This window comes from Sarcophilus harrisii, chromosome 5 (genome assembly GCF_902635505.1).
Source record: "Sarcophilus harrisii chromosome 5, mSarHar1.11, whole genome shotgun sequence".
In the NCBI taxonomy this organism is placed as follows: Eukaryota; Metazoa; Chordata; class Mammalia; order Dasyuromorphia; family Dasyuridae; genus Sarcophilus; species Sarcophilus harrisii.
Window position 1 is genome coordinate 12,084,134 of NC_045430.1, and position 60,948 is coordinate 12,145,081.

The following is a 60,948-nucleotide window of genomic DNA, read 5'->3' on the forward strand; positions in this document are numbered from 1 at the left end:
AGTTTGGTACTTGGAGGAGAGAGAGAGGTTTATTGGTACCCAAGACTGGGCAGGAAAGTTTAGAAGGCTGGCTGGATTAAGTGTTCTTTTCTCTTATATATTTTCCTGCTGTTTACACATGCAGACACCTAACTGTACAGAGAAAAGAAAGAAAGACTATGATCCATCCTGTTGGCTAAGGATTGTTCAAAGTCTTGTTCAAAGGCTTAATTAATATAGTTATTCCAAAGGCATATGATTTAGAATTGGGACCCAATGGGAAGTTCACTAATCACCATCAAGTGAACTCCTGATACTCCCTTTGGGAACATGTCTTCCTTTAGGAAAGATGGTACTGGAGTGGGGAAGACCTGAATTCAAATTCAGCTTCAGATGCTTACTAGCTGAAGGTCCTTGGACAAGTCAACTTGGCACTGTGCTGAGCCCTGGAGCTCAGTCTAGTGGGTGAGTCAACATATAATCAACTGCATACAACATGTAAACAAGCTCCTACTAATATGCTTCCCCCATTGATTATAAGCAAATGTCACTAGTTAGCCAGACAGCTGCTAGAAAGGAGTATTTTCTAAAGTGGTATTCCTAGAACAATTAGTATAGTAATCTCACCCCCAAAGAGCACTCTCCCACACAAGTTCCTAGAGAGTCCAGGGAAAAGTAGAGTCAGGCTTAGAGAGCCCATGTGAGCTCGTAGAAGACCTTTGTTTGGAATTCCCAAAATATTCCCCCTTAGGGCTGATAGAACTTTTTCTTCTGGGCTCTTTGTAGAGCCTGGAATCTGCATGTGGTCTGCCCTTAGCTTCCAATGCATTTGCTGTTCCAGGAGCACTGCTAGGAAACCGATGGGAAGATGAGAAGTCTTAAATCTTCCAGACCCTTTGAAGTTCAGGGGATCCTTCCTTCAGCTATGGGAAGTCCCAAATTCACTAGATCATTTGATGTTTAGAGTAAAAAGAGGGGGACTCCTGAGACAAGTCCAAGTCTTTGCTCCCCAAGAGTGTCTTCTTGAGGATTTGATGCAGTGTTCTCACCCAGCTTCCCGATTACCTAAATTTCCACTTCCAACCAGATTCAGGGTTTTTATATAGGACCTTCAGCCACCCCAAATTCATGTGCATCCCTAGTGAATAATCCTGACCTGATAAACGTCTAAATCTCAATTTGTAAATTCAATCCCATGGGATAAGTGTATCACAATTAAATGCTAGATAGAGTGGAACTGGACCCAATTCATTGTTAAGGGAACTCCCAGGTGAAGAAACTCCCTATTCCCAAAAAGGTCAAGCCCTTGCCTAGAATTCGGAGAGAATAAGTGACTTACCCAAAGTCACACAACCACTATGGTTCAGAGTCTCGACTTGAACCGACATTTTTTCGCTATTCCTCATGCCCTGATGCTCAGAAATTCTAGGGAATCTCTAATGACCTATTTTATTAGGAAAAGTAAAAATATGCCTGTTAGCCAGCAGAGAGCAGTGGTGCTTCATTCTTGATCAGAGCTAGGCTGACCTGGCTTAGATGACCTAGAGAGATAGGGTGGTCATTTTCCGCTGGAGGAAATGGGTTAGGGGAACTGAGACAGGAGGAAAGGATGGTTCATGGAAGGGAGACAGAAGGAGCTCCTCCAGCTTGGACTAACGGCTCTCAAAATTTTCAAAATCAGAATGAAAATGAGGCTGTATGCAAAGGACAGGATCAAACTGCCCATTTCTACACTGGGACTCCATATTGGAGCAAGTCCAGCCTTCCACCTTCTATTCCAGGCTCCCTCCATCCCCCTAATAAAGCTTCCCTCCCCTTCTCCCCAGTCTAACTTCCAGCTTTGCAGGAGGATAGTGCCCCAAGAAGGGTTCTGTGTTGGAGCCAATTCCAAATCCCAGCCGAGGGGCCCCACTGAGCAGATGTCAGGAAAAGGAGACGGGTCTCCCCACTCCCTAGAGGGAAGGTTCCTGTGTGCGCACAGGTGAAGGTGAGTCCCAAGGGCCTTAGCTCTATCGATAGCTTGTGTTTGGTGGTAGAAAACCAGCTAGAATTTGGAGTGGGGAGACCGGGCTGATACCTCCTGGCTATGTGACCCTGATAAGCTGCAAGTCCTTTGGGTCTCAGCTTTTCAACTCAGAGAATGGGCCAAAAATAGCCTTGGAGGTGGGTGAGAAGAGGGTGGACAGAGACATGGGATAGGGAGGGGCAGAATCCGGCAGGCTGACCCCCTCAGGGACAACTCCTTCAGTGTCCAAATTGCTTTTCTCATCACGGCCTTTTGGGGATGGCAGGGCAACTATCATCCTTCCCCATTGGGCAGATGGGAAAACTGAGTCTCAAGAGGAGCTATTTAGGGGCCCCAACTGCCTCCCTTAGAGTAATTTCTTCCTTTATTTTTCCCCAGAACTTCAATCATTTATTAAAGGTAAATGATCCAAGGCAATCCCAACAGACTTTGGATAGAAAATTCCATCTGCATCCAGAAAAAGAACTATGGAAACTGAATGTTAAAAATAAATAAATAAATAAGGTAAACGATAATTCTGTGGTTGTCTCCATTTATCCACAAAATTGGTTTGCACAGCAGCTAGGTGGGCACAGTGGATAGAACCCCAGCCCTGAAGTCAGGAGGACCCGAGTTCAAATCTGGCCTCAGACATTTAACACTTCCTAGGTGTGTGACCCTGGGCAAGTCACTTAACCCCAACTGTCTCAGAAAAAAAAAAAAAAAATTGGTTTCCATAAATAAGCAATTGGACAAAGAATCTGAAATCTCAGCCCAAAAGAAAAGTGAGAGAGGATAGCCCTGGAGAAGTTTCTTATGCAAACATGATCTTAAAGCACCTGTCCTCCTGGCATGGCCCACAGATTATTTAAGAGTCACCATGCTAAGTTAAGAACCTTGGGAGTCACAGGACCTGTATGAAGCCTGGTTCAATCACTTACAAGCTATTTACTGAGTATACTGCACCTCCTTAGGCCTGTTTTCCCTCTCTGTAAAATGGGAGCAGAATAAATGGTCTTAGAGATGTCTTCCAGTTCTAATGAGAAAATGCAAGGTACTTTTGTCCATCACTTCATTCAATCCCTGTAATAAACTTGTGAGGGAAGGATACAGGAAAGTTTAATCCCCTAGCATGTTTCTAAAGATATTTTCACTTGAGGAGGAGGGAGTTAATGTCAAGACTGCAGGAAACAATTCTGCCCAGCTGTGCTTGTGTTGAGGATGAGGATAATCTGATTCTACCCAAACCTACATTTGCCCCAAGATTATCCCTATTTCACAGATAAGAAAACTGAGGTCCACCTGGGGTGTGACTTGCTCCCATCATGAAATTATGAACCAGGGTAACCAAACCTAAAGGCCCCTGGCCTCCAACCTCCCCCATCTAATAAAATCAGAAATCCCAGCCCTCTCCCCAAAACACACACAAAAACTTGCTTCTTTTCCGGCTTTGTAGCTCTGGATTTTTTTTTATTATTAATATTATCTTCTCCTTTAAACATCCCTTTAAGGGTGAAATGAAATCCAACCATTTACAGAGAAAATGATTTCAGAGTGTACATTTGGATTCATCCTTACAAAAAAAAAAATATTACTATTATTACCATCATCATCATTATTGGTCTCCTTAAATTACAGTTTCCAGGGCTCGGCTCCCTCTCCTCCCACGGTTCCTGGGGTCCTTTGCACCCAGTCATCTCAGGAGGATAAACAGAGGATTAAGTCACTCGGGGTTGGGAGGGCCCGGTGATTTTGATTCAACAGTGACTTAGATTATGTGGGGGTAGGTGGAAGGAATTCTCTTCCTCGGTGTATTGCATGTGAATCTCTCTCCCCACTTTCTGCCCCCAGTCCCACCCCCCTCAGAGTGCCCACATCTGGGAGGGGAGGTGGGAATGGGGGGGATACTTCTAACCAGTGTATTTTCAAGCCGAGATCCCCCACCATGGTGGGGGGAGGAGGGAGTGTTCAATCCCATAGAGGTGGGGAGTACTGAGTCAGCTGTGGGTCTGCGTTGGGAATAACACACAGGAGGAGACTTAGGGTCTAAAATTAGGAGGGAGTCGGGCTCACGTCAGAATGAGGGCCTGTGAGCCTGAAATTAGAGGATTTAGGGCCGGAGGAGTTTGAAGTCACCCAATCTCCTCAAATAGGAAAAGAAATTTGAAATGGAAGCTACTTGAGGGCGACCTTTCTCAGAGATGATTACTTGTTTTCAAGCAATAGTGGTGGACCTCATGCTGGATGGATGAGAACCTCCCCCTTCTTAGGAACGGAACCTCCTGGGGGAATTAACAGGAAAGTATAATCTCCCTTTACTCCTAACCTTCACCTCTTTCCTCCATCAGCCCATGTGCTCTCAGGGCTCAGATTCAAGAAGTTGCATCTGTATCTAGGACTCACCATGACGGAGCTCTCCCAGGAGGAAGGACGGTAGCATGCAAGACCCTCCTACCCACCCACACCCCACCCAGCACCCAGTTACCCACCCAGCAGCCTGGACTAAGTGGGAGGCAGGGGTGATGATTATAGGACTGAAGAGTAAGCCCAGCTCTTCCATCCCTCACCATCGGAGGGTTAGAAATCTTGAGTTGAAAGGGACCTTCCGGGACAGCTGGCCTCTCATGGACCCTTTATGTTACAGAAAACTGTAAACTGAGACCCAGAGGGTGACTTGGCCAATGTCACACAGTTCAGAAGTGGCAAGCTCTCCTACCCAGGGGTCACGAGCCCTCCAGTCAGACCCTAACCAAAAGACAAGTCTCAGCTGCAGGCTGGGGAGACGAGCAGAGAGTAAAGGGAGAGCCGCAGGACAAGCGAGCAGATGGGAAGAGTAGGACCCTAGATTTGGAGCTGGTGGGGATCACACCCCACCTTGTACAGGGGAGGAAACTGAGGCAAAGAGAGAGGGAAGGTAGTTTGCCCTCCTCGTGAGGATTCTAAGCCAGATCATGGCTCCAAGTCCATGAGGCTTTGCTCTGTACACTGATGGGTCTTGGGGAAAGGTTCTATAGTTAAGGGGAGGGAAGCCACAAGGAGGGGACTTACATCAGAGGGGAAGGGGGAGGGACAAAAGCCATGAGTTGAAGGTCTGGCCATTTCCTACAGAATGGCAGAGCCTCAGTGATCTTTTCTATAGATTTATGTTCCTATAGAATCTATAGACTGAACTTGGGGAGGGGAAAGCCCATTTGGATACCTGGCACAGTTTGGAGCTAAATAAATGCTTGTTGATGGATAGATAGATCTGCATCTTTCTCTCATTTGACAGAAGAAACTTTGGCCCAGGAGGTGACTTGCCTAGGGTGACACAGAGCTGCTAGACCAGTCTAAATAGGGACACCCACACATACTCTCCTATCACACCCAGTGCAACAATGGCCTGTTTGTAGGATCCAAGTCCAAATCCTTATTCACATACCTCAATTTCCTCATCTGTCAAATCTGCTAATAGTACCTGCCTAGCAGGATTGTTAGGAGGATAATGTAAGAGATTGAAATGTGGTCGTTCCCTCTTTCTCTGTAAAATTGGGGGGATGGACTCCAGAACAGCAAGATCTTAACCAGCTCTAAATCTAGAGTCCTGTACACACACACACACACACACACATATAACACACACATGCATATTCAGACCCACTCGTGGAGGGCTGACTAGGAGCAGAGCTGGTAGCATCTACTCACACACACCAACAGAAACTTGCTTGGAGTGGGGAATAGCACAGGGTTAGGGAGGACAAAGGCTGATTTTTCTCTCCCGAATGGAGAAGATACTTTCCCAGGCTCTCCCCCCACAGAGAGTGATTTAATCTCAGCTTGAAAGCTTGGGTTGGAGGCTGGGCTTGACCTCCAAATCTCCCCAGCCTGGAGCCCCTGCCTTTTCTCTCCTCTCATTCCTCACCCACCCACTGGGGGTTAGAAATGCTGCCCCCTTAAGCACTTTGTTCCCTTCTAGTCCCAACTGTTCATCTGAAGGATACACAAGTCCCTTCAAAGAGAATGAGTTTTGGGGATCCTCCAAAGAAGATTATAATCTGATCTAGAGGGGGACAGCTGGGGTGGGAGATGGTATGGGGGGAAAAAAAGAGGAAAGGTGGGATCCTTACAGGGTGGGAAGGAGACAGAGAATCACAAAAGTTCTGAACCTCAGGGACCCCAATGGCCACCCAGCCGATATAGCCGCCATAACTAAAGAAGAATCGATCTCTCTTGCGATGTATACACTAAGTGGCCATCTGACTTTTGCTTGGAGATGGAGGTAGTGGGAGGGGAAGCTCATTCCACTCTGAGTTGGATTTAATTATGAAGTCTGTGGCTATGGTTGGAAAGAGCATGGAGGCATCCCAGCTCTGCCATTAACTTCCTGGGCATCCTTGGAAAGTTACTCAAGGTATCTGAGTCCTAAATTGTTCCATCTAAAAAATGAGAGCATTTAGGTTGGGGGGAGATTTTAAGCTTGGGGTCCATGAACTTAAAATATTTTGGTAATAGCATTTCCATATAATTCATTTCCTTTGCAATCCTATGTATTTTATTTTATGCACTTAAGAACATGGTTCGGAAAAGGGTCCATCGGCTTCAGCAGACTGCCTAAGGGGTCCAGGACAGTCCTGGGTCAATCAAGATAGTCTGTAAGGTTCCTTCCAGTTCTCAATCTCTTTACCATTTCTCTTAATGGCTTCTTGCCCTGGTCCCCTGGGACCAAGCAGCCTGCGTAAAATCTGTCTTCCAGATGACTGCCCTTCAGAAGTTAAAGACAGGTATAATGAGGTCCACCCTTCAACCAAGCCATCATTTGGATGGCATGCCAGAGCTGGGAAGGATTTGTCCAATCCCCTCATTTAGCTGATGAGAAAGTGGAGGCCCAGAGAAGGGGCAGACTGCACAAAGCTGGGACTAGAATTATCCTAAGTTCTAGCTTTTCCGGTCTAACAGGAATTAGTTAGAATGAGGGGAAGGGAACAGAAAATAAGGTTCCCATTGGTTGTCTACTCTCTCAGAGAAGGCTCTGGCCCTAGCAAGATGTTGGGAGTTCCAGGGGAGACAGGGTCCTACTATATAGAGAGGCTAATGTTTCTGTCTGGTCCTCCCCAAGTTAAAGAGAAAGGGGGATCTTGCCACACCTACCCCACTTCCTTCCTCTTTGACCCTGTGCAGTTCTCCAAGAAACAGAGACGATCCCATTTTCCCATGGCCCACTCCTTTGCCCATCCCAAATCGGACCACAGAATAAATAAAGATAAAAGGCCACAACAGGGCTGTGGTCCTAGAGATGGGGGATTCCCAAGGGATGAGGAATGAGCCCCAGACACTGCCTCCTTTCCCCTACTGTTCTCTATATCTTTGCCCACTGTTCCTTGGGAGGGACTTTGAAGGGATCATTGAACCAGACTTCTTTCTCTCTGGGTTAATTTCTAGTGGAATGCTATATCTCCCCAACCCCCCACCCCTAGTCCCTATCCCAAGCCCCTCTTCCTTTCCTTGGTCTCCACTGTATTTCTAGAGCATCTGGCCTTTCCTTCTCCTACCACTTCCGGACTCCAGCCCCAAACTAGTTTCCCAGGGAGAATCAAGGGCCACTCATAAAAAGCCATTTCATCATTGTGGCTATAAAATCATTGTGGGTATAAAAAGCCACCCCAAGATCAGTTAGCTGCCCTCCTGCATACCCACCTTCCTTTCCTGCCCTTCCATCATCCAGCATCTAGTTCTTTTTCTTTCTTCTCTCCCTGCGGGTCCCTATACCTGCCTTGCCACGACCACAAAATGTGGTTGGAGGCTGAGGGAATGGCGTTGCAAATAGAAAAAAATCCTCCCTCCATCCCTAGGGGAAAAGTTCTATGTGCAGGAGAGAGAAAAAATAAAGATCCCCAAAGGGATAGACTGAGAAGAGCATCTCTGTGATGCTCTTCCAACCGGGGGTTGGTACTGGGGCTATCCTGGGAAGGGGGTCTAAGGTTCCCTCCTCCCCCCCCCCTGCCCCTCTTCCTAAGTTCTCATCATGCGGGGCCTCCCTCTATAAGAAGGGAGAAAGGATGAGAGCAATTAGCCCCAGAAGACAACTGCATCACCCTAACGCTTTCCCCTCTTCCCTTCCCCAGCCCTCCCCCCCAATGAAAATCATGCAGCCTTATGATGTCATCAGATTTCCCCTGCCTGTGCTGCCCTGGCTACAGCTCCCTCAGGCCCAGTCCCACCACCCTCGCTGCCCCTCACGCCATCCTTTGCACCCACTGTCCCCTCCTCTTGGCGGTAGGGATTGTCCAGCAGGTAGTGGAATCGGGGGTAGTTTCTCAGCAGGTACTTGGGAGCGTACATGTGTTCGCTGGGGTCTGCGGGGGGGTATATCTGCCGAGTGCCGTCGAACCAGCCGCCCGTACGGATCAGTTCCCGTATGTAGTTAAGGTCCCGTTTGTCTTCGTAGTCGCCCCAGCGGGGGAAGTCGCCGTTCTGGGCCGACACCATCTTGAAATAGATGCCCTCGGGGGTGAAACACCAGGAGCAGTGCCAGCCCGCAAAGTGGAGCGGGCTGCCCAGGGACCACTGGACCAGGATGTGGCCGGTTCGGTTCTCGTACTGCCGGAAGCCCGGCATGGTGTAGTACTGCCGCCGGCGCAGGAGGATCCCGTCCGTGCCGTAGACGGTCAGCAGCATGTCTATGGTGCAGCCCGACACTACCTCCAGGGTACCGGGCTGCTTCCAAAAAAACCCGTAGAGGGATTTGCGCATGTGGAAAGCGAAGGGCTCGGTCCAGCCGTCGTAGAGCTTGAGGAAGAGGACGCCGTCCCGGGCAGGAATCTCATCCGCGTCGTCGATGATGAAGACGTCGTCCGGGCGCAGGTTGCGCAGACGCGAGATGCCGTCCTGGGTCAGGAAGGTCCGCAGGTAGTCGTCGGCGATCCAGCCGTCCTGGCGGCCGCCCGGAGGAAAGTGGTCCAAGAAGACGTAGAGGACCTTGTGGCGGATGTACTCGAAGCTCCCGTTCCGGAGCATCTCCCGGAACTTGAGGGGCCGAGGTTCTCCATAGGCAGTGAAGTTGGACTCGCAGACCACAAAGGCGTCCACCACGTCCCCCAGCTCGTGGAACCGCACGTCCAGCAGGTCAAACTCGTGGTTGACGTTGATGGCGTTAATGACCCTCCGCGGGGTCTCCCGGGGCACCAGGCGCTCCTTGGTGGGCAGGTTGGAGTACTGCACCACGGTGGGCACCCCACAGCTGGGCCCGTGCCAGCCAGGCAGACACACGCACTCCACCCACTTCCGACGTTTCGAGCCCTTCGATTTCCCCGCGGCCAGCCAGTTGCCGATCGTCAGCGGGCGGCGGGCCGTGCCCCCGGACACGGAGCCGTCTCCGGCCTCAAGCGTCTCCTCCGGCTGCCCCGCCGTGGGCTTCTCCAGCATTTTGGTACCTGGCTTGAAGCAGACCCCTCCAGCTTTGGTGCGCACGAAGTACTCTGCCCTGTCCTCGGGCAGCACAAATTCCAGGCGGTGGAGTTCCTCGGTGGCCCCCATCGGGGGCAGGGGCTGCAGCAGCGGGGAGTGGGAATAGAGGGGAGTTCGGAGCAGCTCGGGGCCCACGGCTCCCCCGGGCTCCGGGCTGGCCTGAGGTGTGATGGGGGCATTGTTCCACAAGAAGTTGGCCACCAGATTGGGGCTGAGGGAGGCCAGTTCCCGGGGGAAGGTGACATAGGACAAGGCTTTAAGGAAGTGCAGGAAGGAGATGAGGCAGAGGCCGGCCATACACAGAGTCAGAAAGAGTTTATGACGTCTCATCTTCATCCTGTGGGCAGAAGACGACAAAGCAAACGGGATTTAGCAGACCAAGCAACCGGGAGGCCGAGGGAGGCGTGGGAGCTTAGGTGGGGATGAGGGAAAGGCGGCTGCTGTGGATATGGACGGAAGTTGCTGCGACTTCCCAGTCGGGAGGGACCTCGGGGGCCATTTCTCACTCGATAATATACAGAAAGCATCTGCTCTCCTAAAAAGCTCTCTATAAATGCGGAGTCCAGCCCCGAGCAAGAGAGGAAATGTCTTCTCATTTGCACTGACCCCAGGAACAGCTAGGTGGTGCAGTGGATGGAGCACCAGCCCTGAAATCTGGAGGACCTGAGTTCAAAACTGAGCTCAGACACTTAACACTTACTTCTGTGTGACCCTGGGCAAGTCACTTAACCCCAATTGCTTCAGAAAAAAAAAACAACTGAATACACTAACCCCAACAAATGGCCAAAGAATCCCTTTGAAAGACATCCTCCAGTGTTTGGGAACTCACTACATCCAGAGGAAGCTCATTGTATTCTCTCCTCCGACGGTCACATATACTAGAAATTATAGAATTTATTTTTGCTGAGGCAATTGGAGTTAAATGACTTGTCAGGGTCACACAGCCAGGAATTGTTAAGTGTCTGAGGTCAAATTTGAATTCAGGTCCTCCTGACATCAGGACTGATACTCTATCCACTAGCTAGCTGCCCCTAATTATATTATTTATTTAGAAGTCAGCTGGTCCACCCTCACCTATCCCCCTCCATTTTACAAAGAAACAGGGTCAAAGAGTGACTTCTTTAAGGTTATGTGGGTAGTCCCTTTCCCCTCATAGTGGTTTGACATTCTGGGAAGCTGGCCAGTCTCTTTGGGGAAGGAAGATTGACCTTTCCAGGCTATTTCAGGCACTTGTGTTGCCCTCCTAATTCCCCTTATCTCCCATGCTCCTTCAGGACCTCATCTCACCTTAAAGTTTCCAAATCTTTCTTCCCACCCCACTGTGGTTTTGCAAGCAATATCTCTCCAGGCTAATGGATGCCCCTGGACAACAGAATGAACTGTGGGAAAATCCTAGTCCTGATGATTCTGGGGAGAGATGATGGCAAGGAGAGTTCTGTTGGCTTTGGACAGTTCCCTGTGGGGCAGCTGACCCCTAGTGAGAAATAACCCATTGCATCTGCAGATGCCACTCCCCACCCCACTCCTCTTAAACCTTTTCCTGTCATTTTGTTGTCTTTGACTGGGTTCTCCCCTTCTCCCATGAGGTAGACAAGGGCAAATCTGAGTGTTGAATAGAAGTGCTGGAGCCTGTCTTCCACTTCTAGTAGGATTTCCTCCAGTCCCACAACTCCTCACTTTCACTAGCTACCTCAGAGCTAGTTGGGACCAAGATACTTTGTGAACTCGCAAGTGCTGGAAAATTAATGAGAGCCAACATTCATTTCTGTTTGTAGAGTTTATAGCTTGTAAAGCATTTTACAACATCATCTCATTTCAGTGCCAACAATACTGAGAGACAAGGACATAGGTACAAGAATTATTACCGTTCCCATTTTACAGATGTGAAAACTGAGGGCCCCAGAGTGCCCTAAACTATTAAGTGTTAAAGGTGGGACATGAACAGGTCCTTCCTGACTTCAAGTCCAGAGATCTTTGTCCAATCACTCTCAGCGTCCCCATTCCCAGTCACCCCTGCTCAAAATTAACTTTAGCTTCCACCTCCAAAGAGTTAGAAAGACCTACCGATTCCTTCCATGAGATATATTATTGCATCCCTCTCCTCCTGCACAGATCAGAGTTGAGAAGGGTCCCAACCCACACCGGGGCAATTAGCTCCTCAGTAATACCTTACACCAATTCCTTGTCAGGAACAGGAAACCACTCCCTTCCCAGGCAGCAGATTTCCCTCTAGGACAGGTCCTAGGATCAGGAATGTTTTTGTGGCATTCAAGCCTCAATTGCCTCCTTGCAACTTTTAGCTGTTAACTGTCTTTCCCTCCTCAAATTCTCTTCACTATTTACCTGTTGCACCCCCCAGGAGAATGTTAAGTTCCTCAGGATAGATTTTTTTTTTTTTTTTATTTTCAATACCAACATTGAAAAGAGAGAGCCTACTAGTGTATACAGTAGGCACTAAATAAATGCTCATAGCAATCAGTCTGATAATCCTTCAGATACCTGGTGAACACACTCATGTCCATCCATCTCTAGCCTTCTTTTCTCCCAACTACACCCTTCCCCCCCCAATTTCCTACCACTGATCCTCGGATGTCAAGATCTCCACCCTTTACTTGGTTACCCTCCAGCCAAGTTGAATCCACGGTCATTTATACAGAAGAAACCCAGAGAAAAGCAAGCAGGAGCCCAAGGTCATTCAGCTGGTGAGTGACAGAGCTAGCACTGAGCCCAGGCTTTCCCTGACTTCCAGCCCAGGGCTCTTTACTCTGCATCACAAAGGCCCCGGTCAGCGGGAGCCTTGGGCCAGATGCCTGAGCTGGGAACAAGGGGACCTAGGGTCAGCCTTTGGCAAAGTGTTCGGGTCCACAGGGGTGGTCTCTCGGCGCTGCTCTCCCTTCCCTGGAACCGAGGCTTCCTGTCTCCATGCCCTGGGAGCCACACGGCCCCGAGGAAGCCCTGCAGACCCCCACAGCGGCTCCCTCTGTAATCCCGGCTAATTTCTCCCATCGCCAAACAAGAAGAGACCTTCAAATTCATCTTTTTACAAAGAAACTTAAGTCTTGAATAGGGAACTGATTTAAAAACATCTTAAACAAGCTAAGCTGGGGGGCTAACCCAGCTCTCAGGACAGGCTCCTTCCATCTCCAAAATGGGTCCCCCCTCCCCGGACACTTGGAACACTGATGGGTGAAGATACAACTGGGTGGTGCAGGGGAGAGAGCACAGCCTCTGGAGCTAGGGGGCTCTGAGTTCGAGTGTGACCTCAGGCACTTACTAGCAGTGTGATTCTGGACAAGTCACTCAACTCCATCGATTCATAGGTTCTTAGGGCTGAAAGGGGCATGGACAGGACTTAGTGCAGCCCCCAACCCGGAGCCAGACGCGTGCGTAATACTTCCTGTTTGGTCACAGCTGACAGGGAAGCCCTGAAAAACTGAAAGGACTTGGTCAAGGTCACACAGCTGGAAAAATCCGGGGTGTCTGCCCTTTTGGTGATAGTTCTCCCCAGCTCCCCTCCATCTCTAGCCCTTTCCCTTCCCTAACCTAAAAGAAGGACACTCCCTAGCAGATCTCTCCCCCAGCTTCCCCATCCCCACCATCTTTAGCCCCTCTCCTCCTTCCCAGCCCCCACAGCATCCTGCTCCAAGGCTGGCAGACACTTCATTTTCCCACAGTGGGCTCTTATGTTGCCGGGAAAGAGAGTTCCCAGGGCTGATGCCCAGCTTCTGCCCACCCCAGGGGCTGCCCCCACCCCCCTTTCTTCCCCGCCCGAGCCACCCCCCCCCCCCCCCCTCCTTCTGGACACTGCTTTGTCTTCCCAAAGACAGGGAGCCAGAAGCAGAAAGACGCGGCCCATTGGGTGGGCTGGGCTGCACATATTCATAGCATCATGGAAAGTTGAAGGTCAAAGGGCTTTCCCTAGACAGGGAAGTGCAAAGAGCTGGGTCAAAATTCACTCTCCCATTTAATAATAGCCGGGTGACCTTAAGCAAGACATTCAGTTTCCTCTTTTGTAAAAAAACCAAAAACCAAAAACAAAACACACACACACAAACTAGAAAGACCAAATGATCTCTCCGTTTCTTTCTAGCCTTGAAATGTACAATCCTTTCCTTAAGAAATCAAAAACTCACGTTACTTAGGTGGCTCAATGGATAGAGCACCAGCCCTGAAATCAAGAGGACCTGAGTTCAAATCTAACTTCAGACACTTAACACTTCCTAGCTGTGTGACCCTGGGCAAGTCACTTAACCCCAACTGGCTCAGCAAAAAAAAAAAAAAAAGAAAAAAAACGGTCTAATATCTGAAATCCTATCCATTCTTCCTCTAGAACAGAGGTCAAACCCTGCTTTTCAAATATTTTCATGACTATTTCAGTAGAACTGGGTTCAGTGGAACTCATATAATTTACATCATATATTTAATAACATAATTCTGAGAAGGGGGTCCATGGACCTCACCAGCCTACCTGCCAGAGGGGCCAAGACACAAAAAGGTGAAGCTCTAGCTCACAGTGAATCTTCCCTCCGTCCCTTCCCACTCGGCACTGCCATCTTGTAAAGACCGATATTCCTGGGGTAATGGTGTCTTCAGGGTTCATAGGTCTCCCCATACTGCCCAAAGGGTCTGAGAAACAGAAAAGATAGCCTCTACCTTCTTAGAATGACATCTTCCCGAGGGTAGGATCCATCTTGTTTCCAATGGATTGCTTGGCACAAAGTGAACTTAACAAATATTTTATTTGTTTATTTGGCAACATAAGATCTATAAAATACTTTCATTTGATCTAATCAGTTCAAGTGAACTACATTTAGCATCATTCTATGCATATATGTGTTTTATATATATATGACTAAATTACTATCTTATCTTAAAGTTTTCCTCCAGGCCTCCTACATTCAATTCAATTAATATTTTAAAAGTCCCTACTTAGTGTCAGGACACTCAACATGGAGGAGGGGACTGCTCTCATCCTCCAGGGAGTCCCTGGGACGCAGGCCAGTCCCTGAAGATAGAGGTGGGAAAGGTCCAAAGAGACCAGAAAAATGGTGATTCATTAAAGGCACAAAATGTTTGTGGTAAATCCATCCAGCTGCAGAAAAACCAACAACCAAGAAAACATAGAATTTAGGTAAGGTCAACTTCTAATAGAACAGTTATATAATTCTAATAATCCACATTCATAAACTTCTAAAACATTAGACTCCTAGAACCTAAAACTCCATAGATTTGATTCTCAGAACCCTGGACTCTTAGAACTTTAAGGCATTCAGAACCCAAGCTAGACTCCTAGAACTTCAAATCTTCAGATTCTCAGAATCACAATTTTAAATCTTTTTTCCCCCGAGGCAATTGGAGTTAAGTGACTTGCCCAGGGTCATAGACAATTAAAGTCTTGAAATAATAAAATGACTCCCAGAACCTTAGATTGTCCAAGATTCTCAGAATGTTGGAATTCCAAAGTCTTTAGACTCCACAAAGTAGGACTTCTAGAACACCAGATTCTTACATCCTTAGAATCTTAGAATTTAGACCCTCCAGAGAGACTCCTGGAACCTTTAGAACCATTCAACCTTCCAATCTTTCCAGCATTTCTCCGATTGGCCCCAGATCCCATCAATCAGCTCCAGAGAAGGAGGATACAGTTGAGTAGGACCAAGAATCTATCCCTTCCTAAGGGGTATCACAATGACTAGACCATAAAGCTGGCTGGCCCAGACCCAGACTAGGTTAGGTCTGGAGAAATTTCCACCTCTATGGACAGCTCCCATCACTGCTACTGGGGATGAATTCTTGACCTGTTCCAATGACAGTTGGATTTAAAAAAAAAAATTTTAGAGGAAATAATAAGGGAGGCTACTATTTTGATCCTGACCAAGAAAGAAGTAGTCACCAAAGTAGAGATAATGACAACTTTGGGAGGAAACGACCTCATCAAATTACTTTACATTTTGTTTTCTTTCTAGGTAAAATGGGGATGGAGTGGGAAGAGAGGTTGGATCACATGGTCTCCCAAAGACCAGTCCAGCATGACTCTTATGGTGCTGATGTGATTAGAGAAGGGGAGATGTTTAGATTATACATTTATTTAGAGCTGAAAAGGGCATTAGAAGTTATAGTATCTATCTATCTATCTATACATACATATATATATATATATAGTTAATAAAGTACGTTTTTAAATTTTAAAAATAAGCTTAAGAACTCACAATAATGATTAGAGTTCTTTATAGTTCTAAGTTTGGCATCGTTCAGGAATATCTGGGTTCAAGTTCTGATACTCTGATACATCACTGGAGTGCCCAGGTCTGTTTGTTGATGTCCCTCAGCCCCCCTTTTCCAGCAGGCTGTATGTGTTGTCTTTTTCCATTGGAAAGTAAGCTCTTGCAGGGTAATGGCTATTTTGCTTGTTGGTATTCATATCCGGCACATAATAAGCACTTAATAAAAGCTCTATCCATTTGTCTATCCAATTACCTCCCTCCCTAAGCATTTATGTAAGTAAATAAGTTCTGAGAAGGAAAAAATGGAAAGAGTAGAAAGGAGCTCAGACTCTGAAGTTACCACTTTATATTGTTGTACTGTAAGAAAACAGAAAGGAAATGGTTTCAGAAAAGCCTGGGAAGATTTATATGAACTGATGCAGAAAAGCGAGTAATTTACACAACAATAATAATGTCAAGACCAACAACTTGGAAAAACTTTGATTAACACAATAACCAACTCTAACTCCACATGATTAACAATGAAAAATGCTGTCCATTTTACCTGATAGAAGAAAGGATGGACTCAGACTGACACATGCTTTTTTGGATGGGGCTGTTGTGGGAATGTTTTTTCTTAAATGGGTGTAACATTTTTAAAAGGGGGTTTTGTTTTTCTTGCTTTCTCAACTGGTGGGGGAAGAAAATTTGAATTTAAAAAGAAATTAATTTTTTTTTTAATTTAAAAAATTTCATGTCATCTCCCAGAGACTTGAAGCAAGAGCAGGTAACTAAAGAAGATAGTTTTTTTTTTTTTTTTTTTTTTTTTTAAGGTGCACAGTCCTGTAAGCATGTTGTCAAGACACTAATGGGAATGTCTGAAGAAGTTATAGTAAATGAATGTAATGGAATTATTGTTCCATAAGAAACAATCAGCAGACTGATTTCAGAAAAGCTTGGAGAGACTTACAGGAACTGATATTAAGTGAAATGAGCAGAATCAGGAGATCATTGTACAGGGCAACAAGACTGTGTGATGACCAACTGTGATGGAATTGATTCTTTTCAATAATGAGGTAATTTAGGGGAACTCCAAAAGCTGTGTAATGGAAAGAGTCATTTGCATCTGAAGAGAGGACTGTGGGGATTGAATGTGGAGCACAACATTTTCACCTTTGTAGTTGTTCCTTTGCTTGTTTGTTTTGTTTTTGTTTTCCTCATTTTTTTCCCTTTTTTGATCTGATTTTTCTTGTGCGGCATGATAAATGTGGAAATATATTCAGAAGAATTGCACATGTTTATTCTATATTGGATTACTTGCTGTTTAGTAGAGGGGAGAAGGAAAGAGAAAAATTTGGTACACAAGGTTTTGCAAGGGTGAATGTTGAAAACTATCTTTGCATGTATTTTGAAAAATAAAAAGCTATTATTTTTTAAAGACACTGATGTGCAAAATGATCAGAGGCTATCTGGAAATATAAAGACAAGACCACAGATTTAGAGCTGAGAGAGACTTTGGGAGTTCTATAGTTTAACCTGCACATTCAGTCATGGAGTGGGGAGGGAGAATAAGTGACTTGTTCAAGACTCCACATCTTAAATGGCAGAGCTAGAATTCAAATCCATAACTCCAAATCAAATATGTAACTTCAAGTTTCACCACCACATCACACTACCTCTTGTAGATTAAAAAAAAAATTTTTTTAGCTATGCTAAAATAAAAATAAATACAAGGAACGTTTATGAATCACCTGATAGTACTGCAGTGAACACTTTACAAATATTATCTTATTTAATCCTCATAACAACTCTGGGAGGTAGGTGCTCTTATCCCCATTTTACAGTTGAGGAAACGGGCAGGTAATGGTTAAATAGCCAGTAAGTTTCTGAGGCTGCATTTGTACTCATGTCTAACTGACCCCAGACCCTAAACTCGGACACCAACTCACTGCCTGGAGTAGGTTGGAGTCAAAAAAAGGCAAACAACTGTAGAGCATGATTAATCAACTGATACCTAATAGGTACAAATGCAAAGTGCTACACTTAAGATTCAAAAAGTCAATTGAACAGGTAGGATGAGGCAGCTAGGTGGTGCCAGAGTGCAAAATCTGCAGTCAGGAAGACTCATGTTAAGTTCAAATCCAGCCTCGGATACTTAGTATCTGAGTCCACTGAGCAAGTCACTTCGCACTATTTACCTGAGTTTCCTCATTTATAAAATAAACTGGAGAAGGAAATTGTGGGAATGTTTGTTTGTTTTTGTTGTTGTTCTTAAATGGGCATAACGTTTTAAAAAGGAGGTTTTGTTTTTCTTGCTTTCTCAACTGGTAGGGGGAAGATAATTTAAATTTTAAAAGAAATTAATGTTTTGTTTTGTTTTTTTATTAAAAAAGCCACTTCAGTATCTCTTCCAAGAAAACCCTACATGGGCTCACAATCAAACAAGAATACAAGTGAACAACAGATAGGATAGAGAAGTCCCCATGAAAAAGGTCTGGGGGGTCATAGTAGACAACTAGCCCAAAAAGCTGGTCTAATTTTTGGTAGTGACTGTAGTTGGAATCAGAAAGACATGGATTTTGGATGAATCCTGGCTCATCATTTAACTCTTTGGTGTTCCAGGCAATCCCTCAAAGGCACTGAGTTTCATCTCCCCACAAGGGGTTGCCTCTATAGATCAGGGAAAGAAAAATCCACAGGCTTGATTAAGAGAGGCATAGTAAGGCTAGAACGGAGGAGGATCGAGGATGTGGAAGGTGAGAGTCCTGCTCTTTCTCCTGGCCAGATCACAGCCGAAGGATTAGATTCATTTCTGGGCATCATATTTTAGGAAAGACATTCCCAAGTTGGAGAGAATCCAGCGTTACTTAGATTAGCAGAGGCGGAGAGATGCCAGAGACATAGTATCCCAGGATTGTGGCAACGTGAATGATAACGACTCCCTCAGAGTCTTTGTAGACCACATGTGGCTGTGGGGTTCAATGAGAGTACAGTTGGGGGGTGGGGGGGATCCAGACTAGCAGGAGAGGATGGATGCTGGAGAAGGAGCAAGTGAGGAAGGCAAAGTGGGAGGAGGGATTAAGAAACAGGTGATGTCCCAGAGGGGAGAGTCCTTCATTGCTGCCCAGCATTTGAATAAAGGCAGAAATGGTCAATTTATCAGATTGGCAAATGACGCAAAGTTGAGGCATAGTTATTCAATGACAGAATGGGGACCTCCCCCCCCCCCCCAGAAAAAGGATCACTGGCTCCCACACAGGCTGAAGCTGACAATTCAATCCAATAAGCAGTTATGATGCACTTAAAGTACTTTGGATATAATTTTCTTTTATTTTTCTTGCTTTTTTTTCTTTTGAAATATGACTAATATGGAATGTTTTGTATGGTTTCACTGTTTAACTGATATATTATTTGCCTTCTTAGTAAGTGGGAGAAGATTGGGAAAGAGGGAAAGAATTTGTAATAAAAAGAAATGCCAAAAACAAATAAATAATGAATATGAAGATTAAAATGTAGAACGGCTTACTAAAAAAAAAAAAAAAAAAAAAAAAATTCTGGAGCAGGTTACAATGATAAAACTCAAACATTCCTAGCCCTCAAGACCCTTTCTTTCATTTTACATCAAGGAAATGAAGGAAACTAAATACAAACTATATCTACCATAAATAAAAGTAATTTAGTAAGGGAAAGGGAGGTACTAACAATTGGAAGGATTAGGAAAGGTCTGCTGTAGGAGGTGGCCCTGAGCTGAGTCTTGTACATACTTAAGACTTTAAAAGACTAGAGATTACAAGGGAGAAGAGAAAGGGAGGGAGGGAAAGGATTGATTACAGGTAGGAAGAACAACCATGGCAAAGGTACAGAGGTGGATGGTGTTAACTGGTCGATTTGATTATAGAGGCTTCAGAAGAAAGGGTTGTGGTGACATAAAATCAGACTACAGATGAAGATTGGAGCCAGGATGGGAAGACTTTTAAATGCAAAAGGAGAGTTTGCATTTTATCCTAAACTAGTTTCTAATAGTGCCTGTTAGGAAAACAGATCCCAAGGGGTTGAGAAATGAATGAGGTGAGACAGTGGAGGAAAGAATAAACATTTCTTTCTAGCTGTAGGAGACAACAATTACTATCACCATAACATTAGCCATTATGGATAGAATTCTCTAAAGTTTGTGAAGCACTTTACAAATTATCTCATTTAATCCTTATAACAGATCTATTATTATTATTACGAGACAAAATAGGGATAAATGTAAAATTCTGTACTCAGGTCCAAAAAATAAATTGCGATGGGTGAAAGGTCAGTTTGTGAGAACAAGAGTTTGTAAAGCACTTCCAAGAGCAATATATATATCAACTGAATGATGTTGTCCACTTCCAAAGAGTAGTATCTGTAGATCTAGAATCTCTCGAGAGCAATTATAGGAAGATGGATTCCAGGTACGAAGAAATTAATATAGCACAGTCCAAGGACTTGGCTCTGTCATTCACAGTACAGAAGAGATCAATTCAAAACCTGCCTGTTATTATACTACTTGGGCAACTCACTTCCTCCTTCTGGGCCTCAGCTTCACCCCTGTAAGAAAAGCTGTTTGTCCTAAATAACTCTCAGGCTCCCTTCTAGCTTGAAAGCTATGAAGTTAAAACTTCCTAATGATTCCAGTTGTCCCAAAATTGAATGAGTTGACCCCAGAAGTATTGGGTTATGTCACTGAAGGTATAAAAGAAAAAGGAGACAACTATTTGATGCAAATTGTACGGTGAGGATTTCAGGATAGATATGGGTTGGTTGGAGGTAGCTCTATTTTACAGACAGGGAAACTGCATTTGAGAGGGATCTCTGAAGTGCCTTCTTACTCTGAGAATCTATGAGACATTATACGCTTTGTATTACGGCATCTGAGGGACTTTAAAAATTTTCTATCATGTTAGTTTCCAGGACATCAGATAACCAGGATCAAGGAAATGACAGAATCTATCAGCAGAATTTGACTGAAATCGTTACAAGGACAGAGGAACTGGCTTCACTTGAAGCATCCAGAAGGACAAGGACCCACTTTTTCTCCTGCCCAGATAGATACAGAAAAATGTCCACCACACCCACCCTTTCCCCAAGTCTTTCTGAGATCAGCACCAGCCTCCCTCCCCTCCTCTCCCTCCCCAGAGGATGCAGTACCAGCCTCTGGGAGATGGGACAATGGACAAAGGATTCCTTTCAGAACACAGAGACCCCTCTCCATCTTTATCCTAGCTAGTCCCAGGCCTGTGCTCTCAACTCCCACCCTTGTCATCTCATCTGGCACCTCCCTCTGGGGCACTTGAGAAGGTGGGAAGAATGGCAGAAAGAAGCAAGACAGAGTAAGAAGGGGTGGGGGGAACCCGACAGGCAGACAGATGCTCTGGAGCCTAGGGGTTATGTTAGGAATTTCATCCCCGTACTCCAATCTGGATGGGGGGAAGGGAAAGTGGGAGTGAGACAGATAGACACAGACAGAGAAAGAAAGAGAGAGGAGAAAGAGGAAGAGGAAGAGAAGGAGGAGGAAGAGGAGGAGGAGGAGGAGGAGGAGGAAGAGGAGGAGGAGGAGGAGGAGGAAGAAGAAGAAGAAGAAGAAGAAGAAGAAGAAGAAGAAGAAGAAGAAGAAGAAGAAGAAGAAGAAGAAGAAGAAGAAGAAAGAAAAGGAAGAAGAAGAAAAGGAAGAAGAGGAAGAAGAAGAGGAGGAAAAAGAAGAAGAAGTAGTAGTAGTAGTTTTTAGTAGTAGTAGGGAAGGCAGAATACAGAATGCAAGGGGCATCAATAGGAATATTCAATCAACTGATCAACAAGCATTAATTAGGAACCCTCTTTATGCCTGGAACTTTGTGCTGGGTGACAAAAAATGCATCAGTTCCTGCCCCCAAGAACCTTGCATTTTAATCAATGGAGATGAGATGATGTGTGTGTGTGTGTGTGTGTGTGTGTGTGTATGAAGAGGATTGTTTAAAGTTGGAAGGATAAGATGGGACCAAGGTGTTAAGAGTCAGTCAATAGACATTTATTAGTTGGCTACTATGTGCCAAGCACTGTGCTAAGTGCTAACAATACCAAAAAAAAAAAAAAAGTTAAAAAGGAAAAAAAAAATCAGCCCAGCTCTCAAGCAGTTCCTATTATAATGTGGGAAACATGCAAATAACTTTACACCATCAAGCTAGAGATGGGTTCAATTGTAAATAGCCAAGAGTGAAAGACACTAGAATTAAGGGAAGGTGGGAAAAGAACTTAAAGAAAGCTGGGGAGATCAGGAGGTAGAGATGAGGAAGGAGAGCATTCTGGGCATTGGGGACAGCCAGAAAAAGTGACCAGTGAGGGGATAGAAGGTCTTGTTCTTAGACCCCAGGAAACAGAGCCAGTGATAGTCAGAATTTAGAGCCCTTGGATGATTGATGTTGCAAGACCCTTAAGATCTCAGTTTCTTTGTCTGGATAATGGGTGGGAGGTAATAGCAATTATACTATCTACCTCCCAGGGCATTTGATCAGCTGGCTTTACATTATCACTTTTTCCATGGACATAGTATCAACAGAATGAAAGCTCCCTGGGGGCAAGGGCTCAGTTTTTCTTGCTCGCTCTAACTCCTAAACATCATGGAATCAGAGATATAGACCTAGAAGAGATCTGTTGGCCATTGGGTACAACTGCCTTATTTTACAGATAGGGAAACTGAACCCAGAAGTTTCTAAAATCCCACAACCAGTCAAGGACTGGCCCATGGCCTCTCTTGAACAGCAACCATTTAGTAAATGCTTGGAGGTTGATTATTGATTATAGCAGTAAAGAAAGCTAAGGAAACATTATAGGCTGAATAAGGAGAAATGAGATGGGAGGACCCAGGGAGTCCAGGAAGGATAGAGTAGTCAGATTTTGCTCAACACTCATCAGACCTTATTTGGACGCCACATTTTAGGCAGGGCAACATAAACTTGGCTGAAGTCAGTACAGGGAGGGGACTGAAAGCTATATATCAAAAGAACTTGAGATAATCTATCTGGAGAAGAGGGGATTTAAGATGGGCTATGAGAGCAGCCCAAGGAACAAATCCAGCGTTTAGGTAAGAAGCAGCTTCTGGTCAGGAAAGCATGAATTTGAATTTATTTGTTACCTGGGAGACTGGACAAATTCCTTAACTGCCTGCCTCAATTTCCTTATCTGCTAAATGAAAATAATAGAATTTACCTTCCAGGATTGTTATTAAGTGTCAAATGAGATATTTTTTTTTTTTAAGTGCTAGTCAAATCTTAAAGCATTATATAAATAGTGTCATATGTTAGAATCAGAAGAAGGTTAGATTTGTTTTTGTTGGCTTCGGGAGTAGTAGGAGGATTGGGAATAGGGAAGGATGGATGGAGTTACAGAGGGAGATTGCTTGAACAATCAGAGCTTTCCCAGAGTAGAATGGAAGATAATAAAATTCCCTGTCTCCTGGATGTGTTTCCAGGTAGGATCTAGGATGTTGAAGGAGGGATTCTTGCTTAAGGTTATATGATGAATCCGATGATATCCGAAGTCCCTGACAGCTTTGACATTGTAGATTCTAGGTTTATCCGGAGAGCTATCTGTTGGAATTTTGTAGGTCAAATCTTATTTGCAAAAGGGGAACCAGTTGGTGCAAAGAGTCCCAAGAAGAAAAGCTTCACCCACCTATGTACAATTCAGGCAGACTCTCTTTAGGAGAAGCTTTACCTCCACCCCAAAGGCAACTAATTGGTAAACTGGTTGATTCAAAAAGGGATTTTCTCATTCTTCTCTCTCTTTCTCACCCTCCCCTCTTTTCCTTTTCCCCTCGTCTCTTTCTTTTTCACTCTCATTCTTTTTCTTCCCACATCTTTCTTTTTTTCCCTTCCTCCTCTCTTTCCTGCTCCCCCTTCCCCACTTTTCCTGCCCTCCCTCCCTTCCCCCTTTCCTCCCTCTCTCCTCTCTCCTAACCTCTCCTTGATGCTGTCGCTGACCCAGATCTCCTACTCCAGATGTGCACCGCAGTAAGGAGGGTAAAACATCGAGAGCCCCACAGAGCTAAATGCTGGGGCTATGTCTTGAATGACCCCCCTCCCCAGTTTGGATCCAAGACAGTTTAAACTCCAGAATGAATTTCCTTTTACACACATTTCATATACACATCATTTTTTTTTTTTTTTCTCTTCCTCTTGCTGACTTCTCTGGTTCCGGCTAAAATCCTATCTTCTGCAAGAAGCTTTTTCGAGTCTTCTTAATGCTTGGTGTCATCCTGCTAATTATTTCCCATTTATCCTGCATAGAGCTTGTTTGTACATATTGGTTTGCTTCTTGTCTCCCCCATTAAATAGCAAGTTCCTAGAGATCGAGCACGATCTTTAGTCCCAGGGTTTAGAACAGTCAGACACTAAGTGAGTGCTTAATAAATGCTTATTGACTGACCCACCCAGCTACACACTTAAGTAGGGAAAAGGCAAACACTTTCCCAACTTTACCACAAATATACCTATGCTGGTATATGTCCATCTGAAACACAGAATCGACCAACTGCCCGAGGGATAGGGCAGTAACCACAAAGGAAGCTCTGGGTCTTAGACTAATAGACTGTGAGGGGGTGGAAGGAAATGGGGGGCTCAGATCAGAAAATATCAGCTGGGAAGATCTTAGAACAGTGTATATGTAACAGCTTAATAATTGCTAATATTATAAAGTGCTTTAAAATTTGCAAAGCGCCTTACTTATACTATTTCATTTGACCCTTGGAACAGAAAAATTCAAAGTCTGAAAGGCTCCCAGGATACAGAATGTCAGAGCTGGAAGAGGACTCAGGACATGAATTCTATCTGAAAAGAAAATTATAACAGAATATCAGCTCCAGGAGGGGACTTAGGACATGGAATATTACAACATATAATGTTAGAGTCAATGTGAATCCGGCCTCAAACACTCATCAATCTTATCATTTAAATAGTCTCCTCCTTTTATCACATCACCAAGTTTGGTCTTAATCTCAACCTTGGGTCACTGTCTCCACTTCACTGAAGAAAGTTGGGGGAGAAAATAACCCACAAATCTGTGCCGGCTCTGTCTGATACAAATTTATGTTAAATAACCTCACTGGGCTCTCACCACAGCATGGCAATCCTTTCACAATTCCTTAATTGATTGTCATTTTAGCAAACATCCCAACATTCAAACCCTTCCATTTCTTTTCAAACCTCTTATAACTCCTCTCCTTCAGCCCTCTCTTTTGAGAACCTTAACTCATAGTTCTCTGAAAAACTGAAAACCAAATTTATCAAGAGCTTTCTCTTCTCTCTTTTCAATCTAGTATCAAGCAGAATTCTGGCTTGGGCCTCCAGCTCCTTCACCCATGTCTCACTGGTGGCTTCCTGTTGCTCACAAATTTAAAAAAAAAAACAAAATCCGAAATCCTTCACTTGATGCATCCACTCCCCCTACCTATGTGCCTCCAGTTACTTCACCCATGTCTCACTGGTGGCTTCCTGTTGCCCAAAAAAAAAAAAAAAAAAAAAAAAAACCAAAACCCAAAATCCTTCACTTGATGTATCCACCCCCCCAGCTATATACCTTTTTGTGATTTAATTCCTGAAGAAATCAATCAACAATAAGACTCTCCATTTCCTCTCACGCTCTTCTCTGCACTCTGGTTTCTGAGTTCATCTCTTTACTGGAATTGATACCTTCAAAGTTGAAAATGGTTTCTTAATTGCTGAGTCTAATGGCCTCTCAATTCTCATTCTTTTTCTTTGCAGTCTTGGACACTTAATTTCTCTTTTCTCTTGGATACTCTCTTCTCTCTAGTTTTTGTGCCTCTTCTATCTTCTGCTTCTTCTCCAACCTCCCTGACCACTCCTCCTCATTCTCCTTTGCTGGACCCTCCTCCAGATCTTGTTCTCTAAATAGAGGTGCCCCCTAAGGTTCTATCCTGGATCCACTGCTTTACTACCTCCAAGCTGTTTTGCCAAACTGGTGATCCCATCAGCTCCCCCAGATTCAATGATGATTCTAAAGTCTACTAACTAGCTTCTCATCTGCAAGGGCCTTTCAGAAACCTCCTCCAAAACAGAATTTATTTTCTTTCTCTCTATTCTTCTAGTTACTTTCAAATTGAAGCTTAAATCTCACCTTCTGAAAAAAAAAAAAAAAAAAGCCTTTTAGGGTTAATGCTGAGATTACTCTCATTTTCACTTTTGTTTGCAAGTTTTCTCCCTTAATGGATTGTAAACTCCTTGAGGGCAGAACCCTGGATTTTTGCCTTCCCTTGTAGTGAGAGTTTAGCACAGTGCCTTAATATAGAAGGTGCTTAATTAATGCTTGTTGACTTATACAACCTTGAACAAAGCACACACTCTCTCCATAAAAAGAATCAGTGATTTCCTCTACAATACCCCCAACAAGTGATCATTAGACCTTTGCTTGAAGACTTCTCAATGACGGAGGACTCAGCACCTTTTACTGAATTTCTCTGAATCTTGAGAGTAGAACCCTCAGCAGAAGAAATAAAAAGTCTGGATCTGAAGAAATTGATGTCCATGAGCAAGCTACCCTCCTATCTTTCAGCCTCAGTTTTCCCAAGTATAAAATGAAAGAGCGGGGTTGGACTGTGAGCTCTGAGGAACCTCCCCTCTCCCCTGGATGCTTTAATCTTCCTCTTTTCAAATTTCTTCCACGGCCCTTAAAAAACCCTAACATCCATAATGATGTAAGCTCACTCTCATCCATTAGCACACTGGCCTCCTTGCCTCCCCTAAGCAATGCATGATTAATAGCACCACTGGGCAGGGTGGGCAGCAGATCATAGACTGAGAGCTGGAATGACCCCACAGGATCCAAATGTTTCCTTTTATAGAGGAAATAGACCAAAGGAAGGGAATGACCAGGCTGGGTTACAGAAATATAAATGCCTGGGGTGAGATTTGAACGTGGGCCTTCCTGTCTCAATAAGTGGGTTCATAATTTGAACCCAACTCTTCTTCATTCTACTCAACAGATCAAAAAGTAGACAGGAGCGGTAGAGAGGCAGATGGATCTGTGCTACTTACCAGCTGTAAGTAGCTTCCTGTGCAGGCAAAACCCTTTTTTGCCTCACTTTCCTCCTCTGCAAAATTAAAGGTCCCAAGTGAAGGACCTCTGCATTTCTCCCAGGGCAGGCATTGGTCAGTGAAGCAACACTTATTAGAGGAATACTGAGGCTCCTCCTCATGACTCCAACCCAGGCTTCTGACCCCAGAAGCACCCCAGGCTCCCAAAGGCCAGTTTTAGCCCGACCTCAAACAGTCCTTGACCTCCAGAGCTCTTCAAGGTCATTTCCACTTTTACCAGGCAGGTCCCCTCCCCAGTTAAATTTAGTCTTCTTCCATTAGAAAGTAAACTAGCCCTTTCTCTCTTGGAGAGTCAAAGAGCAACATAACAACCCCAGTTTTCCAGCAATCCACATTCTAAAGCTGGAGACAAAGAGGAAAGACTGGCTATATGGAGAACATTTAGAAGATAATTTGCAAGGGGAAGGCACAAGCAGCTGGGGGGGTGGGGGGTGGGAGGAGGGTCGATTTAAATCTTAAAGGAAGGGTCTGGGGACTGGGATGGCCAAGTCTGTAGGAACAGGGAGAAAGGGACCAGATTACGTAGGTTGTGAAGGTCAAAACCGCAAGACTTGGCCACATGTTGAAGGTGTGGGGTGAGCAAGGAGGCTAAAGCTTGATCTCAAAAGTTTTGAGTGATAAGATGATGGCTAAGGATACTGTCCCTGCTCAGTCTAGGAGAACTGGGGCGAAAGTAAAAACACAGCTTTGGACTTGTTGGATTTAAGATGCCTATTGAGGACTGGAGCTTACTCAGTAGAGGGAACTCCCAGCTCTGACAGGGAAACACAGTAGTAGATAGATTTAATAGCCATGTGATTTCATAGCAAGCCATTTAACTTATCTCAGTTTCCTCAACTGTAAAATGGGGATAAAAATAACACTTGGGTTATTGTAAGAGTAAAGTAAAATACGGGGATAAAAATAACACGGGTTGTTGTAAGATTAAAGTAAAATATGGGGATAAAAATAACATTTGGGTTGTTATAAGTAAAATATGATTTGTAAATCACTTACTACAAGTGGCTGGCTGCATAGTAGGTACTTAATAATCTTGCCAATCTTCTTACATCCTCTCTCCAGCAATCTGCTTCGATCCAGGGACAGCAACCTCCAGGCTGATCCACTGCCTCTCAGCTGGGAACATAGTCCCTTCCAGGTTCTACCTTTGAGCTTTCCAGAAGTCCCAACTAAAATACCACCTTCTACAAACCTCCTTGAATTCTAATGGCCTCCCACAGTTAATTTTTTCCTATTTATTCAGTATTAACTAGTCGGATTAGCCAGCAATAGGTCAAGCCAAGCCCAAGTGGTCCAGGGTTGGGTCCAGATTGACTCAGTGAATGTAAATTGAAATTGTTTCTGTTTTGCCCATAAATCCAGGAAGTCTTCCCCCTCCCAGTCTGTATTATAATGGGGCATAGCCTCATTCAAACAAATTTAGTTTAAAAGTACTATGTGGGATCATCTCCAGTCATCTAGATCTATATCTTGCCACGGGACCCAGCTGGCTCTGGAGGGGAAAGTCAGGTAGGTGATCTTGCACAGCCCTCCTGCATCTACATCCAATTCACTCCCCTGGGGTCATGGTCCTCCACCAGAAGAAACAAAGAAAATTAATAGGCACATTTTTGTTTGCTTGCTGTCCCTATCACAGCCATTAAATTGTAAGGCTAAGAATCTGCCCTTTTGCCTCTTTTTGTTAACTTGGAGATTAATCTGGAAGATAACACATAGTAGGTACTTGACTGGTTTAAATTGGAACCTAACAAATCCCTTCAAGTCTCGTTTAATCAGATAGTTCACTTCCAAGACCTCTCCCAATTTGGTTTCATGTCCATATTTGCTGGTGAGGGATGAGTGAGTGTGTGTATAGTGGGGTGGAGGTGGGGTGTTTATACGGTCCTTCTCCTTTGACTCTTACATTCACTCTCTATGGGACCCTTGGCCAATCCAGTCATCTTTCTGATCCTCATTTTCTTAATCTGTCAAATGGGACCAAGAGCATTCGTGTCCCCGACCTCTAAGGGTTTCGGTGAAAAGCTTTGTCACCCTAAAAATGATGCAGAAATGGAGTCGTGCTCCTCACAAACTCTGCCTCTGAGCCAACGTCCCTCTTGTCTTCATTCTATTTTTCTGCCAGGCAGCCTGATGTGACTGGAGGAATACTAGAGCTGGGAGGTGGGAGTCTTACTTGGCAGCCCTACCTCCCGCCACTCACCAGCTGGAGGACTTTAGTGTCCACTCCCCTGGAGTCGTTCTGATGTTTCAAGTAAATGCCGGACAGCTATGGAGCAGGGCAAAAACCAGTAAGGATCCCTACATCAGGCAGGGGGCTGGACAAGATGACCTCAAAGGTCTTTTCCTGTGGAAAAGTCCTCCAGAATCTGCCTCCCATTTACTTTTCTGGTCTGACTTTCTAGAACTCCCTTCCACATTCTCTCCATTCCATTCCAACTGTGCTGCTGGCTCGACCTCCTACGCAACATTCCGTCTCCCACTTCCAAGATCTTGCAAGCACAGTGCCCCACACCTGGAATGCACTCCCTCCTCTTCACCTCTGACTTAGAATCGTGAGCCTCTTTCAAAACTCAGGTCAAAACTGCCTAGCACTCTTTCCTGATTAAAATTATTGCTATTTACATATACATGCAAATAAAATTATAAGTAAATGTTTAAAAATATAAATAAATAAAATTATGTATGTATATTATATATAATTTATATTATATGTATATACTATATATAATATAAATGGATCCAGCTGTATATGTATATTATATATATATAATATAGCTAGTATATATAATATAAATTTATATATTTATAATATATAATATAAATTTATATATTTATTATATACAATATAAATTTATATATTTATAATATGTGATATAAATTTATATATTTAGTTTATTTTTATTTACATGTATATGGACACCATATATATATTACATATATGTAAATATACAATATATTAAATATATAATATATAAATATAAATAAACTAAATATATATATAATATATAAATTTATATTATATATTATAAATATAAATTTATATATTTACATTTATATGGACACCATAGGGGAAAGGGAAGTCTAAGTGTGGAAACTCCTACCCACACAGGTGGGCATCTTCTCTGGAGCTTAAGAGTCTTAGAAAACTGAAGGGTAAAAAGCCTTGCCAAGAGGCGTACTCCCAGTACCTATGCTAGAACCCAGGACTTCCACTCTGAAACGGATACTCTAGCCACTGTAACACAAATGTAAGCTGCCATGTCTGACTGAACTAAACCTCCTGCAGGGAGACTATGTTTCAATTTTGTCTTTGCATCCCCAGTCCCTTACACAGTATCCAGCATAAATGTGACACTTTAGAATGTTTGCTGATCCAATGAGAGGAAAGAGAAAGGAAAAACCCATCAAGCCTCTGACTATCTAGTCCGGGCTGCCCACCTCCCTCCCTTCCAGAGCAGATGGAGAGATCAAAGAGAAAATGGGAACACCTGTAACTGGGAAGGAGCTGCTCAAACAGACAAAGGAAAATGCTTTTCCTAGAGAGGAAGCAAAGCTTAAGGGTTAGAGTGCTGGGCTTTATTCACTCCATCCCAATTAGAACTAAGTTCCCCAGCTCTTTTTGTGGAAGCAAAGAATTGGAGAAGGAGTAGGTGCCCATCAGTTGGGGGATGGCAGAACAAGGTGTGGTACATGAAGGTCATGGAATATTGTTCTGTTAAAAAATGATGGACAAGCTGATTTTACAAAGGCCTGGAAAGGTTTACAGAAACTGATGCTGAGGGAAACAAGCAGAACCAGGAATACATTGTATACAGTAACAGCAAACATGTGCGATGATCCACTGTGAAAGACTTGGTTTTTCTCAGTGGTTCAATGATCCAAAGCGATCCCAATAGATTTTGGACCGAAAATGCCCTCTGCACCCAGAAAAAGAACTAAGAGTCTGGATGTAAATCAACACGTGCTATATTCACTTCTTTTTTTCTGTTTTTTCTCCCTTCCATGCTTTTTCCTTTTTGCTCTGATTTTCCCCCCAACATGATTTATAAAGCAATGTGTATTAAAAATATTTTTTAAAAAGAACATAAGCAGGGGTAACTAGATGGTGCAGTGGATAGAGCACCTTCTCTGAAGTGAGGAGAACCTGAGTTCAAATCTGCCCTCAGACACATAACGCTTCCTAGCTGTGTGACCCTGGGCAAGTCACTTAACCCTAATTGCCTCAGGAAAAAAAAAAAAAAGAAATGAAGTGAAAAGAAAAAGAAAGAATATAAGCTCCCTGAGGACAGGAAATGTTTAGTCTTTTTTTTCCGGATTCCCCAGAGCACAATAACTTCATAGAAGATTGCTGATTGATTCAGAGTCAGAGGAAGTAGATCAGGCCTGCCCTATTCTTATTTTTAAATCCCATCATTGCTATTTCTGTGATCTTGGATGAGATAGCATTCATTCCCTCAGCTATATAATAAAGAAGCATGAGCTTTGTCACCTGGACTGTATCCTCTCCTCCCTGGGTCTCAGTTTTCTCAGATGTCAAATGAAAATCGGATTCGTTCCCGCCAGCTCCAGAACCATGAGCCCAAGTGAGAAGGCCTCAGATTCTGGGACAAGGAATATCTGTACAGTTGGCTCCGCTCTGGCCCATTCCCCTTCGCTTTCTATCCCTGAAAGTTGTCTTACCCAGCGGAAGGCAAACTCCTTGAGGGCAGGGACCTTACAGGAGTTCCTAGGTTCACTTTTGTCTCCAGTGTCGGGTATGGGAGGCTTCTAATAAATGCTGATTGCTGGTTGACTGTCCTGGGCAAAACACAGTGCAGAGGACATGGGGTCAGGGTGCTGGCAGACAAAGGGTGAACCCATTATCAAGCTTGGGAAACTGAGGCTAGCTTCCAGAGCTGCGAGCACGGAGCAGAGGGTGGGAGAGTCGCCAGCAATCCCCTGAGAATCGTACAACAGAGGAGGGAAAACCAGATGTAATTCTGGTCCCTGGGGGAGAACTGGAGGGAGCTGGGAGGGGTGGGAGGTGGGGGTGGGGAGAACAGAGGGTTAAGGGCTCTGGAGAAAAGGTTAGGAAATAAAAGGCATCTGATGGGCATGAGGGAAGCAGGAAAGGTAGGGAGAGGCAAGGAGGGAATGGGGTCCTCAGTGGCAGAGGGCTAGTGCTCTCCTGGAAGGGCAGGGAGATCTGGAGAAAGATCTGGGGGTCCTGGAGAAACCTCGGGGCTAACTGACTCGAGGACAGCTGGGTAACTCAGCACTGACCCTGACGTCAGGAAGAGCCTAGTTTAAATCTGTACACAAGATACTGACTAGCTGTGGGACCTGGACAAGTGATTAACTCTTGATTGTGTCTCCACTCTCCACACACACAAACAATAAATAATAATAATAATAATAATAACTGGCTTGGGGAGAGGACCTGAGTTCAAAGTCTGTCTCACTCACTGTTTGAACATCAGGGTCTCCAAATCGGGGCTAAATTTATTTAGATAATTATTTGAACAGGACTATTAACTTTGGTATTCTATGTGTTTGATTTTATGCATTTAAAGACAAAATTCTGAGAAAGGGGCTGCCCAAGGAGACTGTGGCGCTTTCACAAAGGCTGATCCTGGGGCGAGAATCCCAGCTCTGCCCCAAGTAGCCCAATGGGAACCTTGGCAAGTCACTTCACAGCTTTGATGAAGAGTATCTGAGCCTGGGTTTGAACCGCACGTCTAACATTCCATTCACAATACCATATTTCTTTGGAGCCTCAACTGGCTCATCTGTATATTGGGGAGAGTTTTAGTGTGATATGCCTCCTAGTTATTAATCTGGCCAGGTGGTGCAGTGGATAGGGCACAAGATTTGAATTCAAACTCACTAGACGTGACCCTGGGCAAGTGACTTAACGTGCCTCAGTTTCCCCATGTACAAAATAGGGATGATAATAATTGCCCCTCCTTTCCAGCGTTATGGAGAGCAACTAAATTAACAGACAATGCTCTGTATATAAATACTTGCTCATATTCTCTCACCTTTCCTCCACTATTTTCTACATTGTTCTTATCTAATAATGTCTACCATTCCCTAATTTCACTGCAAATACACACACAATACAAACATGGACCTGACCTCAAGGTCAGCACCTCTGAAGTCTCAATTTGCTCATCTGTGCAATGGGGAGAAAATACATGCATGAATCCCAGTACCCCCAATGAGGGACTTGTGGGAGTGCTGGGGAAGAGTCAGGAATTGAGGGTCCTTCCCTCCCTCAACTCTAAGGAGAAAATAACTGGAGAGGAGAATGATTTGCTCACCGCGACATTTGTTCAGTCACGTCTGACTCCTCCTGAGACCCCATTTGGGGCTTTTTTGGCTGAGACACTGACCATTTCCTCTTCCAGCTCATTTTACAGACGAGGAAACAGAGACAGACAGGGTTAAGCGAGTTGCCCAGGGTCATACAGCTAGCAAATATCTGAGGTCGTATTTGAACTCAGGACTTCCTGACCCCTGGCTCAGAGTTCTATCTGCTGGGCCACCTAGCAGCTCTCCACAGCTAGAGCTTGAATCTGAACCTGAACCTTCCCGTTCCAAATCCAGTAGTCTGATAGGCCATACTACTTCTTGGACTTGGACAATATCCTCGTGGTTAGTTATCCAACTTCTATTTGAATCCCTCTAGTTACAGGGAGCTCATTACCTCACAAGAAAGTCTGGTCCATTTGGGGGAAGTTCCTCCTTCTGCTGAACTGAAATCTAGCTCGATGGTCTTCCTCCCTCTGAACTCCCAGAGTGTGTTGACCTCTCCTTTAGGACAGCCCTCAGATCTAGCTACATGGCCTTCTTGACCCCAGCCTTCCTGCCAGATTTTAACTGTCTCCCTCCAATGCTTTTTCAGATGCTCATTCCCATCACCTCCGTCTCCCAGACGCATTTCCCTTGGTCAGTCTCCCTCCCCAGGGGCCCCGGAAGCTGGATTTCTCTCCATAGTCTCCAGCCTGTGTTCATCCAGTCTCCATTAACAGGGAACTCATTAACTGCTCCTTAATTGCTGGGGCAAATCACTTGGACCTCAGTTGTTTCATCTGTAAAACGAGCAATTTGGGCCAGATTGATCTTGGAGTCTCTCCATGCTCGGGAGCTACGACCGTATGAGTCACTGACGCTCGGAGGAGTCTCACCGGGGCTCTGTGCAACTGTGGGCTTCGTCCATGGCTACAAAGCCAAGTCTAATCCCATGATGCCTCCTGACTGATAACCCCGCCCCCATTCATTGCCCCTAGTTCCCTCTGGGGCCAATCAAGAACAGCATGATCCCTTTTCTCCCTTTACACATTTGATGACATCTGCCATGAGCTTCCCTAACACCTCATATATCTTCTTCTTTCAACTGCTCTTCCAAATGGCAAAACGTGCAGTCCATTCTGTTACCCTCTTCTTCCTCGCCCCATCTGTCCCTCACCCTGTCTCTAGACTCAGACACCACATCCCTAACGGTGCCAGACCTGCGCTTGGAAAGAACTGACTTCAAATTCAATCTCAGTCACTTACTAGCTGTGAGACTCTGAGCAAGTCATTTGAATTCTGCCTGCCTCAGTCTCCACATCTGTAAAATGGAGCCAATGATAGCATTAAGCTCTCTTGAGGATCAAATGAGTTAATATTGTGTAATCCTTAAAAAGCCATCGTCAGTTCTAATTATTCTCATCCCTTTTCCACATTCGATTTTGTCTTCTCACTTACCAGCTTTGGATCACTCGGTGGCTCCCCAAAATTCACTGGCTCGGGTTCACAATCCTTTGCGGGTTTTCACAGCCCGTCTGGTCCCACCCGACCAGAGTTTCTGGGTTTCTTTCCTACTTAAGACTTTTCATCCCGGCTTCTGGGGTCCTTTAGTCAGCCTGGCTTTCTCACTGTCCACACGACATATCGTAGCACACTCATTCCCACCTCCAAATGCCTCCCCCTCCAGGAAGCCTTCCTGACTAACCCCGGCCCACATTGCTCCTCCCTTTCCTTGAACTGACAGTCTCACACACCATCTGTAATGGCATCATATAGGGCTGAAGATAGCATCACTTTAGGAGGAGGAGAAGGTTGGGGAGAATGTCTCAAGCTGCCCATGCAGGTCGTTTGTTCCTGGAGGGCAGGACTAACTGGAGCACCCAGCTTGGGGCAGGGATTTCCTAGCTGCGTGACCCTAGCCAACTCACTTCTTCTCTGAAAACAGGGGTGCTAGACCCTGCCACACAGAACAGTTGTACCAAAGTCCCAGAGTTCTAGATCTAGATCTTCTAGTCACAATTTAGCAAGTCTAGAGCTTCCTAAGAGGTCAAAAACCTCATCTAACAGAAAAGGAAACTGAGGGCCAAGGGAGTGAAGGTATTTGCCCCAGATTACACAGGTGAGATTTGAATCCAGATCCCCTGACTTCAGGGGGAAGATTGCAAGGTGGTCTATAGTATAAATGCCAATATTTCCTTTTCCACTTCTCTCCCTGGCCCCCAGGACACCTAATTCAGGGACTCTGACCTGTAGGAGGACTGACAAGCTTCCCAACGACACAAGGGAGAGTTGTTTTAATTCCCTCAGCTGGTCCCCATCTCCTTTCCCAATGGGAATAAATAAACACAGTAGCCTGGGACAACCCAGCTCTTTCGGACTTCTTAAGGGCCCAGCACCACCACACCAATATGTTACTTCTTTATGATAGTTAATAATAATAATAATAATGACAACTACAATCTATCTCATGTTTATTGTGTGTCTAGCATAGTTACAATTCTCACCTCATAACAACCCATGAGATGAATGCTGTTGCCCCCATTTTAAAGATGAGGAAACTGAGGCAGAAGAAGGTTAGTGAGTTCTCCAAATTCCCGCAGCTGTCTCTGTCTCCTAATGCTATCCTCAATGTCACAATCCCAGAAGCTAAAACCAATTCTCTACATGCATATTAACCATTTGTCCAGGACGGACTAGTTCTCAAAGTCGGACCCTGGGTTCAAGACCTGACACACACTGGCTGTATGATCCTGGCAAGTATCAGTGCTTCAGGGAACGGGGCCTCTAAGTTGCCACACAGAAGACTCTATGGTGATTTCAATTTTAGAGGGATTTCCTAATCTGGGAGTTTTCTCTATCAGTGAAATCAAAGGTTCAGTTCCCCCCCCCCCTTCCATTCCCTCTTTTTTTCTATTAAATCTTCAGAAGGTAGACCTAGAAGGAGGAGGAGAAAACAGGGAGAGTATTTGCAGAGTTTTAAGTGTTGGGAGGAAAACTTGCTAAGAAAAACAGTTCTTTAAAAGTAGAATGGGCTTCTGGGTGGAAAGGTAGTGAGTTCCCTGTCAATGTCAAGTCTTCAAGCTCAGGCTGGGGCACCAGTTGTGACCCTGGCATCTAGTATTGGTGAGATAGACCACCCGCTTTAACTCCTTCCTTTTCAGGGGTTACTGAGGGTTTTCCAGTTCTATGCAGACTTCTCGGATGCTCTAAGACCTCGGGGACCCTGGGATTTCACTGGTCTCTTTATGATGGCTTTTGGCAGAGCTGGGGAAAGGCCGAGTCAGAACCAAGCGAGTTCCCTTTCTGGAGGGTTTCCTAGCCAGTCCCATCTAGAGCAGGGGATGGGCAGAAGAGCAGAATCTCACTTCAAGGAGAGCTGAGCAGGACTTCTGGGAGTGGGAGAAAGGGGAAGGAACATGGAACCCAAATGGAGAAGGGCAAAATGGTCACTGAGAGTCTCAAGCTTGCGGTGGAGGGTTTTCAGGGGGGCAGATCTTAAAACCCACAGAGACCAGTTTTCGTGGATTCTCTCTGGGGCTCCCTGGGAATGAGTTCTGGCTCGGAAGTCAGATATGTCCAGGAAGTCTTGGTTAGAAAGAGAGGAAAGCCAGTTCTGGGCCCATCCTGACTGTCCTCCTTTCTCCCCTGGCTGCTCTGAGCTGATGTCACAAGCCTTGGGCTCCTTGCTCTAAGTGTTTTTGTATCTTTACATAAAGATTGAAAACTGAGGACTGGATCATGCTCCCAAGCTCCCTTCTGTATGAGTCCCTTGGGGTTCTGTCTGGACTCTCCCCTCTGTTCTGCTCCTTTCCTGGACCTTCCTCCATGGAAGAGGGGAGAAAGGGGTGAGGGATCCAGGTCCAACCTTGGGAATGGTGAAAATCACTAATCTGACCAAGAGAGTCAGCTGCAGATGCAAGGCACCTCTCTGCCTCTGTTTCTTTCTATTTCTCTGTCTCTGTCTCTGTGTGTGTGTGTGTGTCTGTCTCTGTCTCTCTCTCTCTCTCTCTCTCTCACACACACACATACAGTCATTTACTCTCTCAGCCCACCCCACCCCAATTCTCCAGAAGACCTACAAGACTGCAGACCCAAGGAAGGTTAGAGTTGCTTTAGAAGGGAAGAGGAGGAGCCAGGTTTCCCCTTTACCTCTACATCCCTGGCCTTCTTCACCTCCTTCCCTCCCCCCCTACCCCCCCAGTCAGCAGAGGCCCTCCACAGCCATCTCCTACCCCCACCCCTGAGGCTGCTGCAGGCTTGGCACACATGCCCAGCCAGTGCCCTGGGGGGGGGTTTGGGGGGAGGGTGCCAAGCAGATGGGCTTCCTGCTGCATCAACCAGCATTCAGGTGGGGGAGGGAGTCAGAGGGAGGAGATGGGGAAGGGCTAAGGGCAGAGAAATCTTTCCCCATCCCCCACTGCAAGCTCCAGGCCCTTTCCTCATCTCAGTCAGAGGGTCTGGACAGAGGCCCCAGTCACACAGACAGACTAGCCAGGTTGTCGGGGAAGGGGGCTCTGCTAAGGGACTGAAGGCTTCCCTCCCCATTCCCACTTCAGATGGGGAGGGGGAGGTGGGGAGTCTCAGCTGTTGGGGGGATGGGAAACGCTGCCGGACTCCAAGTGGAGGATTCCTCACCCCATGGCCCCCTCACCATCCAACACCTGAGAGAGAAGTCACGGTTCCCCCTCCCTACACCCAAGCACCCCTAACCCTCAGCCCGGGTGAGGGAGGGCAAGGGGGCCAGACTCGAGGAGGCTAAGAACACGGTTGGGGGCTTCCTGATGTAGGAAGGTAACAAGGGAAGGGGCCGAGGATGGAAGAGGCGGGAGCTTGCAGGAAGGAGGTTTAAAGGGGGAGGGAGATGAAAGGCCTGGGAGGCCGGGAGCAGATGGAGAAGGGAGATGGGGGTCCGAGGGTTCGAGGGGAGGGTGGGGGGAGGAGAGGGGAGGCTGAAGGTGGGGCTTGGAAGGCCTAGAAGGCTGCGGAGAGGAGCGGAGGATGCGGCGTCCGTGCGCCCTGGGGGGGAGGGGGAGGAAGGGGGGAGCTGGGACCCGGACGCCTGGCACTCACCCATCGCCCACCGGCTCTCAGCAGCTGCAGCGGCGGCCGTGGCGGAGGCGGCGGCTCCCGGGCGCCCCGGGCCCCAGGCGGGGAGATGCTGAGACCCGGCGCCGCAGCAGCTTCTCCTCTCCCCACCATGGCCGGCTCCGGCGGCGGCGGCGGCCGCCCCCTGGCATCTCGGGGCTGCCCCCTCCCGGGGAGCCCGGCGGCGGCGGCGGCGGCGGCGGCGGCTCCCACACCGACCCTCGGACGGAGCGACCCCTCCGCCCTGGCTGGGGACCTCGACGAGGTGGGGAGGGGGCGGAACCGAGGCCAGGGCAGGAACAAGGACCCGGAGGAAAGGACGGAGGGAAGGCGGGAGGGAGGCTGCCCCGGGATGAAGGGAGGCTGCCCAGGGATGGAGAGAACGGGCCCCGCGGCACCGGCCGCGATCTCCGACATAAATAGATGGGAGAGCTTCCCGTTGGAGCGCTGCCCGCCCGTCCTGCCCTCCCCCACCTCCTCCTTTCTCTCCTCTCCCCCTTCTCGTCCTCCTCCCGCTGCCCCCAGAGCCGCCGGGGCGCAGTCGGCAAGCTGGACGCCCCCGGAGCGGGGGCTCAGGCGCCTCCTCTCCTTCCCTGCCTTCCTCCTTTCTTCCCCGCCTGCCTGGGCTGGGGGCCGCACGGGCCCCCGCTCCCGGCCGCCCTCCTCTGGAGCGCCTGGCGCGCGGCCGAGTGCGGGTGCGGGTGCGGGTGCGCGGCGAGGGAGGGAGGGACTGAGGGGGGGAGCCGGCTGGCGGGAGCGCGGACTGGGGGGTGGGAGGCACGCCTCTTCCAGTCCGTCCTCCGTCTCCCAGCTAGGCGCTCACTCCCGCCGACCCCATTCACCCGCCTCTTCTCTCCCACCCCCCACCCCCATCCTCCTCCCTCTCAGCCCCGCCCCCTGGCCCGGCTTTGGGGGTGTGCGCAGGTATCTCCTGCCTCCGGCTCCGATCCCGCCCAGCCCCCCTATGGCGCCTCCCCGCCCCCCACCGCAGCCCCCTGTCGCTAGAGGGGAAGCGGAGCACGTTCTCTGCTTCCCCACTTGTCTCCCCTCCCTATTTCTTTCCCTTCCCTCCTTCTCTGATTCTCCCCCCTCCCGCCCCACTCTGCGCGAGTGGAGGGCATACAAAGGAACGCCTTGTGTGGGGAAAAGGAAAGGGGAGGGCGGAGGGTCAGGGTAGGGGGCTCGGCGGGGGAAGAACGAGGCTGGAGAGACTGCTGGTGGAAGAGGGGTGGGCTTGGGGGAGGGTCTGCCCTAGGTAACCAGTGGGACCGGCCCGAGCTGGCCTCCCAGTGCGCCCTGGGAGGAGAGAGAGTTCTCTCGGGACTATCCGGGCCCCTCCTTCCAACTCTTCCTCCAGGATGGGGGGGAGGGAGGAGGGTCGGGGAGAAGCCTAGAGAAAGCGGGGCCGGGGTCGCCTTCGCTGCTCAGAAGCTCAGCGCTTGCAGCAATTTGGTTGTTCCTCTGTTGCCTTCCCTTGGGAAGGGGGAGGAGAGCAAGAGCTAGACACGGGTCTGCCCTCTTCGCCGCTTAGGCGCAAATCAATTCGCCGAGCATTAATTAGGCGCTTGCTGTGTGTGAAGCCCGGTGCGAGGGTTGGGGTGATGTTACGGCGAGGGCGCTGCATTTTGGAGTAGTGGGCCCGGGTTCGCATTTCAGCTCACTATGCCGTGTTGGGCACGTCAAGCCATTTCTGCGAAATGCAAGGGTCGGGCCAGATAAGACCTAGCCTTGTCTTCCTGACGACGGCCACTGCCCTTCTCTGACCTCTGGAGCTGAGGAGCGTGTTTAGAACTGGCTCGGGGGCCAGAGATTCTGCCCTTTGGACTCGCAGGGAAGAGAGCCCCTGCCCCCTTCCTTTGTCCCGGGAGTGGGGAGGGAAGGAGGCTTTCGGGAGGAAGGCACCAGATCTGGGGACCGAGGCATGGCGGACAGCCTGAGGCAGTGAGGCGGAAGGTCCAATTGGCTTCGGGCTAGTCCACTTGGAAGATGGATGGATGGATGAAGCTCAAAGCATTTATTAAGTGCTTTCTGTTTGCCAAGAGCAGTGATAGCCTTGAGCATAGAAATCGAAGAACTTGCCAACTTCTGCTTTCAAGGAGCACACATTCTAGTTGGGAGAGAGCTGAAAACAGGGTCCTCGCCCCTCACCCCTTATTTTACAGAGAGAGGAATTCTGGGTGAAACACTGGCCGAAGATTACATACAGTAAGTGGCAAAGCCGGGATTTGAACCGAGACCAATTTGATTCCATCAGCGGATACTCTGGGGGAATCTCCCCTTCCCTAAAATATACCCCATTCGGGCCTCAGAGTTGACATCTTGCAGAGATGTCAAATTCAGTTCATCACACACACCCCTCAAAAAATAGGGTTGCCCGATTTTCTGTTCCTCATACAGGACTCTTAATTTCTAATCTCCATGCCTTTGCACTCATTGGCCCTCATCTCTGACATGTACTCCCCTCTCTTAGAATCCCTGATTTCTTTCAAGGCTCAAGACATTATCATTGGAAGCCTTTCCTGATTTCTGCCAGATCCCCCAATTACCTCAGATTCATTTTGCATATATATATATATATATATATATAATTTTAAATTATTTACTTTAAATAAATACATTATTTTAAAATTATTTGCATATATATTATTTTAAATTTATTTTGTTGCATATTTTATAATTCATCCTATTCATCTTCTCTCTCCCTAAAATGTAAATTCCCTGAGGGAGAGGTCGTTTTCACCTTTGTTTTTGTATCTCCCCTTACCAAGGACAGTGCTTGGAACATAGAAGGTGCTGAATGAAGGCTTGTTGATTGAATAACAGGTTTCTCCATTTCTAGATTTCTTTTCAATCTTCCTTGTGTCTGTCAATGGCACCACCACCCCCCTTGTGGCCTGGGATCAGCATTCACACTCACGTTCTTCTTTCTCCTTCCTTCCCCTCCTTCGCTCAACAAACCCTCACTGACTCACTAATTTCTAGCTGTTCTTCCTTCTTACTATTTCATGAAATGTCTTTTCAACCCCCTGTGGAGGACATCTGGGAAGACACGGACAACAGCATTTCTCCCACAGCCTCAGCGGGTGAGGATGAGTTGTCCTCTGCTTGGAGGGATGTAGTATACCCACAATGATGAGGTCACATCAATCTATTCAAGTAGTGCTCCTTGCCATTCCCGCAGCTGCCATCCTTGGGCAGGCCCCTGTTCTCTCTTCCTTAGACTAGTGCAGAAACCCCACAGAGCCACAAATCGGATGCTGAAAGGGACCTCACAGCCATCCAGCCCAACCCTCTCATTTTATAGAAGAACTATCAGAGAGCTTGAAAAACAACTCAAGAGATAAAGCACTCTCTCTGCCCATTAGAATGATTTCCTCTAGAATTGGAATTGTCTCTTTGTTGTTTTTGATAAACCCCTAGCATAATGCCTGCCACATAGTAGGCACTTAATAAATGCTCTTTGATTGCTCCGTGGATGTATTTATTTCGAATGTACTCTGTTATCTACTTTTATAGGTCTTTGTTCTCTCTTTCAATAGTATGGAAGCTCATTGAGCCCAGGGAGCGTTTCATTTCTATGTCCCCCAGTGCCTAGCACAGTGCCTGGTGCAGAGATTGTAGTTGCTGTTGTTGTTATTTGTCCTTCGTTCTGAAGAAGACCAATAACATCAGGAAAGTAATGGCATCGTTTGCAAGTGAATTGGATTTAAATGAGACAGGGTTATGGGAAGTCACCAGTCTTACTCTCTGGTATGGAGCCATCTAGATCCATTGGCAAGATACAGATCAGGATGACTGGAGCCATCTCCCGAATGGCCTTTTTAAGCTAAGGTCTTTCTCATGGCACAGTTTCTCTGAAGCAAATCCCATTCAGAGATTAAGGCTAGGCAAGAAATGAGGGGGGGAAAAATGGCCTCTTTTACCTAATCAATAGAAAAAAAAAAATCAGTCTGGGAAGGGAAGACCCTCAGGGTTTGTGACCAAAACAGAAACGATTGCTTCATTCTGCCCCATCAGAACCCAAACCATTTCCAAGTGAGGCTTGAGCTGGGATCTATTGCTGGCCAATCAGGGAGAGCCAGAGTCATTTGGACTTAAGGCATGGTCCTTAAAAAATAAATCAAGTTCAAAACCCCAAGATATTTTGTGAGGTTACAGCAATCAAAATTTATATTCCTCTGGACAGATCATAACTTCAGGTAATGGTATGATTTTCTTTGTAAACAGATCAGGAGGGAGGGAAGGAAGGAAGGAAGGAAGGAAGGAAGGAAGGAAGGAAGGAAGGAAGGAAGGAAGGAAGGAAGGAAAGAGAGGGAACATTGTCCAACTGGAACTGGCCAGTTGGGTTCCCAGTGGGGTAGCTGCTACTACTCACAGATTGTTGTTTTATCCTTCATTCTCGAAGACCAATGATCAGGAAGGTGAAGTCTTGACTTGCATGTGAATTGGATTTAGGTGAGAGAAGGGCTGTGCGAAGTCACTTGCCTCACTCTCTCCCCTGGAACCATCTGAGTCCAGTGGCAAGATTTAGATCAGGACTGGAGGTAACCCAGGATACAGTGGCTTTGTGAAAGTTATCAATCATGAAAGACTTAATAACTCTGATCGATACAATGATCTACCACAACTCCAAAAGATTCATAATGTAAACTGCTATCCCCCTCCAGATCTAGAACTGATGGACGCAGAGTGTAGGCTAAAGCATGTCTTGCCTTTTCTCTTTTCAGAACATGACTAATGTGGAAATGTTTTGCACGACTTCATATGTATAATGAATATTATATTTCTTGCCTATAATGGGTGAGGCCAGAATGGGGAAAGAGAGAGAGAGAGAGAGAGAGAGAGAGAGAGAGAGAGAGAGAGAGAGAGAGAGAGAGTGTCAGAGATTTTGAAACTGAAAATAAAAATAAGTTTGTTTTTTTTTTTAAAGAAAAAATAAAATGGAATGTCACACAGTTAAAGCCTTAGATCGGGTTCCAAATCTTCTTTCCTTTGTAGCTGTTAAGTACATTGATCTCTTCTCAGAACCCTATTTTTAAATATATGAGATAAAATGCATAGGATGGCAACAAAATCCCGATAACAATAAAACATGGTTATTAGTTGTGTTTTTAGAAAACAAAGTTAATGACTCTAAATTAAGAACTCCTGCCTTAGAATGTAGAATAATAATGTGAAAGCTGGAAAGGACCTTAGGATCTGGAATATCAGAACACAGGGTCCAATCCCCTAATTTCACACTGGGGAAACAGAACTCAGGATGTGGGAGGCAACAAGCTCAAAGAGAATAAAATATGGGCTCCCAGTGCCATTTTCAGTCTTAACTTAAAGTCATTCCACATGATGGACTTTTCATGGGAATCAAAATGCTCCCCAGCTACTCTGCAAGCAGGGCATCTCCAGCCTTAGCCTTTCTACAAATCGATCCTCAGGTCTAGAATCCCTCCCTTCTCAGAACAATACCAGTTTCCTTCAGAGTTTAATTCAGGAGGTCTTGTCTGATGCGCCCCAACACTACTGTGCCCTGACTTACTCTACTTACAAAATGAATGTTCTTTGTCTCTGTCTCTGTATTTCTCTTTCCTCATCTCTGTCCCTCCCCCCAATTATTTCCCCCTCTCTCCTCTTCCCTCCCTTCTTCCCTTTCTTTCTCCCTTCCTCTCTCTCTCTCTCTCCTCTCTCCCTCCTCTTTCTCTCCTCATTCCTCCTCTATCAGTCTTTCTTCCTTCTTCTTCCTCCTTCTCCTCTACTTGCTACTCCTTTTCTTCCTCCTCCTGCTGCTGTTGCTTTTCTTCCTCCTCCTCCTGCTCCTCTCTCTGTCTCTCTCTCTGTCTCTGTCTCTCTCTCTGTCTCTCTATCTCTCTCTCCCCCACCCCTCTCTGCCTCCTCTCTCTCTCAGAATTATTTTGTATATATTTGTTTATCAAATGAAATTACAAATGTAGCCAAGAGCTCTGCCAGCCTTAAAGTGAGCACTTATTATTGGCATATAAGGCACAGCCTTCCATCCTCAGGAGAATGCTAGGTTTCTACATCTACAGCTGAGAGACCCACAAAAGCCATCAAATCCAACTCCTTCCTTTTCCAGATGAGGAAACAGACCCAGGGAGAAGTGGCTTGACCACAGCTGGGATTTGAAACCTGGACCTCAAAACCCTTACATTTATTAACCAGAGAAAAGACATCCCTAGAGGGTTTCTTACTTTCTGTCCCTGCCTCAGTCTCCCCCCGGTCCTGAAGCCCTGGAGCCTCTGAATCTTTGCGGGTTGGAGCTGCTCCCCATTTATCCCCAGAGGCCGAGACTCAGGGCTCCTGACCTTTCCAGGCTCTTTGCAAATAAAACCTTTCTCTTTCCCTTCCCTCAGTGAAACCTCGGCTGCCTCTGGGTAGGCTGAATTGTATTCATATCCCCAGGCTCTGGAGCTGGAGTTTGCTTCTGGCAGAGAAATCCTGCAGAACAAAAGCCACAATGCCCCACTGTCCTTCTGAATGGGGCTCTCTCAGATAAAATTTCACTTTTGACTCCCTGCGTGTCCAAGCAAATGCTCTGGCTGGGCTCCCAATGGCCTCTCCCCTCCCCTGTCTGCTTCCAAGACAGAGGGATGTACCGGGAAGGGAAGTAACCCAAAGTCACAACATGACTAGGTTTCAACCAGAACCAGAACTCTTCTTTTCCCCTGTCTCTGAGAATCTTGGGATCAGGGGATCAAAGCCCAAGAGTCTCAAGGGCCGCCAGAAGTCATCCAAAACAACTCCCTTGTTTTACAGATGAAGAAACTGAGGCAGAAAGAAATTCAGTGACTTGTGCCCAGCTAATAAGTGTCAAAGGTAGGATATGAACTCAGGTGCTTGAAGTCCTTTCCAACTAATGAGCCTCCTTCCTCTTATCACCCATCTGTCTTACTTGTGAAGCCAACCAGAAAGAGGGAAAAGATTTGCCCTCATTTGCCCATTACTCATGTCATTTATCTCTTCTTCATTTCAGCTGCCTTCCCTTCTTTCGACATCTTCTTTATTCTACATTTTTCTTGGTCCTTCTCCTTCCTCCATTAAATTCAAGTTGAATGTAAACAACATTTATTAAGTACCTGCTAGATACCAGACACTGTACTAGGTGCTAGGGATACAGAGACCAAAATGAAACAGTTCCTGCCCTCAAGAGGCTTACATTCTTTTTTTCCAGCACAGTATCTGACTTTTTAAATCAGGTTTATTGGTCGGTCCCTGTCACTGTTTCTCTTTCTTTTTTCCCCCTTTTCTTTGCCCTTCCTTCTTTGCAAGGCAGTCAGTGAAATGAAAAGGATCCTCAAGAAGACCTGGATTCAAATTCTGACCCTGACACTTATTATCTGTGTGACCTTTCAGGTTAGTCTCTCTGGGCTTTGGTTTATTTTTTAAAATGAAAGGTTGGATGAGATGCCTTTAAGGTCCCTTCCAGCTGTGAAATTTATGGTCCCTCATTTCTCTCCCAGAATTATATTTTATATATACCAGTTATCTTCTCCACAGACCTATAAGAACAAATAGCTCTTCCTGTTGCGAGGGCCAATATTCTTTCCAAGACACCAAAGCTGCCACTGGATGATAATATGAATATAAAATAATAGTATTGGTATATAGGACTATAGTATGTAGTACGATAATATATATTAAAATAATAGTATTAGTCTTCAGAAGGTCCTAAAATAATTGATTTAGAGCTCAAAAGGACCTCGAGCCCACCCTTCAACTTACAGATTAATTTTAACAATAATATTTATGTAGAAATTGAAGGGTTGCAAAACACTTTCCATGTGTTATCTCATGTAATCATCACAACAGCCCTGCGAGTATTATCCCCCTTTTATAGGTGAGGAAATTGAGACCCAAAGAATTTCTAACAAGCAGGGACTTATTTTCATTTTCATCTTTGTGTCTTCGAGCTTGGCATATAGTCAGAATTGAATAGATGCTTGTTGAATGATTGTTTTTCCTTTCCCTCTGTCCCTCCTTCTCTTAGTCCCTGATCTTCCCCTTCCCCCATAACCTTCTCTTGAGGGACAAACCAGTGGAACGCCAGAGCCTCTGTTCTCCAGGGGGGTCCTCTTGGAAAGCAAGATTTCCTCAGTGGGTGGTCCCCCCACCCCACCCCCATTCCACACTTAGGCAAGAGAGGGCAAGGGCTGGTGGGATGACAAAAGGGAGAAAAGCTTGGCTGACAGATACAAGATAAAGAGACGTGGCCCGGTTTCATTTTACCGCCCTCTAACTTCCTTATCTACCTGAAAACGTGTTTGGCTTCAGGAACTCAGGCTCAGTCTGGGAACCTGTCTGCCTTCCCAAGCTCCCTCATCTCGTGCCTGGACTACCCCAAGTATTAGTCACGGATCACATGCCTCCAGCCAAGTCCTTCTCTGTCCAACCCAGAGCCCCCCCAGATGCAGGAAACTCTGGTTTTCTTAGCATCCTCCTCAGTTTGAGGGGAACAAAATGATTATCAGTCACTGGGGGAGTCAGAGAGGGGCAGAGAAAGGAACCCTTAACCTGGGGTCACCTCGGCTGGCTTCAAATTCTGGCTTTGCTGTTGGATCTCAAGCACTTCCTTTTCCTGGCCTCAGTTTCCCCACCTGTAAAATGAGGAAGTGAGATGTCATGGTTTCTGAAGTCCCTTGGAAATCTAGGGTTTGGATCCCATGACTGTCTTCAGAATAACCCACTGCCTGAATGAAAACCACAATTGCTTTGAATGTTCCCATTATCGCAAGACAGCTATGCTTTGCTGGACAGTGCTGGAGCTGGGAGCAGGAAGACCTGACTTTTAATCCTGCTCTATGGACACTGAGTATCAAATCCCAGTCAATCGGTCAATAAGCATTTATTAAGCACCTATGATGTTTATTAGGTTCCCACTCTGTTCCAGAGCTAAGCAATGGGGAAAGAAATGTAAGAAATGATTATTAGTAACAAATATCTTGGGGAAATTCAAAACTCCCCTGCCTTCTTCCAAAGGCCTGACTTTAAGTTATTTTTTTTTTTCTTTTGAAGAACATATAATAAGATTGTGTTGACTCTTCTCCATCTTGATCAGATTCCACCCAATCTTGCCAAGAACTTAATGTAAGGCCGGGAAGTCCCAAGCTCAACTTTCTTTGAATTTCTTTAAATTGATAGCCTAAAACTAGGTGATCTGGTATTGTTGTTGTTAGTCTTCCGTTCTTATTTGTTTGTTTATTTATTTGTTTGTTTATTGCCAAGCAATTGGAATTAAGTGACTTGTCAAAACTCACACAGCTAGGAAGCATTAAATGTCTGAGGCTGAATTTGAACTCGGGTCCTCCAGACTTCAGGGCCGTAGATCCACTATGCTATCCAGCTGCCTCTGACTTGAAGCTACATTAATATCAGAGAGGTGATACCATGACAGGTGAGCTGGATTTGATAAGGGAGGGGGCTGTACAAGGTCAACAGCCTCATTTTCTCTTCCTGAGTCATCTGAGTCCAGTGGCCATATGGGGATACTTTCCCTATCCAGGAGAGTCTCTATCCTTCATTTGAATATAGCCCACCTCCATTTACATTAACCAAATAGATTTGATGATTCTGTTTTGAACTGTGAGTCAGTTGCCATGATAGTCTTTTGGTCTGAGACCATTCTTTTATCAATAATCTGTTGCCCATTTTAATAAAATGTAATTCTGGTAAATTCTGTAAATTTTGGTAAATTACCCAGAAACTCTATCTCTTGAATCTCTTTAAACATCATAGAAAGTAGTCGCTTCTCTCAAGGAGCTCTCAGTCCTCCTGATAAAGTGCCTGATACACTTCACATGTAGGCTCTTAATAAATACTTGTTGATTAATAGATTGATTCAGTAGTTGTGACTTTGGACGAGTAATTTTAATCTCTTTGAGCTTCTGTCTTATAAGTTAGTAACTGGAAAAATTCACAAGATCATAGAATTATGGCTGGAATAAATCACAAGAGGTCATTGACTCTGGCTCTCTCACTGTACAGATGAGGAAACCGAGGCACAGGGATATTGCTATTTATCCAGTCAGTAGTTAGTGGACAAGATTTGTCCACTTGAGGCAGAATCTGAACCCAAATTTTCCTGAATCCACTTCCGGATCCCTATCTTCTAAGCTATGCTATTCACACATTGACCAAAAAACAAAACAATAAAAAGCACTAGACATAAGATCATACATTTAGAATTGAAAGATATGTTAGAAGTCATTTGGGTCAGCCTTCTTCACTGTGATTTCATTGTATAAATGAGAAAACTGAGGTCTGGAGAAAATTTAAGGGTCTTAGCCCATTTCACCACATTGACAAAATCTCTGGAAGTGGAATCATTAATTCGAAACCGAAGGAACTTTAGAGACCATTTAATCCAACACTTTCATTTTACTGATTTGGAATTTGAGAACCCCCTGGGAATTTAATGACTTATTTATTCAAAGTCATACAAGTAAGTAAATATGAGAGCAGGCATTTAAACCCGGATCTCTTTCTCTTAATGCAGTCTAAGAGCTAATTAACCTTTTCACACTCTTGATTTATATTGATCTAGGAGCTCCTGACAAAGCTTAAATCTTGTTTATACAAATCAGTCAAACTGGCTTTCCTCATGGAACTTGAGCAACTGAATTTTTGGACCCGAGTGTAAGATTTTACATATACATCATTTCTCCCATTAGAATATAAGTTCCTTGAAGGCAAGAACTGTTTTTGTTTTTTCTTTGTAATCCCAGCACTTAACACAATTTCTGACTTGTTGATAAATGCCTGTGGATTAGCTTTACTATTTTAAATTCCATTAATTGCTCTAAGCAGGTCAAGGTTCCATTCATAAATTCTACAACTCATAGAGTTTTAGAGTCAGCTTAGACCTTTAGAGATAGAGAAACTGAATGGAAATGAAATGACTTGTCCAAAATCAGTCATCCCATGACAGAGAATTGTATTTCTTTCATAAAAGGAGTTGATAGAATGCTTTCTCTTAAAAAAAAATAATTAGAATAATTTGCAGATTAATTGTTGTGCCAAAGTTTGATGAAATCCTTGAATAAATCCATGAGGGCACAGAGATTTTTTTTCCCCCTTTGGGAGTTCCTTAAGATTTCTATCAAATATTCTGTCTATTTTATATTTTTGAAGGCAGTCAATCCTTTGTTTCTTCTGTGTTCTCTGTTTTCATGAGTACAAAACTGTGCAGAGTAAGTTATGAACAATTCTTTTTATTCTCTGATGGGGGTTAATTTCTTCTGGTTCATTTTTTTATTTTGCTAATTTGATTTTTCTGCTTTCTTTTAATCAAGATATCTAAAAGTTTATTCATTTTTTACTCCTTTAAAGATCTTAGTTTTTATCGTTTCCATAGTATTTTTGATGTCCAATTGATGTTTCTCTTCTAATTTTCAAGAACCACTTTTGTGCTTTTTTGAGATTTGTTTATTTCTTGGGTTGGCATGTTGGTTTCATGAATCTGATTTTTGTCTGTTTTTACTAATTATTTTTAGGGATATAATTTTTCTCTCTCTGAGAATTGCATTGTCCCAGAAATTCTGATATGTTATCTCATTATTATCACTAAGTTTCACATGATTGTTCATTATTTTATGATTTATTCCTTGATCCACTCATTATAATTTCATTATTAAGTATCAATTTTTATGTTTAGTTTGTGTTTTCTGAACTGATGACTATTTTAATTGTTTTATAGTCTGTGAAAGTTACATTTAGTATTTCTATACTTTTACATTTATTTGCAATTTTTTGAACCCTAATATATTTTTAATTTTTGTAAAAGAAGAAATAAATATATTCTTTAGTAGTCCCATTCAAAAAGTTCAATACATCCTTTAGTTCTAATTTTTCCAGAAATTTGTTGAATTCTATATCTTCCTTTCTATTCATTTTTTTTAGATTTCTCCAACTCTGAGAAAAACATGTTAAAAGTCTCCTACTATTACTGGATTATTAGTTATGTCTTTTTGTAATTCAGTTTGTTTTTCCTTCATGAACTTAGGTGCTTTGATATTTAGAGCATATAAGTTTGCTACTGGTATTGGTTTATTGTCTACGGTTCCTTTTAGCATAACATCATCTCCTTATTTATATTAGGAAGTTTTGTTTTTGCTTTGTCTGAGAGCATGTTTTTTTTTGGTACATCTCAAGAACATTATCCTTCATAAAAACTCTTACAACAAGTAAGGTTCAACAACGCTACATTCACTCTTGTCATCTGTTATCATCTTTCCATCCACAGTGAGATTCTATGTCTTGTTGATCTTTCTTTTTCTAAATAATTGCTAGTAGACGCGGTACTTATGTTGGCTGATTTTACCTGACTTTTGTTGTTGCTGTGGTTACAAGGGAGGCTGAATGGGAGAGGGAGGAGCATACTGGGAAATATATGAGATGTGAAAACAAGAAATATCAAAACCTAATTTTAAAAAATAACATTAAAACTTCTTTTTAAATGACTATCTTTAAGGAGCTCATCCTTCTTATTTCTTAGATTTTTGCTTAATAAATTCAAAGTCTTTTCTCAGATAGCATTTTGTAAACCAGCTATTGTTAACCACCTATAACATCCCATGTTCCTCCCTAGGATTTAAGGTTCCATTCAATTCCATATACACTGTTCTAAGGCCCCTCTTATCCCTGAAATTCTCTATTCTCAATCTTCACCCCAACCTCTGAGAACCCCTTCTCTAAGATCTCCTTCGGGTTCAAAAACCTATGTTCTAAGGGCCCTGTCAGTTCAAATATTCCATGTCCTAAGACCCAGTTTCTCAAACTGTGGTTTGTGATTTTGTAAAGAATCTTGCAACAATGTGGGAGTCATGAAATTATGACTAATTATCTGAAATGTCTGATGTGTTTGCTTATTTCATATACCTATATAGCTGAAGTTACATAAAAATGTCTTGGGCAGAAAGGGTTTGTGAGTGGAAAAAATGCAAGAAGCTCTGTCATAAGGTACCTCCCAGTTCTCAGGCCCAAAGTGTTCTCCCAGCAGTGATATTCTCTGTTCTAAGGTCTCTTCCAACTCTGAAATTCCAGGTTCTAAGATCTCTTCCAACTTAGATATTCTCTGTTCTACATTATTCACTAGCCCTGACATCTTGATTCTAAGAGATCTCCAGAGAAGCACCTATTCATGTTTTTTCCTAAGGTCCCTTGAGTGTCTCTAACCAAGATTAGAATCCAGGACCCCCAAACTATCTTGCCCTTTCAGCTTCACATCTCATCCCCCACTCCACTTCCAAAAGTGTCTTTCTGGGGTCCTCCTCCTGTCTCTACCATCCTTCTAGTCTGTATAATCCACTTGCCTCAGGGAACTTGGATTGTTGATTGAGTGAGGGAGCGAGAAGAAATATAGGGGGAAATCTGGAGATCCTTCCTCTGAGGTTGCAAAAATAACATTTCTAACTTGGAAAACCGCCTAAGAATAGACCAAAGGCTTTTCGTAGGTGTATGTAAATTGTATGCAGATTATTATACGACTCTTTTTCTGGGACCTTCTGACTGCTTATTGCATATGTTTGAATGAATTGGGACTCCACATGGCACTGAGACAAGAGCTGGGTTCAGAGACTGGCTTCTCTCCCCTCATCTGCTTTGCAATTTTGTATAATTTTGGAAATTTGAGTTTGGGGAGTTTGAATGCCAACTTATGGCTGCCTAAAAGACTTGAAATTACACAGAGCAAGTGCTCACATGGAAGTCTAAAGAAGTGATACGAAGACACTCTCAAGGTCTCTCTTCAAAACTTTGGAATTGATCGCATGGCATGGGAGACGCTGGCACAGGAACGAACGCCCAGCATGGTATACCTGCATTAAAGAGGACAAAGCAGAGCTGAAGTAGCTCAAAAGTAATACCAGATTTAATTTAAATTTAATGTAATTTTCACGCAATTTTAATTTTAATTTCAGCTCTGCTTTGTAGTTTTGTATAGGAAAGTCATTGAAAATTAAACTTAAACAAGGAGAATAGACTAGGTGATGAAAAAGGTACATAAGATTCAATAAGATAGAGCTATGGGAGAACAGTCCAACAGCTCCATTTTACAGATGAGGAAACTGAGGCTCATTCTAAATCTAAGAGACTCAAAATCACATTGAGCTAGAACCCATGGGATCATAGATCTTGAACCTGGAAGGGACCTCCAAGACTACATCCTCATTTGCAAATTTGAACCCAAGTCTTTGGACTTTTTTTTGGTCCCCTTAGAGAGGGGCCATGGCAAAATTCAGAATGCTGGGGTTGGAGTCAGAAGACCACCCACTCTCTCTAAATCCCGGCTCTTTCCTTGCTCTCCCAGCTTTCTTGGGACAGGGGGAGGTGTTCACAGCAGAGTCAGACAGTACCTGAGTCCAGAATGTTTCAAGTATCAATCCCTTGATAGGCATGTTTGAACTCAAATAAGGGAAGCAAAAATGTGCATTTATTAGGTGCCTACTGTGTTTTAGCAATTGGGTACCAGAGATGGAAAGACAAAATTGAAACATTCCCTGCCCTCAAGGAGCTTATATACAAGTCTACAAAGATGCAAACTTTTTAAAATAGGAAGTGATTACAAAGAAGTTTCAGGAGATTGGGGAGAGAGAGCTACTACATGATCCTCATAATAGGAGCGATCTTAAGTGAAGCTAAGGATGCTTGCTAAGATCCAAAGTGAAGGTGGAGAGCCGAGCCCTCCAGGGATGGGGGAAGCCTCTGCAAAAGCTGGGAGGGATGGAAGATTGTGTGCGGGGAGCAGCCAAAATGGTTGCATGGCTAGACAGACTGTGATAAGCCTAGTGAGGTAGACTGGAATCACTGTGAAGAGTTCTAATGGCCAAACAAAGGGGTTTGTATCTGATTCTGGGGAGAATAGGGAGCCACTGGAGGATTTTGAGGAGGGGAGTAACACTTCAATCCTAAGAAACCGGGGCAAGGAGAAAGGGAGTCCAGGACAACCATCTGGAGAGGAGTCTCTAGGCGTTGGGTCCTATGGTTTCAGACTACAGAAATGGGAAGGAAGCCCAGTTCCTTCAGCCCTGATCCACTAAACCACACTAACCTCTTTATGCATCCCCCAACTGATAGGTGGAATATCCCTCCTCACTTCTATCCTTGGGCAGCCAGAGGAGGCAAGCAGGTCATGGGTTTGTTCGGTTTTTAATCACAAGGAGTGGGTTCTCTCTTAGGCTCAAATGATGAAGGGGAAAGCCATCCTATAGATTAGCCTTCAAAGCCCTAGCAACATGAGGGTTGTGTGCAAGTTGCTGGGTATAGAAAATCCTAGAAAAAGGAAGGATGACGGAGAAGAGAGAAAGTTAGACAAGGGATGGGAGTGAGTCCAGAGCAGAAGCATGTTGCCTCAAGATAGGCTAGAGCAAACAAAAAAAAATTTTTTTTTGCTATTATAATACACTATATATATTAAATGCATGACATCGAGCAAATTATTCTCCTTCTCTGGAGCCTCAGTTTCCCCATCTGTAAAATGAGGAGACCGGACTAGAATAGTCCTCTGAGATCCCTCTCTGTTTTGGTGATGACATCACAGGTCTAGAGCAAAAAAAACTTACCAAAAAACCCCAGCCACTTAGGGTAGGGGGCGAGGGGTGCAACCTGTGATTTTGAGTGTCAGGAATAGAAATTGAGACTCATATATCAATGCAGATTGGGAGCAGCTCTGCAGCTTACAGCCTCATGACCTTCACTTACAATAATGGGTTCAGACATTCTCCAATTGTTGGAGTGTTTCTGCTATTACAGATAACAGCTACGACCTCTTTGCTTAGAGAGGTTTTTTTCTCCCTTTTTATATTTTTAGGACTGAGTTTTAGCAATAGAATTAGGAGGTCAAATGGAAACAGCAGTCTTGTGACTCAAACTGTTTCTTGCACATTGAGTTCCCTGCCTTCAGCTGCTCCCCTTCCTGATCCATCCTCCCCACGAAGGCGAAATCTCCCTTCCTAAATAAAGCCTGGTGCTAACCAACTCACTCCCCCAGCTCAAGAAGGTCCAAGGGTTCCCTCTGACCTGGAGGATCAAGTGCAAATGCCCTCATTTGGCATTTTAACCTTTTCATTATTAACTGCTCCCAACCTTTCCTTATTTATTTTTTGTGTTATTTATTTTTTTAGGATTTATTATTTTAGGTAATGTCCCTTCATACACAGTTTTGCCCATCTGAGTTGGTCTTGCTGTCCCTCTCCCATCTCCATGCTCCCCTATGTCTGTCACTTCTGTGTCTTAGAATCTCTGATTTCCTTCAAAGCTCAGCTCCAGCCTCTCCCTTCTACATGCAGCTTTTTCTGTGTCCCATTTTCCCCTCCCCGGGTTATGTCTATTTTTTATCTGTTGAGCCTATGTGTACATATTTGTTGGGGGCAAAGAATATTTCTTTTATTGATTTTCTTTGCAGATTCCTAATAATAAGATATAAATAGCAAAGCCCTCACAACAACTCTAGGAAATAGACGCCATTATTATCTTCCTGTTGTTGTTCTTCTTTGATTCCCAAAGAGAGCTGTGACATCGGGGAGCTCTTGCTATGGCATCAAGTGGGTTGAATTTAAGTGAGATGGATTTAACCTGCCTCATTTTCCCCTCCAGAGCCATCTGGGTCTAGTAAGACAACAGCCACTCCAGGTCATATATTAAGAACTATCCGAAGCCAGTCTTGAGTTCCTGAGCTCTATCCACTGGACTCTCACCTAGCTACCTTGCATCGTTGAGTGACATATACTTCTTGTTGCCTCATATCATGATTGACTCATAGTAATTCATATTTCTTCTTTGATTGTTGTTATTATGATAACAACAATTACGATAATACTATCTAACACCTTTGGACCAGCCACAGCCTTAACCAGCCAAATATTAGCATTTCTTTGTTATCACAACCCCACCAGTTTCTGTCTTTATTATTTTCTCTTTTTTTTTGTCTTTATCGTTTTTGACAATTTTATCACTCTTATAAGTGGCAAAGTTTAAAGTTACTGGTAAACATAAAGGGGTATCTTAAATTTGTTTGGATTTATCTTTATCTGATTGAGGACCTTAGTATGTGTTTTTGTTAGCTTATTTTGGCTTATAATGTCATTGGTGTGGAAAATTCCAGGTGAATTCTGGAGAGCAATTTGGAACTATGCTCAAAAAGTTATCAAACTGTGCATACCCTTTGATCCAGCAGTGTTACTACTGGGCTTATATCCCAAAGAGATCATAAAGAAGGGAAAGGAACCTGTATGTGCACGAATGTTTGTGGCAGCCCTCTTTGTAGTGGCTAGAAACTGGAAACTGAGTGGATGCCCATCAGTTGGAGAATGGCTGAATAAATTGTGGTATATGAATATTATGGAATATTATTGTTCTATAAGAAATGACCAACAGGATGATTTCAGAAAGGCCTGGAGAGACTTACACGAACTAATGCTGAGTGAAATGAGCAGAACCAGGAGATCATTGTATACTTCAACAACAATACTATATGATGACCAGTTCTGATGGACCAGGCCATCCTCAGCAACGAGATCAACCAAATCATTTCCAATGGAGCGGTAATGAACTGAATCAGCTACGCCCAGAGAAAGAACTCTGGGAGATGACTAAAAACCATTACATTGAATTCCCAATCCCTATATTTAGGCCCACCTGCATTTTTGATTTCCTTCACAAGCTAATTGTACAATATTTCAGAGTCTGATTCTTTTTGTACAGCAAAATAACAGTTTGGTCATGTTAAAAAAAAAAAAAAAGAATTAGGTGCTAATTTGGAACTATGCTCAAAAAGTTATCAAACTGTGTATCCCCTTTGATCCAGCAGTGTTACTACTGGACTTATATCCCAAAGAGATTTTAAAGAAGGGAAAGGGACCTGTATGTGCACGAATGTTTGTGGCAGCCCTCTTTGTAGTAGCCAGAAACTGGAAACTGAGTGGATGTCCATCTGCTGGAGAATGGCTGAATAAATTGTGGTATATGAAAATTATGGAATATTACTGTTCTGTAAGAAATGACCAACAGGATAATTTCAGAAAGGCCTGGAGAGTGAAATGAGCAGGACCAGGAGATCATTATATACTTCAACGGAGATCATTATATACTTCAACAACAATACTATATGATGACCAGTTCTGATGGACCTGCCCATCCTCAGCAACGAGATCAACCAAATCATTTCCAATGGAGCAGTAATGAACTGAATCAGCTACGCCCAGAGAATGAACTCTGGGTGATGAGTAAAAACCATTACATTGAATTCCCAATCCCTATATTTATGCCCACCTGCATTTTGGATTTCCTTCACAGGCTAATTGTACAATATTTCAGAGTCCGATTCTTTTTGTACAGCAAAATAACAGTTTGGTCATGTATACTTATTGTGTATCTAATTTATATTTTAATATATTTAACATCTACTGGTCATCCTGCCATCTGGAGGAGGGGGTGGAGGAAAGAGGGGAAAAATTGGAACAAGAGGTTTGGCAATTGTCAATGCTATAAAGTTACCCATACATATAACTGGTAAATAAAAGGCTATTAAATAAAATTTAAAAAAAAATAAAAAAAAAAAAAAGGAAAATTCCAGGTGAAAAAATTCACTCTAGCAATACTATCAAGAATACTATTGAGAAGGTAGTTTGGCTTAGAGAACAGTGAAGTAGCTCAGAGGTCAAGAAGGTGAGATTCAAATCCAGCCCATGAACTGCACTTGCTATTTAACTTTGGTCAATTCAGTACCCACGGGAACTACATAGTGGATAACTTTTAGAAATTATCTATTGTACCTTGCCTTTCTAGGAAGTCTCTCTCTCTCTCTCTCTCTCTCTCTCTCTATATATATATATATATATATATATATATATATATATAGATATAGCTTTTAGATAGATATAGCTTTATAGTTTTATAGATAATACATCAATCATTATCTGACACGTTTACTTCAGATATTTTCCAGGCTGCTTCTTTTCTTTTAATTTTAGCTAGATTTCTTTTTATTATGCAAATGCTTTTTAACCTTATATAATCAGACTTCCCCATTTCATCTCCAAAAGCTCTCCTGAATTTTCAGGTGATGACTGAAGAAATTCTCTGAACCCAGCTCTTCTCATAATGTTATCCAGTTCTGGCTCCACACTCAACTCCATCTTACAAAGGAATGGGAGAAAGGAATTGCAGCATTTGTTTTTGCATTACACTTTAGGGGTTAAAGAGAAAAACAATTTTTAGATTGGGCAATCTATTAATGCCTGTGGGCAATACCACTTATAATATGTAATAATAATAATAATAACAACAATAACAGCGTGCAGTTCTATAGTGCCTACTATGTGTCACTATGCTAAGTACTTTGTAAATATTTGATCATTTTAACAGGCTTGGGTTTTAAGTGCCATTATTGTCCCTATTTTACAGTTAAGGAAACTGTGACAAATGGAGGTTAAATAGCTTGCCCAAAGTCACATGACTAATAAGTGTCTGAGGCCAGATATGAATTCAGGTCTTGAAGAAAATCAGAACCACACAAGGAGCACTTACTAACTATGTTTTAATTCATCTTAGAGAAATGCCCCTTGGATCTTTAAGTGATATAATAATTCTCTATCTGTGGGGTAATTTCAGCTCTGCTTGTTAAGCTGTTTTACTTCAAACGATTATCTTGGAGGGAGAATAGGGAGACCCACTGGGAGTTTAATAGGCAAAAGGACTTGGAAAGCCAGCTTCTTTATTCATAAATTCAATAGTTGGGTTAATTGGAAGAGGCAGGACACAGGGTAACCATCAATTGGGCAATGACTGGGCAAATTATAGTAGATGAATATAATGAAATATTATTGCACCATAAGAAATTACTTAAGAGACAACTTCAGAGAACTTTAGGAAGACGTAGAAATGGATGCAAAATGAGATGAGTAGAACCAGGAGGACAATTTCTACAATCCCAATGACCTGCTAAAGAAAACAACTTTAAAAGACTTAAGAACTCTGCTGAACACAGTGGCCAACCATAATTCCGGAGGACTAATATTGAAGTCCACCATTTTCCTCCTGAAAGAGGGAGACATGAGATACTCAAGGCATAGAACGAGAAACCGACATTTTTGGACAATGCCACTATGGGAATTAATTTTGCTTACACACACACATATATGCATGTTTATTTATCACTCTGCCCGAGTGTTCTCCCCTTCATTGCTGAATTCAGTGATTTTTTTTGTTTTTCATTGTATCCCTAGGTTTAGCAAAAGGTCTGTCACATAGTTAGAGATATTTATAAGTACTTATTGCCTTCGTTTGCCCAAGACTTTCCATCCCTATGCCTTTGTCCAAACTGCCCCTCTGTCTGCTATCCCTAGCTATCTGATATATGTATATATACACATATACAACTATATGCATGTATATTTATAAAAAGGATTTTGTTTTTCTTTTTAAAATTTTTTTGATGGGGGAATGTGGGAGGGAAAGAAAATAAATGTATTGTTAATTTAAAAAGAGCAGAGACATATTAGCTATAGGTTGTGTTTTTCATTATGTCAATCAATAATCAGCAAGCATTTATTAAGCACCTATTATGAGTCAATATAATTTAAGAAAATTTGAATTTAAGAAAAGGCTGACTTCTGAGAAAAGTTTAATAGAGTTAGGATGGTATAGAAAAAAGACTACCTTTCCATCTGAGTTGAATACTGCTTCTGCCACTTATTTCCTGTGCGACATTGGGTAATTAACTTTTCTGGGCTTCAGTTTCCCAGTTTGTAAAATCAAGGGGCTGATAATCCCCTCTAGTTCTAAGCCTGTAATTTCATCACATCCAAGACAGATAGGGAATTAATACTAATATATAAGCCTGAGGGCCTTTTCCTTGCAGAAGGTTTTTGAGGAAACATATTTCTCCTAGGTTTATAAAGTTCAGAGATTAAAGATAGGAGAGGAGGCATAAATACAAGTGGTTACTGTGTTTGGTTTAACTATAATCCCTTATTGCAAGTTTATTGCAGGAGGAGAATGGTGGGAAAAGAAGCAGTTGTTTAAAACAAACCTTCCTTTTGCCCCTTATCCAGAGGAGTGGGAGGAGGGGAAGAGAGGGATCAGGTGGTGAACCAAGGAGCTGCTCTCTGAGCTGCCCCAATGTTCTCCCTTTCACTGCAGAATTCACTGATTTTTTTGTCTTTTTTGTATCCCTGGGCTTAGCACAAGGTCTGTCGGGTACGCATAAGTACTTGTTGATGTCATTTGTCTGAGACTTCCCACCTCATACTTTTGTCCCAACTGCCCCTCTGCCTGCCATCCCCAGCTATCTGATTTCCTCCCTGTCCAACATAGACCCAACCCAAATGCCCCCTGACCTACTCGGTTGAAAGGAGACCTTCTCACCTTCAGATCCAGAAAGCCCTGAGATACTTCTTACGGGATTCTGATAGATCGTATGGGATTCTGATAGATCGTATCAGATTCTGATAGATTGTATCGGATTCTGATAGATCGTATCGGATTCTAATAGATCGCATCGGATTCTGATAAGTCTCATTGCTTTCGTGCCCTATGGTGCCTCCCTTCCCCTGCTGTGCCCTTGGAGGGGTGAGGGAAGAAAGGATCTCTGGTAGGATCAAATTCTCCACTTTTGTACCTTCTGCAGGACTGGCCACAAAAGGAATCATAACTTAATGATAATCGATTCCTGTGATACTGGATCCAATTCTACACATATGAAAAGCAGGACTCAGGGAAGGGAAGTAACTTCCTCATGATCAACCAGGAAGTTAGTAGTCAAACCCTGATATCTTATAAGCATAGACATTTATAAACATCCACTTGTACACACATAGACATGCCAATGTCCAAGTATATGCATGAACCAGGTCTGCAGCTCCCATTTACACCTGCCGGGGAAACTGTTTTCCTTAGATCACAAGCATTATAAACCCTTTGAATGTCGGATCTCGGTGGGGAAGGAGGACGGGGACTTGAAAACATGGACCGTCTGTCAGAGCTCAGAGGGAGCTAACACATGAAATGTCAGAGCTTGAAGGGAGCTTAAAACCGGGACTGTCATGGCTGGGAGAGAGAAGTGATCTTCTCCAACTCCATTGTTTTACCGAGAAGGAAATTGAGACCCCAAGAAAGAAAATGACTCGTTTACCATCACATGGGGGTTAGAGCTAGGCTTCCTGATCACATCTTCCTGGAGCTTTTCCCTGCGGCTCCATCTCCTTTCCCCTCATCCCACATCCCACCATGACTTTGAGCTTTACACACTCACTCCTCCCTCCCTCACAAGTTGGGAAAAGCAAACTCACCCACGTTGACTCACCAGCCGAGCATCTCATAGCAACCTCCACACCCCCCAGTGACCACCAGCCGGGCCGGAGGGCTGAGCCAGGCTGTTGGCGCCCTCGGGTTTCAGAGCCTGCCTTCTGGGCTGGGGCTGAGCTGCAGGGGAGGGAGGGGCTGCACAGGAGGGAGCTCTCATGGGGAGAGGAACATGAACTTTGGAATTGCTTCCCGGGCTCTCTTCACGTGCAGTCACACGGACTGGATGAGGTGGAAGTTCCCGGTCTCATCAGCATGGGCTCAATGGCAAGTGTCTGGTGGGGAGGATTTCTGTTGTTGTTTCTGTCTCAGTCTAAGAGAGAAAAAAATGGAAATAAACAGAGAAGCCAGTGGGCCTTCAGCATGGAGCCAGCCCTGTAGGTGGACTTATGGGAGGGAACTTTCCCACAAATTCCTAGGTTGGGCAGCTGAGTAGGGAAAAGACAAAGGCCCTGGGCCTGGCCTTCTGCCTCCACAGAGGCCTTGGCAGAGACGGTGCCAAGAGTGGGGAACCGGAGGAGAGGATGGAGCCACAGGCCCAAGA

At 44.4% G+C, this 60,948-nt stretch overlaps 1 protein-coding gene across 4 annotated transcripts; it reads right to left on the reverse strand.

The window, feature by feature from the left end:
* Nucleotides 1–3,421: 3,421 nt before the first annotated feature.
* On the reverse strand, nt 3,422–60,736 carry MGAT3 (beta-1,4-mannosyl-glycoprotein 4-beta-N-acetylglucosaminyltransferase). Of its 4 annotated transcripts, XM_031940069.1 has the most exons (3): nt 38,085–38,974; nt 31,422–31,538; nt 3,422–9,764 (listed from the first exon to the last, which is right to left on the reverse strand). In XM_031940069.1, exon 3 carries the CDS (start codon nt 9,761–9,763, stop codon nt 8,126–8,128), a length of 1,638 nt encoding a protein of 545 aa, XP_031795929.1. In that variant the 5' UTR covers nt 9,764; nt 31,422–31,538; nt 38,085–38,974; the 3' UTR covers nt 3,422–8,125. The 4 variants fall into 4 exon arrangements, with proteins under 4 accessions (XP_031795929.1, XP_031795927.1, XP_031795930.1 ...); XM_031940067.1 differs by lacking the exons at nt 31,422–31,538; nt 38,085–38,974 and adding an exon at nt 60,406–60,736; XM_031940070.1 differs by lacking the exons at nt 31,422–31,538; nt 38,085–38,974 and adding an exon at nt 60,392–60,736.
* Between the last annotated feature and the right edge of the window lie 212 nt (nt 60,737–60,948).